Source organism: Triticum aestivum, chromosome 7D, assembly GCF_018294505.1.
Source record: "Triticum aestivum cultivar Chinese Spring chromosome 7D, IWGSC CS RefSeq v2.1, whole genome shotgun sequence".
NCBI classification, from domain to species: Eukaryota; Viridiplantae; Streptophyta; class Magnoliopsida; order Poales; family Poaceae; genus Triticum; species Triticum aestivum.
In genome coordinates this window covers 30,125,676-30,197,764 of record NC_057814.1, presented here as the reverse complement: position 1 = coordinate 30,197,764, position 72,089 = coordinate 30,125,676, and the positions used below count along the sequence as shown (strand labels likewise).

General features: G+C 44.6%; 1 pseudogene; it reads left to right on the top strand.

Moving 5' to 3' along the window:
* The first annotated feature begins 34,408 nt into the window (after nucleotides 1-34,408).
* On the top strand, nucleotides 34,409-63,776 carry LOC123164207 (pentatricopeptide repeat-containing protein At1g60770-like; annotated as a pseudogene).
* Nucleotides 63,777-72,089: the final 8,313 nt, after the last annotated feature.

The window sequence follows — 72,089 nt, the reverse complement described above, 5'->3', positions numbered from 1 at the left end:
CTCTTTTTTCATGCTTTTCCTCATGGAGTAGCCGGCTCCCCTGCGAGCGACGACCACCCGAGCACTTCTTGTCCCGCAGGGCTGCTAGTTCAAGCCACCCGATGACCATGCTATAACTATTCACATCTCTTTGTCAGTTTCTTCTAAAATCCCACCTCACTAGCAAAAGGTACACCGGAAGTCACAAAAGTCTATGCATCGCGCCATAATTTGAGGACCAACCAAAGGAAGACACACACAAAATGTGTAAATGGTTTAAAGTATATAAAGTGGCAGAGCGAGCAATAGTTGAAACTTCGGTTAACGTAGCAGCTCAAAAAGTGTGATGCTGCTGAATGGTGTCTAGCTCATGAAGAGTTAACTAGAATGACCGAGTAAATAGCATAAAACTACTACTTTACATGCTAGGGTTCCAGAAAACTACCGGTTTTTAATTTTTCTCAGATAACTACCAAACGAGGGGTCGGCTGTTTCAAAAAACCCAAAACGCTGAGTGCTTATCAATTGATTGTGATTATGACAGGTTGGCCCCATGCGTAAGAGCTCTAATTGTTTGACCATTTGTTTGACCGTTAGGTGTGGGCCTGCACACAAATTTAAGAAAGCAATCTGGTCCCTGCTTTTTTTGCAAAAAGCAATCGGGTCCCTGCTCTCAGACCAGGATCCATTGGTGCTCCTCTCGCTCCCGAGCTGGACCTCGTGGCTCCGCCTCCTCCGGCCGGTGAGCCGCCCGCCGCCGGCGCTCACCGGGGCTCAACCCTGGCCGTTGCCCCGCCTCACCTCCTTCTCTCCTACCTCTCTACGCCCGCCGCCTAGCCGTGCTGCACGACGCCGCCGGGCCAGTGGCTGCCTCTACGCCGGTTCCACATGGCGGGCTCAGGCCGTCGCGAGCCGCGGGCCATGGCTAGGGGCTCGGGCCGTCGCCAGCCGTGCCATGGCCAGTGGCTCAGGCCGCCACCACTCGCGCGCCATGGCCAGGAGCGCGCCGACAAGCAAGGGCCGCCGCCAGCCGCGCCATGGCCAGGGGCTCGGGCCGCCACCAGCCGCGCGCCATGGCCAGGAGCTCCTCCACCTAGCCCATCGCCCGACTAGAGAAGCCCGCCGTCGCGACGAGGAATGCGGCGGCCGAGCCGCCGCCTTTCGCTTGGCCGGCGATCTAGCCGCCGGCGAGCTGCCAGCGCAGTTCTTGATTGCTTTTTCCAGAAAATATCAGGGACCCGATTGCTTTTTCTAGAAAACATCAGGGACCCGATTGCTTTTTTTAAAAAGATATAGGGACCTGATTGCTTTTTTTTAAACTTACATAGATACTGACATGTGGGTCCTACATGTAAGGTAACAGTCAAACAAACGGTCAAACAAACGGTTCTCTTATGTGCGGGTCCCACCTGTCATAATCACGATCAACTGATAAGCACTCAGCGTTTTGGGTGTTTTGAAACAGCCGACCCCTCGTTTGGTAGTTATCTGAGAAAAATTAAAAACCGGTAGTTTTTTGGAACCCTAGCCTGTAAAGTAGTAGTTTTATGCTATTTACTCAGAATGACCATACTGCAATAAGAGCATGAAGGAATTCGTCATACGCTATTGATGAAGGCAGTAGGCTCGAATCGACCGCAATCCAGATTTCTAAGTCAAAGTATGCAATTAAACTCCCTAAATCAGCAGGGTTACCTATTAGACAATCTATGTTTTTCGCGTTGGCCAGATATGCACAGGTTTCTGTTGACCACAACAGAGAATAATGCCGGTCAAATGTATACATTGTGGATGAACAATGGCTTCCCTCCAAGTTAGGTCGATTAATTTCTCATGCGTTCCATACAGTGATTACAGTACAAACTTCTATTTGTACGAAGAATGTCCCATCTTGATGAATTTCTTCATGGGTAGGGCCTCAAGTGACAGTGTAGACATTGATGAATTTCTTTGAGGTTGATTGGTTTCTACCAGACCGCCATGTCAGCTGCCGCCACACCTTGGTCTAGCTTCCTACTATTGCGCCATAGATCATCAGCAGAGCCCAGGTCAACGGCGACCTCCTCTATAGCCCCTGAAACGTCTCTCACGGTTTACCAGCGGCAGGACGCAGTGTCCACAACTGGGGTACTGAAGCATCTCGCCCTCCTCCTGAATGTAGACTCTAGTTTAGAGATGGACATAAAGGTTACAAAATATAATTTTTAGAAAGAATGGGTGTTTGTCTTCCTAGATGTTGACAAACTGATAATATAAACATCGTACGGATAAAGGATTTGGATCCCAAGTACACTTTTTTTCTCTCGTGGCACCGATATTCACGGTTACCGCGGTAACCGCGAAATACCAGAAAAAATTCGGACGAAATTCAAATTTGAATTTTGAATTCAAAATTTTACGTATTCTATAGAAGAGTGATGGACTCAGACTCTTTAGCAACTGTGTTCTGGCGCAGTGGTTGGGTCATACATACGCTTTTTCTTGCCTTGAGGTTTCATGATCGAATCACGCCTGCATCGTTTATTTTTACTGCTTCTTCTATTTTTTCCCCTAAAAAGGGTTAAAAAAAGAACAGATACGATACTCGAACTCGAGACCGCAAGAAGCAAAAATGGAAGCTCGCGTTAACCACTACACCACAGTTACAGACCTAATACATGCAAGTTACTATCGTATCTAACCTAGGTATTGGAGTTTAAATTCAAAAATTACGAAAAATTTCGAATTTTTTTGCTCGGTACATAGGTTTCTCGTGGGGTGGCCAAAACCATGGTACGGATGGATAACTTTGTTTCTAATTCTCTCTTGAAGGAGGACTAACTATCATATTGCCACGCTCTTTAATCACTTGGGAGCAAGCAAACGATGCATTAGATACTTCCCTCCACTCTACACACTTCAATTAATATACTCTCGACGGATATACAAAGTGTTTATCAGTCAGACACACTTTACACACTTAAACTCCGCACAAACTGAGCACTTCTCCGTGGCACAAAATCGGTCCATTTTGCCGGGCTTGCATTCATCTAAATGGGACAGAAAGTCTGTCAGAGAATCAGATCCATGGATGGTGGATCCTGTTAAATTTTCATGATTTCTCAGCGGGCAGACATCCACCAATGCCACTAGCGCCTCCATTGTCTACATTTTATATCAGTTTCTTCTAAAATCTCAACTCATTATCAGCTGAGAACACATAAAAAGTTCAGTAATGATTGTACACTCATAACCTGATGACCAACGAAGGAAACCTAGCATAAAAGCTGCATACGGTTTAGAGATATATAAAGAAACAGATCGAGTGGGCAACACGCAAAACTTCTGTTAGATTAGCAGCGTGATAAGTGTGATGCTCCTGAATGGTGTGTAGGTCACGAGGAGTAGCAATTTTCCATCGTTCACATGCCAATCACATGAATATGTTTGGGGTAAATACTCATTATGTTAGGGATAAACGTAAGTGTTGAACTAATTCGGTTAAGAGGAAGGAACATGTTACAAGAAGTTAGCAGTGAAAATCTAGCAAGAACAAAACAACAGCAATGTAAACTAACTGAAGAAACAATATGACTACTCCTGAAGAAGGGGATAATATTGAAGAAGTCGTCAAAGGACTATATCCCAAGTAGTTGGAGTCGTGAAGATGAACTGGTGATGGGGAACCAAGCATGAAGGCGGCGGAGCGATGGGAACCGTGCACGAGATCTAATCTGCGGCGGGGAGCAATATTAATTTTTTGGTTGGTTGAGGTAGAGAACGGTTTGGGTTGAGCATGTTGGCAATAAGCCATGCCCGAGCGATGGCGACTGGCGTCGGGTGCGCCAGGTGCGGTCTATGCAGGGCGTGGGCGTGTGTGTCCCGGCGTGAGTCCATGCTCACGCTAGTTGAGTGAAGGAGCTACATGCACAAGGGCCGTTGCAATCTGTTGGAGACAGCCGCGTCGTGCGCGCGGCCGGAGCAGTTGGTTGCAAGCTAGATGGATGGACTCGACTGTTGAGGGAGGTTGCGCACGTCATGAGTCTGACCATGCATGTAGCTAGCAGGTTGTTGGTGCATGGCATAGTTAGTTGGCTTAGTGGACGGGCGATCCATGCGTGTGCGTGCGTGCGTGAGGCCAATGCCTAGTGTGTGTCCGGCTATATAATCCATGTATTGGTGTTGTGCAGAGTGGAGAGTGGCTAGGAGAGATGTAGTCTCCAGTAGTCCTTCGTGTGGGTGTGGCTGCGGTATGTGCCGAGCCAGAGTTCGTGCTCAATGAAAAATTAGGTTGTTCGTGCAGCCGAGGCGCCGTTCGTGCGGCGGGGCGTATGTGCGTCGGAAATATCTGTGTCCCTCTTCTTCCACCTACGTCCGAGTGAGTGTGAGAGCGAGGTAGTTCGGGGATTGTCCCAACAGAGCAGCGGTCCCAATTCTAGAGCTTTTTGATGGACGACCTGACTTCCCTAGACGCAAGTTCAGATGGCTACATGACCATAATTTGTGCTATATTTGATCTTAGATCTTAGATCGTTGATTACTGTGGTAATATGAGGTGTCCATGTAAGAAATGGTCAGACGTTTTGCTTTTTTTGAGATAAGAATAGATAGATGGCAATGGTGGGTAATTTTGTTCTATTAGTCTTTTACCCGTCAAATAGACACATGGATGTTTCTAATTTTTATGGGATTTTCTAGCACCTTCCTCTATTCTTGACCCATATTGTGCTTTTAATATGTAATATATAGATGATGTTCAAAAGAAATATAGAATATATAGATGCCCTTAATATATCTCCGATGTGAGCCGCAACGAATGAATCGGTCAATCACCGGCTTATTCATAAAATAAAGAATTTAGAAATACCAGGCGATTGCGTTCATGGATGGTGTCGAATTGATCTTATAAACATTCTACATATGGATGACTCTGTCATAATATTCTCATCACAATTTTGGAGAAGGGAAGTATTACTCACGCTCTTTAATCACTGAAAACAAGGGAAAAATGAATCAGATACCTACACTCTACACACATTGTATCTCGATGCACAGACTGAATGCTTCTTGATGGGACACATTCGAACAGATAAACTGCACTTCTCTGCAGGCACTTCAAGTCGGACAAATGAAGCACTTGTCCATGGAACAGAACCTAGATTTACAGCGGGACATTTTTCTTTTGAATTTCGTGCCTTCTTGGTGGACCCACCAACCATCGAGACGATCGTCCAAATTCTCTTTCAGTTCTTTCTAAAATCTCAACTCATCAGCAAGAACACAGATCAGAAGTTCAGTAATAGTATACACTCATAACCCGATGACAAGCGGAAGGAACCCAACTGAAAGGGTGCATATGGTTAGGAGATATATAAAGAGGCAGACTGGGCAATGTTAAAAACGTTGGTTACAGCAGCACAGTAAGCATGATGCCGCTGAAAGGCGTGCAGCTCATGAGGAGTAATAGTGTTTCTCTTGTTGGCTAGCTAAGCTATGCACAATCTTTAGTTGCTCATCTGCCGATCACAAGTATATGGTGGGGTAAATAAATATTTTTAGTTCAACCTAATATCTCTGCTCATTTCTGTGAGAGTCATAGTTGCATTTTTTCTTCTTCCCGAACTCATGATAGATAGGAGGAAACTAGACATGTCTTTGTTCTCTTGCCATATTTACTTACACTCTTTTGCTAAGCAATTTTTTGAAGTCCTTCTTTAGAAGTACTCAGCTAATTCTGACAATATCTTTGTTTGGAGACGGTGAAAGAGGAAACCTACAGGTAGGTTCCAGCTCCCAAATAAACTGTGGTTTGCTTTATAAGTGCAAGACCGATGAATCCAAAAACATATTTGTTCTGGGGTGATAGTTTTGTTAGCGAGGTACTCCTCAACGACCGTGGACTTGCCTGGGGCGGCACGGCCATAGGCGGGCGCGGGCATGGTGTGGGCTACGACCATCAAGACTTGGTGGTGCGGCTCCTCGCGTGGGGGCTAGCTGACGGTTGTGTATGGGGTTCACGGCAGGCCTCGGTGGTTCCCATGGGCATGGACCTTCCCTCGTCGGTGTTGGCCCTTGTGGCTGCTCTTTTTTGGTGCACTGCAGCAAAGACCTCGGTGATGATTCATCTTCGGGTGGGGCAAGGTTCAATCAAAAGTTCGGTAGTGTGTGTACACTCATAACTTGGAAATCAATGGAAGGAACACCGGTAGAAAAGACGTATATGGTTTAGAGCTATATAAAGAGGAGGAGTGGGCAATGCTTAAAACGTCCATTAAAACAGCAGCGCCATAAGGGTGATGCTGTGTGCTGAATGGTGTGTAGCTCACGGGCAATAACAATTAATGTTCCTCACACTGACCGGCTGCGCATGGTTTTCAAACGTTCACATGCTAAGGTAAATAGTCATTTTCAATTCGCTCAAAATTCGCAGCTCATTGCGTTGGGGTTTGTTAGATTAATATATATGCATGCCCTGACATTTGAAATACTACCATGACTGCACAACATTTGACTGTACTACTTTTGCTTGATATATGAGTTTTATAGTGCTCTGTTTCAAATTAGTTGAAGGTTTAGGTCTGTCCTAAGTAATCAAGTCTATTAAAAAGTATACCAATACCTACAATACCAAATTAGTTGCATTGTATAATTAGTGTTATAGATCTTAAAATATTTTTCGTACTATGTATATTTGATGTTATATATCTTAGCATATTTTCGTATAATGGTACACGCTTGATGCTGGATTCTCTAAGATGGCAGAAGTTGCCTGAAGGAGATAGGTAAGTAACACAACTTCCACTCGCAGGCTCATGCCGCCGCTGCCACTGCTGCCTCCGCATGCCAGAATACCGCCACACTGCCGCATGCCACCAAAAGAGGGTTCGCTGCCGCTGTACGGTCGACATGTTATGGCGGCGGCTAGGGTTTTCCGTCCTGACCTGCCAAAGGGAAAGCGACGCGGCGTCTATTTTGTTTTTCAAACTAATGATGGTGGGGAATATCTGTACTTCCTCCAACAAGATACATACAACTATCGCTCTTCGGTTGATGGAACAATGCATACATGCCACTGAGTATCGTACAGTGAGAGTGAGACAAAAGGCAACACTTTTAGCATGCAGGAACTGCATGACCATAATGCAAGCATTGTTCGCTGGCCCTCGTATCACCCCCCGACAGCGGTCACAGACACATGCGAGCTGGTTCAGTATCTACGAGGCATACACGAAGCAGAGGAAAAACAGAGTACTAGTTCAGTTTGGACAGATAACACAAGTGCATTCACATTGCAGTAACAATTGTTTGACTGTAATCAGGTTTAAGCTAACAAGCATTGCATGAAGCATTAAGCCAGCAGCAGCGCTGGTGTCTAGATCAGCCAGTCAGAAATGCAATTGAGTTCCTTAATCAACCAAGATAGTACATGTAGACTGTAGTATATTGAATGTTGCAAATGTTCGTTGTGGGAAATTATTCAGTATACACTATACAGAATAACGTTAAAAAAGTCCTCAGTTCCTTTAAAATTTTCAGCTGATGCAATAGAATAGGTTTGTATTTCAAGAGTAGATACAGTGGTTGTTGTGCAGACAATATACAGATTGATCTCATGTCATGTTCTAACTGAATAGGGGAAAGACGTTATGAAAAGCCAGAGATAAACCCACTGTAAATTTGCATTCGCACAGTTCATGTGCATACTGGAGAATCATCAGCCATCCCCTGCGATCCAGTAGCACTTGACCGCCCCTAGAATCGGTCAACATTATCCGCACTACTGCAAAATTTCCACATCCAGAAACCATGTTGACACTCTAATGACAACCTTGGTACGTTCTGAGATCACCAGGCCACTGCCGACAGACTTGTTCCGGTCTATCGTGCTGCGGAAATGACCCAACAACGGTGGTGGTTCTGAATCTGATGTATACAGTCAACCTTCTCCGAATGCATGCTTTGCTGGCTGGCCTACTGGACATTTGCCATGTATCCATCCAGTTTTTCTCAGAACATCAATGATATTTGTAACGCACTTGTCCTTCTCTAGCAACAGCACACAGCATTCTCTTGCTGAACTCTTCCTTACTAGTATGACAAGGAAACATAATGCAGGCATCCATTTTTTACTGCATCATTTTTTTTGTTTTGAAAAGGAAGTCATCCCCCGGCATCTGCATCGGAGAGATGCATACAACCACTTTATTAAAACAAGTTCAACAAAAACAAATAGTCTGGTCTGCAAAGTACGGCTCACAAAAGGAGCTAAAACGAAAAACAAGATAAACTCAAAGCCACAACCGGCTGGACAAAAAGCTACTAGGGACATATCCTATTATGTGACCGCCATCCAAACCGGTTGGATATATCCCGCGCTACCATCTCCCACCGGTTGCACCCAGTAGCCAGCTGCTCCCTGGAGCCCATAGGAGTGAGTAACGACCACGTACGGATCCATGCCGTAGCCCTGAAGATAACCTGCAAGAAATTAACAATAGGTACTCTGTTAAAAATCAAATCATTCCTGCAGTTCCATATAGCCCAAATAAGTGCGCATATTCCAATCCGAATACTTGACGCAACATGAGGAGGCACTCCATTTAGCCACGTCCCAAACAACGCGTCTATGCTTACCAGAGGCGTAATATTAAATGCTATATGGACAGACCGCGAAAGTAACTTCGCGAGAGGGCAATCAAGAAATAAGTGTTGAACTGTTTCATCATGAACACAAAAGCAACATCGTGAACTCCCTACCCATCGCCGCTTTATCAGGTTATCTTCGGTGAGGATCACTTGCTTGTGAACAAACCACATAAAGATTTTAATACGCAAGGGAACCTTAACTTTCCAGATGTGTAACAATCTTGGGATTGGGCCAGAGTTAATGAGATCTGAGTACATCGATTTAACCGTGAACACTCCATTACTCGTTAATTTCTAGTTAAATGTATCTCCCTGATCAGAGAGTTGAACATCCATCAACCTCCTCACTAGGTGTAACCAGGAAGCCCATCTTTCCCCTACCAGGGACCTCCTGAACTGGATATTCAAGTGTACCGTCTGCAAAATTGTTGCTACGTAATCTTCTTTACGTTGAGCAATATGATACAGGGAAGGGTATTGGAGAGCTAGTGGTGTGTCCCCTAACTAAGTGTCCTCCCAAAACCTTGTTGTTGTTTCGTCCCCAACAATTAATTTCACCCTATGGAAGAAGGTTTCTTTCACTCTCATGAGACCCTTCCAAAATGGTGAATCATTGGGTCTTACCATCACTTGAGCAAGAGTTTTAGAGTGCAAGTATTTATGTCTTAGGATTTGAGCCCACATACCCTCGGGTTCAAGTGCTAACCTATACAACCATTTGCTCAGTAGACATTTGTTTTTAATCTCGAGGTTCTCGATCCCAAGACCCCCCCTGATCTTTTGGTCGACAAATAATATCCCATCTTGCCATACGGTATTTTGTCTTAACCCCGTCGGACTGCCAGAAAAAACGGGATCGATAGTAGTCTAGTCTCTTACGTACCCCTTTAGGCACCTCAAAGAAAGACATAAGGAACATTGGCATACTCGTGAGCACCGAGTTGATCAATACCAGCCTTCCTCCATTTGACATCTAAGCTTACCCTTCCAGCGGCTTAGTTTCTTCTCGAAACGATCCTCGATACATTTCCACTCCTTATTAGTTAGTTTCCTATGATGAATTGGAATGCCCAGATAACTGAACGGTAATGCTCCTAGTTCACAACCGAACAGTTGCTTGTAACTGTCTTGGTCATCTTTGGCTCTACCAAAGCAGAACAACTCACTCTTGTGAAAATTGATCTTAAGACCCGACAGCTGTTCAAATAAACATAAGACCAATTTCATATTCCTCGCCTTTGCAAGGTCATGCTCCATGAAGATGATAGTGTCGTCCGCATATTGTAAGATAGACACGCCCCCATCCACCAGATGGGGAACAAGACCACCTACGAAGCCTCTCTCCTTGGCCCGACCTATGAGAACAACCAACATGTCTGCCACAATGTTGAACATAATCAGAGATATGGGATCTCCTTGTCTCAGGCCTTTGTACGTTTGGAAATAATGACCAATGTCATCATTCACCTTTATGCCCACACTACCTTTCTAGACAAAGGAATCCACCTGATTCCTCCATGCCCCATTAAAAACTTTCATGCGCATGGCCTGTTGCAAAAATGGCCATTTGACCTTGTCATATGCCTTCTCAAAATCTACTTTGAAAATCACCCCATCGAGTTTCTTCGAATGGATTTCGTGTAGAGTTTCGTGTAAGAAAACAACCCCTTCTAGGATATGTCTTCCAGGCATAAAGGCAGTCTGACTTGGTTGCACTAGCGTATGAGCAATCCGTGTCAGCCTATTAGTGGCTACTTTCGTAAATATCTTGAAACTAACATTCAAGAGAAAAATAGGTCGGAATTGCTCGATGCGAATTGCTTCCTCTTTCTTTGGCAGCAACGTTATTGTACCAAAATTCAAGTGGAACAATTGCAGATGCCCAGAAAAGAAGTCATGAAACATAGGCATAAGATCATCTTTCACAATATGCCAACATTTCTTATAGAATTCAGCTGGGAACCCATCCGGTCCCGGAGCTTTATTAGGTTTCATTTGAGCGATCGCCTCAAAAACCTCCTTCTCGGTAAAAGGTGCAGATAAAATGTCATTTTCATCTACCTTAGCTGGGGAATATCCTCGATTACCTGCTCGTCCAGGGTCACTGCGTTATCCACCGGGGGCCCAAAGAGTTTTTTGTAATAGTTGGATATATATAAGGAGATTCTCATGACCCACCACGGTTCCCTCGTCTTGCTCGAGTTGGATGATTTTCTTTCTACTATGTTTGCCATTCGCAATCATATGAAAGAATTGAGTGTTATCATCCCCTTTGACGACTTTAAGTACTTTAGCGCGTAATGCCCATTTCATCTCCTCTTCCCTAAGCAAGACCTGCAGTTTCAACTCAGCTTCGGATTTGACAGCTTGCTCTATCGCATCCAGTACAGTTGTTTCCGCCTTCAAATCCAGCGTCAATATCAACTGGGTAAGTCTATCCTTCTCTTGTTTATAAATCCCACTCTTGTTTCTGGCCCAACCCCTAAAAAATTGTCTGAGATGCCGTATCTTGTTCTGCCTGCGCTCCATACTGGTTCTACCCGCGACGGGCTGCGCCCATTCCCTCGCAATCATTTCTAGAAAATCTGCTCTTTCGAACCAACTTAGTTCGAAAGAGAAGTTATTCTTATTGCCAATATGTGTTGCTTCACCTGAGTTAACTAATAGGGGTGTGTGATCGGATATTCCCCTCTGCAGCGCATGTACCGATACCAGAGCATATTCCTGTTCCCATTCCACACTTGGGAGCACCCTATCAAGCTTCTCATATGTAGGAATCGGAAGAGAATTTGCCCACGTAAACTGTCTACCCATGAGCTCTATCTCCCTGAGATTGAGACTCTCAATGATCATATTGAACATAAAGGACCACCACCCATCAAAGTGATCATTATTCTTTTCTTCTTTCCTCCTTATGATGTTAAAGTCACCTCCCACTAGTATTGGTAACTCCTCATCCCCGCAAATCCTAACCAAATCTGCAAGAAAATCAGGTTTAAACTCGGGTTGGGCAGCTCCATATACCGCCACTAAGGCCCCTCGGAATCCATCCAATTTAGACCTTACCCGAAATTTAACCGTATAATATCCTCTTACGACATTGATAACCTCGAGTGTTTCACACTTCACCCCTAATAGAATCCCACCCGACCGTCCTCTGGGTGGTAGGCAGTGCCAGTCAAAATCAATGCCACCCGTGATCGAACCAAGAAATTGTGAAGTGAAGTTATCTCTACCAGTTTGAAGAAGTGCGATGAAATCTAGTTTATCTTCTATGGCTGATTCAGCCAAGAATCATTTCTTAGCCAAGTCTGCTAGACCTCTGCTATTCCAAAAGATTCCTTTCATACTTCATCGTGAATTTTTTTCTTCTGCTTGACTCGCGCACTTCGGCGGACCGCCGACACTGGCTGGTGATGAGGGGTCCGAGGGACTTGTTGGCCTTTCGCCTCTAGTAGCAGTATTTTTTTACTGCATCATAAATTGAGGAAAAATTATTTCAGCAAGAAAAGGACTTTAGTCTGAAAGCATGATCCATAATAACGTTATAACCTGGGTCTCCCTCTACCAGTTCCACGAAGAGATTCTTCAAGATTTTGTCTGCTACTTCACCTTTTGTTTTGCAGTCTGCAGATGCTCTGTCTTGATCATCTCTGTTGAACTGAAAACTATATATACTTTTTCTCTCAATCATGCATCAGATCGATCACTGCAACTTTATTTTCCGGAGTTCATCGAACCAGAAGAAGAATATTTCTTTTTCTTTTGAAGCCAGGATGAAGAAAAGTTGCACTCTGAGGTGAATATCTTCAGATATATACCAGCCACAGATGCCATCACTGCTGGCCATGCAGCTGTTATTGCAGCACGTTTGTCAAGCTCAGGCTCTCAGAAATGACGTTGGCGGACACCAGCTCGGAGCTTGGGCCATCTCCACCCGTCCTAAAATGTCCGCCCAGTTTATCTCTGACACGTTGCCGTAGATGAGGAACGGGTGCATACCAACATAACAACATACTTTTTTAAAATAATTACTCGGAACAAGCAGAAACTACCTCTACTATAAACACTTCGATCCATTTTATCTTGATGCACACACTGATTGCATGAAGCTAGGCCCCGGGCAACGAAGGCCAGGGCCCAAGGTGCCTGAACATTTCAGTAGTAAACTATGTGAAATTTGGATCCGACCCGGGTTCAGCCAGCAACCGTGCAGGCCCGGGCAACCGTTCAGAATTGCACATTTCCAGTTTCTCCCCCAACCCAACCGCCCGCGTAGCTACATTCTTTTTTCTTTCTTTCTCTTATGTTTTCTTTGGATGTGCTTGTGCTGATGCCCACTATTTTTTCTCGGTGATTTGGTACTTCTTGTATGGACATGGTGGTTGCTCTATCTATAAAGCGGGATGAAAGACTATTTTGAGAGAGCCATACGCCGGCGGCGCTGCCTGCTGCTCCTGCTCAAGTGCCACTCAGCACCAGCACGCCTGGAGTTTGCTTACTCCCTCTTCGCCCCAACCCGTGGACAGCGCAAGCGCTGTTCCTACAGCCCCAGGTGAGTGAGTACTTCTCAACAGGACACACTCTACGCACTTCAAATTGGACAAACTAGGACTTCTTGGTAGACGGAAACCAGATTTGCAGCAGAACATTTTCACGCTGAATTTTCTTGATCTCTCGATGGGCAAGCCTGCAACACTGCACCGAGCATTAATAGTGTAGGTTCAACCGACGTTAGGAGCCCAGCAGAACAAGTGCATATGGTTTAGAGGTACATAAGGGAGTGAGCAATGTTCAAAATATCTGTTACATTAGCAGCGTGATAGGTGTGATGCGGCCGAATGGTGTGTAGTTCATGTGTAGCATCAATGTTTCTCACACTGGCCAGCTGCGCGTCGTTGTTCACATGCTGATCACATTCATATGCTGGGTAAATATTTATTCTCAGCTCATTTTCACTGCTGGTACATACATACTTGGCAGCTTGAAACAAGTTCCCAGCGTAAGCGACTCTGTCTAAACTCCAAAGTCGAAAACGGGGAAGTTAGCAAGGAACTACCAAGTTGGTCGGTTCCGTCTGTGTTGATTGATTAATAGATTAGCATCCACCCCTCATTGGTTCACCTCCATAACATACAACAAGGCACTCCCACTTTATGTTTTTGCTGTTTTCTTCTGCAAAACATGTAGCGCCACAGTCAACCAGTGACATCTTAACCTAACATATAATTATGTTCGTTGGCTGCTTCGACACACCGCAGGACTCCTTGGGCTGTCGGAAATGTCCTGCTTTTTCAGTTCTGCTGTGGCCTTGTCCACAGTCAACCAGTTAATTATACATGCCCCGATTGTTGGAATCAAATGATGAATTCACGTACATTGAGTGCATTTGTCCTTACCTATGTGATATGAGCTGCAATGGATGAATCTGTTGCTACTCTGAGTTACATGGTAGATGGTACTTACGTCACAGGTAGTCTAGAATAAGTTGCACCTTGTATAAAATTGTGAAAATAATTATTTCTTAATTAATACCCTAGGCAGAAATAAAAATTAAGTACCTTGTCACGAAGATTACCAGTAAGTGTTGGAACCGTGGCTAGCCCTAGCTCTACCTCTCTCTCTCTGCACCTCTCTCTCTCTGTGAACTAGGAACTCACCGGGCACGTACCCAGTCCCAGCCACGCCCAGCGGCCGATCTGGCCCGCGCCATCCACGCCCCCGCGACATGCACGTACATGCCCAAATGTCCTGGTCGTGCGCGCCCGCCCATGGCCGACTCCAACGTCCCCCGCATCCCGCTAACAGAAAACACACACACTACACACCAGCGTGCCACACACGCACGCATCAGCCTGACTCACGCATGCACACACACATGGGCATGGCTTGCTGCTAACATTCACGCCCCAAGCCATGACCTTGCACATGCCAGGCTCGTCGTCGACGTCGCGCCATGGCCGCTCCTACGGCCTCCTCGACGCTTGACGCTGCCTTCATGTTCTTCCTCGACGATCGCACGCCGAGCTTCTTCTCCACCGGCCATGTCGAGCTCCTCGGCGACGCACACCGAGCTCCTCCATGACGCCACGCCCTGCACGCCCCGGCTCGCGCACACGATCACGCACTGACGTGATCGACACGGCCGCCGTGTGCTTCGCTGGACGTGTTCTCCTCCGGTGATCCGCACGCCCGTACGCGCGCCCGCGGTCCCGACGCACCGGACGCGTCCAGTGCGCGCCCATAACACGCACCGGTCGCGCCCGGCTCGCTGCCGCGACTTATTGCCCTGCACTGCTGCGGCTTCAACTGCAGCGCAGCACCTCCACGGTCGTCGCGCCGAGCCGCCGCGGCCTCTGCGCCACCACGCAGGTACTCCGCGACCTCCTCGTCTCCGGGACCGCCGCTGCTCGTCGCCTGCACGGCATCACACTGCATCGCCGCGCACCGCAGCCGATGCCTTCATGTCCGCCGCGCGCGCCGCGGACGACGCCGCACGCCACGGCCGCCCCTCGAACCTTGTGGCTCTGAATACCAATTGTTGGAACCGTGGCTAGCCCTAGCTCTACCTCTCTCTCTCTCTGCACCTCTCTCTCTCTGAACTAGATCACCAGAGGAAGAAGAAGGAAGGAGAAGGAAGAATAGAGACACTGCAAGTTTCTTCCCAGCGCACGAACGCCGCCGCCGCACGTACGGCCTATATTCCCTCGAGCAACAAACTTGCAACCAACCTGTTACAACGCATGGGGTATTTATACCTGGAACTCACCGGGCACGTACCCAGTCCCAGCCCACGCCGAGCAGCCGATCCGGCCCGCGCCATCCATGCCCCCGCAACATGCACGTACATGCCCTGGTGGTGCGCGCCCGCCCATGCACTAGTGCAGAACAGGCCTTTATCACCGGTTCGTAAGGGCCTTTAGTGCCGGTTCTGCAACCGGCACTATGGAGTGGAGACTAAAGGCCCCCCCTTTTGTACCAGTTTGGCACGAACCGGCGCTAACGTGCCACCACGTGGCACGAGCCAGGCCCGGGTGCGTGTAGGACATTAGTACCGGTTGGTAACACCAACCGGTACTAAATGTTTGGGTGTGTTTTGGTTTTAATTTTAATTTTTCCTTTAGTTTTGTGTTTTTAATTTAATTTAGTGATTGTTTTGCATTATAATGTGTTGTTAAATCATTAGGTGAAAGTACCGCAAATTAGTTTCGACTGGTGCATGTGGATCCTAGCTAAGTGATCAAGTATATGCCATATCCATATTACTTGATCACTTAGTGATCCATCCAGTTGAAATTAATATGCGGTTTCTGTCATAAATGATATAATAACTCATCATCATCATCATCATCATCATCATCATCATCATCATATTAATATAAAAACTCTTGCATCATATCATCACCAACAACAGTATATACTAGCTAGCAAAGATATCATCGAGTTCAACATGGTCATGATATTATAAGCGTTCATAACACCACAAAAGCAAATCACTCTTTGAGATTAAGTTCAGGACGAAGAACACGGACATGCATGAGAGGACAACAAGTACTAAGAGCATGATAACTAGCTAAATCACTACTGCTGCTCTCTCTCAGGTAAAATAGTATAGAACATGTATAGCTCTCCTGATTCATCATATTGGAGCATGCAGATGAACCTGTCTCCTAATCGTGGGCTGCGCTTCTGATTACTGCCCCCTAGTACTTCTCTGCGATCGTTAACAATTTTGCTCCAATCTTTCACTATTAAGCATTCATCGCTTTCAGAAATCCTGAATGCACTCTTGTGCATTGTAGGATATCTTGGCCGTAAGCTAACAATTGACATGCGACCTTTAGTCTCGATCCACTGAGGCACAACTATCATCGGGAGTCCCTGTTGAAGAACATCGTATAGTAATTAATATACTTAGCAATGAAAGTTTAGCTTGAAAAATAATGTATGCAAAAGATGCACTGAGGACTAATAGTAAAAATCTTACCATCTTTCCTAAATACATGTGACCGTAGTTCAATACGATCACTATTGGTCGCACGTTTTGAGTACTAAGATTTTCAAATTCAGGAAAATGATTTCTCTTAACAGCATCAAGATCCTCAAGCCATGAAACATAATGACTTATCTCCTCGCAGTTTAGTTCAGCTTCGGGACAGTAGTAGGTCCTGTCTACCAAGCGCCGAACATGTTTGCTTGAATGGAAATAAGTTGTCAATAGAAATTAGTTGTCAACTATTTTTAATAAACAATATCAAAGACATAAATATGGTTGAGAAACTCACATAATGGTAGAACTGGAGGCGTCTGCACATCGACCCAGATGTCCCTATTACCTTCAATATCATCTTCCGGACGAATATCAAAGGTGATAACCATATCAGGCTCAAATGCAAAAGCCTTGCATAGTGCTTGCCAAGTTTTGCATTCAAAATAGGTGTACGTGTCTGCATTGTATAATTTGACGTTGAAAGTATAACCAGCATGCTCGGTCTTTAGGTAAACCCTCTTTACCTCCATAGTTTGCATAGCACTGAAACCTATCTTATCCAAGACAAAAATTCTTGCATGGCAGGGGATGCGCTAGTAGAATAGTGAAAATTTAAAATTATAAGTTGAAGCAAATGAAGCATATATAAGTCATGCTTAATTACGAAAAAAGACTTGTCGTTGTGACTTACTGTATCCACTTCGAAGGTCTCATCCAGCTTGATGCTGAAGCACCTATCATCAACAAGGAAATTTCTGTCGCACAGGCCGCGCTGGTCTTCACAGAATTCACACTTAATGAAATCTTTTTCGTCGTCAGACCATATTTCCTATGTTCATATAGGTGAAACATTAAACACTTACTAGTTCTATTAATTCAACTAATTCAACTACTTCTATTAGTTCAAATAGTTCTATTAATTCAACTAATTCAACTAAGCATTTAATAAAAATAAACGTGTTCTATTAATTTTCTTACTAAAATAAAGTAGCTAGTTCCATATAGTAATATTTTAATTAGATCATCAAATCTCAGATATCTAAATTTTCTTACTAAAAATAAACTAGTTCTATTAATTCAACTAATTCAACTAAGAGTTTACTAAAAATAAATTAGTTCTATTAATTTTCTTACTAAAATATATAAAGTAGCTATATATATAGTAATTTTTTAATTAGGTCATCAAATCTCATATACCTAAATTTTTTTACTAAAAATAAACTAGTTCTACTAATTCAACTAGTTCAACTAAGCATTTACTAAAAATAAACTAGTTATATTAATTCAACTAGTTTAAATAATCTCATATACCTAAATTTTCTTACTAAAAATAAACTTGTTCTATTAATTTTCATACTAAAAATAAACTAGTTATATTAATTCAACTAGTTCAAATCTCATATATATACCTAATTAAATCTAGCTAATTCATCTAAAATTGACATTAATATTTAACATCTTTTCCATATAAATCATCTAACATTAACATTCTAACATTCTTATCTACGTAATTTATCTAACATTAATCTAAACAACAGAAAACAGAAAATAAGTAAAAACAATATGTGTGTGTGTTATGTGTGTGTGTACGTATGTGTGTGTATGTGTGTGTGTGTACGAGCGGGGCGGCGGCATACGGGCGGCGGCGCGAGACGGCGATGCGACGGGGACGACGCGACGACGAGCGGCAGGCCGGGGGCGACGGCGCGATCGAGACGGCGACATGGTATGGGGCGGCGGCGACGGGCGGCGGTGGCGACGGCGGTGACGGCGACGACGGGCGGTGAGGGAGACGGGGGTGACGGCGACGACGGGCGGTGAGGGCGACGGCGGTGATGGCGACGACGGGCGGCGGGGGCGGCGAGGGCGGCGGCGATGTCGCGCGAAGTAGTTGGAGAAGAAGTGGTGGTCGATGAAACTGAATTTTTCGTAAGTGCCATATATATAGTAGGGGCCTTTAGTACCGGTTGGAGCCACCAACCGATACTAAAGGCCAATTTTGGCAAGGTCAAGCGGCGGGAAACTGCCCCTTTAGTACCGGTTTGAGGCTCCAACCGGTACTAAAGGCCCCCCCTTTAGTACCGGTTGGAGCCACGACCCGGTACTAAAGGTGTGCGCTGGCGCTGGAGCGGTGCGGGCAAGTTTAGTCCCACCTCGCTAGCCGAGGGGCGCCCGCACCAGTTTAAAAGCCCCGGCGCGGCTGCTGTCTCGAACTCCTCTCTATAGCAGGCTTCTGGGCCTAACTTTGGGGCGCTGCCTGTTGAGCCTCCTAACCCTTCTGGGCCTGTATTTGCAAACCCTAGGGTTGGCAGGCCCAGCGGGCAGCGCCCCAACAATTTTTTATATAATTTTCTTCTATTTATTTCCGAGTAATTTTTTTGCTGTATTTAGTTTCTTTGTGAATATAAAAAAATTATATAATTTTTTTGCTGTATTTAGTTTCTTTGCGAAATGATGATACTTATGCTAAGTTCCAACATTTTCAGAGTTCATTTTGTAGTGATTTTCAATTTCACCGTCATTTACCTCTCTAAACAAATCGGTAAATGACTGAAAACAACAAATGATGTCAGAACGTGTTGGAAATTGATGACGTCGCTTTGAATGATGCATATTGAACGCAAAAATAGGCTGGAGTTCAAATAAGTTTAAAAAACATTGAAGTGCCCGTGCAACAGATGAGTTCTCATCTGAAACCCTGATACTCCGAAAAAGATTGTCCAATTTGTACACGAGGTGCGTCCAGTTTTCGCGGTGACCCTCTCTACTCTTGTGCACATGCTATGCGGGCGAAATGATGATACCATGCCAAGTTCCAACATTTTCAGAGTTCATTTTATAGTGGTTTTCAATTTCACCGTCATTTAGCTCCCTAAACAAATCGGTAAATGACTGAAAAACAGCAAATGATGTCAGAACGTGTTGGAAATTGATGACGTCGCTTTGAATGATGCATACTGAACGTAAAAATAGGCTGGAGTTCAAATAAGTTTAAAAAACATTGAAGTGCCCGTGTAACAGATGAGTTCTCATCCGAAACCCTAATACTCCGAAAGAGATTGTCCAGTTTGTACACGAGGTCCGTCCAGTTTTCGCCGTGACCCTCTCTACTCTTGTGCACATGCTATGCGGGCGAAATGATGATACCATGCCAAGTTCCAACATTTTCAGAGTTCATTTTGTAGTGATTTTCAATTTCACCGTCATTTAGCTCCCTAAACAAATCGGTAAAGGACTGAAAAACAGCAAATGATGTCAGAACGTGTTGGAAATTGATGACGTCGCTTTGAATGATGCATACTGAACGCAAAAATAGGCTGGACTTCAAATAAGTTTAAAAAACATTGAAGTGCCCGTGTAACAGATGAGTTCTCGTCCGAAACCCTGATACTCCGAAAGAGATTGTCCAGTTTGTACACGAGGTCCGTCCAGTTTTCGCCGTGACCCTCTCTACTCTTGTGCACATGCTATGCGGGCGAAATGATGATACCATGCCAAGTTCCAACATTTTCAGAGTTAATTTTGTAGTGATTTTCAATTTCACCGTCATTTAGCTCTCTAAACAAATCGGTAAATGACTGAAAAACAGCAAATGATGTCAGAACGTGTTGGAAATTGATGACGTCGCTTTGAATGATGCATACTGAACGCAAAAATAGGCTGGAGTTCAAATAAGTTTAAAAAACATTGAAGTGCCCGTGTAACAGATGAGTTCTCGTCCGAAACCTTGATACTCCGAAAGAGATTGTCCAGTTTGTACGCGAGTTCCGTCCAGTTTTCGCCGTGACCCTCTCTACTCTTTTGCACATGCTATGCGGGCGAAATGATGATACCATGCCAAGTTCCAACATTTTCAGAGTTAATTTTGTAGTGATTTTAAATTTCACCGTCATTTAGCTCCCTAAACAAATCGGTAAATGACTGAAAAACAGCAAATGATGTCAGAACGTGTTGGAAATTGATGACGTCGCTTTGAATGATGCATACTGAACGCAAAAATAGGCTGAAGTTCAAATAAGTTTAAAAAACATTGAAGTGCCCGTGTAACAGATGAGTTCTCGTCCGAAACCCTGATACTCCGAAAGAGATTGTCCAGTTTGTACACGAGGTGCGTCCAGTTTTCGCCGTGACCCTCTCTACTCTTTTGCACATGCTATGCGGGCGAAATGATGATATCATGCCAAGTTCCAACATTTTCAGAGTTCATTTTGTAGTGATTTTCAATTTCACCGTCATTTAGCTCTCTAAACAAATCGGTAAATGACTGAAAAACAGCAAATGATGTCAGAACGTGTTGGGAATTTTAAGACGTCGCTTTGAATGATGCATACTGAATGCAAAAATAGGCTGGAGTTCAAATGACTGAAAAACAGCAAATGATGTCAGAACGTGTTGGAAATTGATGACGTCGCTTTGAATGGTGTGTACGGAACGCAAAAAAGTCTGGAGTTGTAATAAGTTTAAAAAAATGAAGTGCCCATGTAACAGATGAGTTCTCGTCAGAAACCCTGATACTTCGAAAGAGATTGTCCAGTTTGTACACGAAGTGCGTCCAGTTTTTGCCGTAACACAAGAAGTCCGGAGTTGTAATAAGTTATTAAAGATAAAAAAGAGGCACAATGCTCGTTAATTAGCTTCAAGCCTTTCGGAATAGTGCAAACTGCACTGCACATAGCTCCGTGCAGTCTACACTATTCCTCAAGGCTTAAAGCTAAGCAACGTGCAGATGAGCATTGCGCCTCTCCTTCATCGTCTCTACACTCAGGGCTTATAAACCGCTCCTAGTGCCTCTCTCTTCGCGAGGTGGGACTAAAAAACAGCTTACTAAGAAACTATAGTACCGGTTCATGGCATGAACCAGTACTAAAGGTGCCCGTGGGGCCACAGCCTGACCACAGCCTGACGCAACATCATTAGTACCGGTTCGTGACACGAACCGGTACAAAAGGTTGCTCACGAACCGGTACTAATGATCTCCGCCCGCCTAGCCGTTGGAACCGGCACTAATGGACACATTAGTGCCGGCTCAAAATCAAACCGGCACTAATGTGCTTCACATTTGACCCTTTTTCTACTAGTGATGGCCGACTCCAACGTCCCCACGATCCTGCTAACAGAAAACGCACACACTACACACCACCGTGCCACACACGCACGCATCAGCCTGACTCACGCAAGCATCAGCCATGACTGATCGGCGGCGCCTTCGGTCAGATCTGATTTGGCCAGTGCCGCTGGCAGTGGTGGCCATCTCCTCCGTCGGGGGTGGTCAGCCTGAGGCTGGATGGTCAGATCTCAAGATCCGCCATCTAGTTCCGGCTGCGAGTCAGGAAGACATAGTTGCCAGTGAAAACCGAGCGGATGGCAGGCTATGGCGGCGTTCTGCGTCATTACCTTGATGAAGGCATCGTCGTGTAACTACTGTCGACCCACTCGTGCTGCTCCTGGGGAAACCCTAGGATCTGGTCTTCCAGATCGGACGATGGCGGTACTGCGGTGTCGTTTTATCTCTTCGCAGCATCGTTTGTGGAGCAGAGGTGGAAGACAGAGGCAGGAGTTGGAGCGGCTTCGTCTTGCACAGAGCTTTCGGTGGAGATGTCAAAGTCATGCCTGGCTGACAGGTACTACGATGTGTCATGCCTAATCGGCAGGTGCTACGCACAACACATCTTCCAAAATCGTCATGTCTGGACGGACGAGCGCGGGGCAGTGGCGGCGTTGGGCGCCATGGTGGCGTCGACGGATGGATGGACTGGCAAGGATGATGCGGATCTCTCTCTCCTGAAGACGGGTCAGCAGTTCGATGATGATGGCGACGTCTAAAACGTGCGCATGTGGTGTAGACTTTAGGTCCGCTGCACCGGCTATGGGTTCCGATACGTTATGTGGATGGATCGGCGGCGGTATCGGTTTTAGATATGGTGAGTGAGAGCACTTCACATTATCGAGTTTTGTAGGTGTGAGTGGTGGCTTCGGGTGGCTTGATGTATGTTCTTGTTAGACTTATGTTGAATAATAAATAAAGATGGCCATATGTATCGATTGATGCAGAGGCCGGGGGTCATAACCTCCTTTTCCAAAAAAAACGACCATATCTTTTCATAGAAGAGCATAATAGCTAGAAAAAAAATCAAGCATACTATCTGTCCATTTAGTCATTCAAGACATATAAAGTACTCAAAAGGTGTACGTTCAACTTAATCATTAGAGTGAAAACCCACTATCTAGCCTTTAGTGGCTGGATTGTCTTTTTATGTTTCAATAACTTGATTATGTGCATCTCGATCTCGTGGCTGACCATGGACATTATGATGTTGTACTTTCATCTAGACTGCAAGTTAATCATTGGCGGCCTTGTAGCTGAAATGGTGATCGGTTTCTACCACATCGAGCCTTGAAGCAGGAATGGCTCTGGTGATGGCATCGTCGCCCGCCAGGTCAGAGGCTAGATCCTCTGTCGACTCTCTAAGTTGTGGAAATACGTCTCGCAGTTTACCCGGGACACAGTAGCCGTGCCGGGGAACTGGTGCACGTCACCCATGAAATTTATGGAACCTCTACTCCATGGGACAGAATCATTTCCATTTTTATCGGACTTCTTCTTTATGGGACATATGTTGGATTGCCAACGGAGCATTTTCTTGTTGATTTTTACTGGTTTCTTCGTTGCATACCTAGACGCACCTCCAGACCTCCAATTGCCCACATTCTCTTTCACTTTATTCTAAAATCACAAACCATCAGGAAGAAAACACATCAAAAGTTCAAGAATTAGTGTACATTCATAATCTGATGGCCAACAGAAGTAACCTGATGGACAATGTTCACAACACAGTTACGTTAGCAGCATGATAACTGTGATACTGCTGAAGGTGTGCAGCTCATGAGGAGTTACAGTTTTTCTCATGTTGGCTAGCTATGCCTAATCTTTAGTTGTTCACAGGCCAATCTCATGCGGGTGGTTTCAATTTTGTCACTGTTTTCTCTGCAATACCTGCAAAGCCTGAATGTAATACTGAAACTTGGCCAAGTATTTGTATATGTCCACCGGCTGCTTCTGTACACCATCGCAGTCCTTGGGCTGTTTGAAATGCTCCACTTTTCAGTTGTACTGCAATGCCCTTTATATTTCTAATCTGAGCCACGGTGAATGAATCCGTCAACCACCAGCCCAAAGCTAAAAAATAAACAATTTAGAAATACCGGCTGACTGCATTCATTTATTGTGTCAAATTGATATTATAAACATTGTACAGATGGATAACTTTGGTTTTATATTCGGATCAAAACTTTCGGAAACGAGAAAGTAACACCCATGCTCTTTAATGACTTCGAACAAGGGGATTGTGAATCAGGTACCCATGCTCCGCTTTTCAGTTGTACATTCTATCTGAGTGCTTCCTACCGGGACATACACTAACGGATAAATTGCACTTTTCTGTAGGCATTTCGACAAACTGAGCACTTCTTTATAGGACAGAACCTGGATTTGTTGCAGCAGAACATTTTCCTATTGAATTTTCCTGCTTTCCTGGTGGGCCCATGGCAACTACGAGACTTGTCCAGATTCTCTTTCAGTTCTTTCTAAAATCTCAACCCATCAACAAGAAAACACATCCGAATTTCAGTAATAGTGTACACTCATAACCCGGTGACAACCGGAAGGAACCCAACTGAATAGGTGCATATGGTTAGTAGATATATAAAGTGGCAGAGTGGGCAATGTTCAGAACGATGGTTACAGCAGCATGGTAAGCGTGATGCACCTGAAAGGTGTGCAGCTCATGAGGAGTAATAGCGTTTCACATGTTGGCGAGATAAGTTATGCATGATTTTTAGTTCACATGCCGATCATAAGTATACGGTGGGGCAAATAAACATTTTAGGTAATACTAATATATCCGCTCAAATTTTGTGGGAGTCAAAGTTGCATCTTTTTTTCTTCCCAAACTGCTGATAGAGGACACTAGACATGGCTTTGGTGCTCTTTCCATACACGGTTACTCAAATATCTTTTAAGTACTTAGCTAATTCTGACAATATTCTTTAAAAATTTGGCTTGCTTATTTTAATCATAATTTTCCCCCGGAGATGGTGAAAGAGGAAACCTACAGGGAGGTTGCAGCTCTCAAATTAACTGTGGTTTGCTTTATAACGGCAAGCCTGACGAATTCGAGAACATATTTGTTCTAGGGTGATAGTTTGGTTAGGGAGGTATATTTGAGCTTGCAATCCCCTTTTGTGTAAAAAACTTATTATGTGGTGAGAATTGGTGATACGGCAACACAACCTATCGAACAAATAGTAGAAAAAGAAACCACCAGATGTCAAGAAAGTGAATGGAAACTTAAACCAAGTCATCCATAATCCTCACCCTAGGTAGATGGAACCATTAAAAGTGAAGAATTTAGGAACCATAATTTGGAACACTAATGCCTGGTTAACTACCTGAATTACCATTTCATAGTTTGTAAAAAGAAAATTGTAGGAAACACTAACTTTATTCTGTGTAATAAATGTGAGCTTTACTCGATCAAAACGTGCATTCAAATCACTACAATTATGGCTTGGTTCGTCACAATTTAACCAGCAAGCAGTTTTCCTTCGATATGATTTGGACCATATTAGGTCAATGTCATACTTGATGCCTGCTCAAATCTGTAGCAGTGCATTTTCGGGATGAGATGTTCTAGAGTGTGCAGTACGCCCAAATAATCCAAACAGCCATTCACATACTCCCCCGTCCTAAAAAGCTTGTCGATCAACTGGATGTATATAGCACTAACTTAGTGCTAGATACATTCATTTTGAGCGACAAGCCTTTTGGGACGGAGGGAGTATATTTTTGGTTTCTTCTAACATCTCACCTCATTAGCAAGACACACAATCAAATAGCTATTTCAACATCTCATAACCCAATGACTAACTAAGTAGCACAGACATTAATGGTGTAAATGGTCCAGAATTATATATATATATCGAGAGATAGGAAAATATTTGAAACTTCAGTCAACCTAGCAGCTCAGATATTTGAAATAACAAATATTACACATTTAAATTAATATAAACCATGGAAAAGAATAACGGACATGGCTCCACTTTTATTTATTTCGGTTTGGTGGATACACTGAGCACTTCGCACTTTCTCAGTCAGACACACTACAAAGCTTGATGGAACAAACTGCTGTGTTCCATACTCTGTAACTGTGACAATACTCTGTTCCAGCGTCTTTTCCACCGACAAGTGGTCAGTTTGTTCCATCGTTTTTCCTTTTTGCGCATACCATCGGCTATGTTGCTCTTGCCATATTCAGTATTCAGGGTCTTTTACTATGAAATTCTGACCATACTCTGTAAAAGTTGAGCTTGTTCAATCTAATCATAATCCTTGTCCAGGGATTTTCAAAGAAGAAACCTACAGGTAGGTACCAGCTCTCAAATTAACCGTGGTTTGCTCTTCTTTTTTGTATTGCTATTAATTATTTTATAATCAATTGTGGATGACATTCAGAAAGTTCACGGGTTCTATGAGATTGTTTTGTGTGCCTCTTTCTTGGTGGGCCAACGACAACCAGCGACATTCACAAAGTTCTTGGGTTCTATAATCGGAGTCGAACCCGCGACCCATCGATATATACCCGCGTTGCTCGCCAGTACAATATCGACTGAATATATGTTAAATTACAGTGCTCAAAGCTAGGTATTATCTACAGTGACAGATCCGTCTTTTAATCATTCCTTCAAGAATTGTATAACATTTTCTCGAACAAATTTTAAAACGTGATTTTTACAACAAAAAACGTGAATATTTTTTGACCACGAACAACATTTTAAAATCCAAATATTGGTTGAATTTTTATAAGTTTCGAATATACATTGAATTTTTTGTGAAACTACACCGAACAATTTTTAACTACACAATGTACATTTTTGTGATATATGGTGCACAAATTTTAAATATACACTGGACATTTTCGTAATATACGTTGAACTATTTTTAACTACACATTGAACAATTTTGTTATATACACTAAACAAATATGAAAATACATATTGAACATTTTGTGATATACGCTGAACAATTTTGAAATTGTCAACAATTTTTTTGAAGAGGTGAACAAAAATTTGAATCCATGAACAATTTTTTAAATCATGATTTTTTTGGGATTTCAAACCATTTTCTTGCAAACAAATTGTAAAAGTAAACCAAAAAGGATAAAATTAAAGAAAAGAAACAGGAGGTACAAAAAAAGGAAAAAAAAACGGAAAAGCTTGCGAAAGAAAAAAAACGGTTCAGGGAACCTACTAGAAAGTTCCCAAAACCAGATCTCGCTCGATGTGGGCCGGACGGTGCGCCTTGGTCGCTCGCTTTGCTTCAGCGAAGCAGCGATGAACGGACGCACACATGTGTCATATAGGATCTGCCTGGATCTGGGTGCTGCCACATGACATGACCAAGACCTTGATGGGCTACCTTGAGAAGAAGAAAGACATGGACGGCCCTAAGAATTTCGTCGAGGTGCTAAAGAAGGTGCAGAAAGATGTGGGGACTGTGGTGTTCAAACCGCTGGTACGGACGTACACGGCAGCTGGGAGGAAGTTTCCCGGGATGCAACACGGTCTGAAGATCGAAAACATGGAACTCAGCAAGGAAACCGACAAGCTGGTCTATTCCGTCTGTGTTGATTGATTGTGTTCTTAGAATCCCACTTTGTTCCATCTCAATAACAGACAGCAAGATGCTCTCAATTTTTTCTGCTGTTTTCTTCTGCAAAACCTGTAACCCCAGGACGTATACTATAATGTTAGCCTGACATTTAGTTCTATGAGATAGGATTTTCAGCACCCGCGTGCCCCTACACCCTCTATGAACAGTAAAATCAAAAAAAATCTGAAACTTTGGGACATCGAACATCATGAAACTTTTGATGATCTTGCAAAGTTTTAGCTAAAAATAACATTCGAAGAGCACTGCTTTTGCATCTGGTAGAAATCATCTAGGTTGATTGCAACACTCACGTGGTGTTCAACATCTACACACAAATAAAAAGAAGATAGATAAAACATTGTCACGAAGATTACGGGCGGATCAACGTGAAAGATGCATATTATGGTACTGATTTTGTGGAACCGTTCTCACAGTCAACGTGTTGTCAAGGTTCATCGTTGATGCCAACATTTATTGTTGCATACTAACTATGCCTTAAAATATAAGCCCTATTTTAGGCTAACTAGCCTACAGAAACATCCCATATTTTGAGACGGAGGTAGTTTTATTGATCGCATTGGCATGACATTTTGGTGTCATGTCTTTTGTCTTTTTCCTTTCCTTTATCTTTTAACAATTAACAATTTAGTTATCTGCATGCTTGCATTAGTGCAGAACCGGACTATAGCACCGGTTCGTAAGGCCCTTTAGTGCCGGTTCTGTAACCGGCACTAAAGGGTGGGGACTAAAGGTCGCCCCCCCCCCCCCCCCCCCCCCCCCCCGCAGTACCGGTTCTGCATGAACCGCCGCTAAAGGGCCACCACATGGCACGAGCCAGCGCCAGGGGAGGATTTTTTTTGAAATAAAGAAAAAACAGCCCACCTATTGGGCCGGCACGGCCTGCATACGACTAGAAACCCAACCTCTAGTTGGGCCAGGATGCAGGCCCGTACGGCCCAGTAGGCCCCACAGGGCAGAAGACTTGCAATAGGCGCACAAATGCCTGCTTAGAGAGGAGCTCGACACGGTAGCCACGGCGGGGCTTATAAACCGGTGCGAGCTCCTCTCAACTAGCGAGGTGGGACTAAACATTGTGCACTGCGGGTGGCAGCGCACCAGTTTAGTACCGGTTGGTGGCAACGAACCCGTACTAAGGGGGGGGGGTCTTTAGTACCGGTTGGAGCCACAAACCCGTACTAAAGGCCACCACCTGTTTAGTACCGGTTCCTGGCACGAACGGGTACTAAAGATTCGTCACAAACCGGTACTAATGAGCGCCGCCCGCCTAGCCGTTGGAACCGGCACTAATGGTCACATTAGTGCCGGCTCAAATACAAACCGAGACTAATGAGTTGAACATTAGACCCTTTTTCTACTAGTGTTGGTATCTTCACTAGATCTTGATATTATGTTGTTCAAAGGTCAACTTGATATAAATATATTAATCTTTATTAGAAATTTTGCAAGTGCCATAATCATACCAGCCAGCCAACGTCATGGCATCTGCTAGGATAGCAAAAATCATGAAAGTCCATCACTGATAATCTTGCACCAAAATAGTTGATAAGTTTCTATCTGACCGGCAGGCTATTGGCAATGGCGCCGTCGGCCACCAGCTCGGAGGTCAGGTTCTCCGGCGACCCCCTCCAGGCCATGAAACGTCCCTTGTACACCGTGGCCACTATCGGAGCATGTCGCCTTTCGTAGTGACACAGCTCAGGGATGGACAGAAACATAATGAAATAAATAGTTTAGAAACACCGACGATTGCTTTCAAGGATGGTGAAAATTTCATAATATGCACACTGCACAGAGTGATAACCCCATTTTTATATTCCCAACAAAACCTTGGAAAGACAAGAACACGCTAAAAATAGATCACATACTTGGCTCCAATCCAAAACACTTCGATTCATTTTCCTATCATTTTTCATGGTTTCTCACTGGACAAAAGCACGAGACCGTGTGCTCTATTGTCCACATATTATTTCAGTTCCTTCCAAAATCACAGTCATCAACAAGAAAAAGCATCAAAAGTTCAGTAATGAGTGCACACCCATAACCCGATGACAAACAGAAGGAATACAAGCAGAAAAGGTGCATATGGCTTACACATTTATAAACAGACAGAGTGAGCAATGTTCAAAACGTCGATTGCATTAGCAGCACGATGAGTGTGATCCTGCATCTGAATGGTGTGTAGCTCAGGAGGAGTAACATTGTTTCTCGTGTCAGTATGTCAATATGGTGTGTAGCAGATGAACTTTGGGTGTTCGCATGCCAATCACATGTATACAGTGGGGAGAAACAATCATTTTCTGTTTTATCTAAAATCTCAGCTCATTTTCCCTGGGAGGAAAAGGTGCATCTCAGTTTTTTCCGCACTGCTGATACAGTGGAGAAAACTAGACATGGCTTTGTCACGTTTGCCACAGTTGTTTTACTATGCATTCTTTGCAAATCCTTCCTTTCAGAGTATCCAGCTAGTTCTCAAAATTTTGTAAAAGTCGAGCTTGGTTATTTTAATCATATTCTTTGTTCAGGGATGACGAAAATCTGTCTGAAATTGCACTTTACTTCTCTATAATGATCGTGGTCACTCACTATATTGAAGTTTACAACTCGAGAAACTTAATTTATATCTTGAAATTGGTGATACATCAATATAACCCATGAAAGAAAAAGAGTGAAAAAGGAAGAGCACCATACGGCAATTGGCAAGAAAGTTAAACAAGGAAACTGAAATCAAGTCATCCATATATGGCGCAGTAGGAATCATCAGGCATCGCCTGCTATCCAGGCATGCAGCTGACGGCCACACGGACGTTCACAATCTTGCCAGCATGGCCTCGGCCACCCAGACAGCGGCACCACTTCTCGTGTTGCTAATAACAGCTGGGAAGAAGTTCCCTGGGATGCGACACTGTCTCAAGATCGAAAACGTAGATCTCAGCGAGGAAACTGACAAGCTGGTCGATTCCATCTGTGTTTATTGATTAGTTGATTAGCACCCCACTTCGTTTCATCTCAATAACAGCCAGCAGGGTGGTTTCAGATTTTCAGCTGTTTTCTTCCGCAAAACCTGTAGCGCCAGGACGTATACTGAAATGTTAGCGTCGCAGTCCTTGGGCTGTTGCAAGTGCTCTGCTTTTCAGTTGGGCTGTTTGACATACTCTGCTTTTCAGTTCTGTTGTGGCCGTGTCTTCGGTACCGAATGAACTATACATGCTTCACTTGTTTGAAACAAAAATTGAATTTGTGTACTGTGAGTCTCTGACTGCAATGCCCTTAAATATGTGATGGGAGCTGCCATGATGCTTTGCTACCCTGAATCATATATGGTTATGTAACAGGTACTCGAGAGTGCATCTGTGTGAGTGCGTCTGAATTGTAAAAAGAAAAAGTGAAGATCTGTCAAATTTTTGAAAGCATTGGCACGTCTGTTAGCAATAATCTTGTCTTAATGTAAATGTAGGATAGTTTAAGTTAGCTTGGACGTGATGTTAGTTAGCTTGGTTTAACCACCGATCAATATGGCCGTGTGATTAGGTAAGATATATGACGTGTGAGTCCTTGTATTAGTCAAGGTAATACTAGTACTAGTCTTAGTCGGTTTAGGTATCAATCATGAAGAGTTATTTGGCAGCTTGCCGTATAGGTTTAGGAGTTGGTCTTGGAGTCGGCTTGCTAGCCATGGCTCGGGCTTGCTGTATATATATATATATACGTAGCAGGTCATAGCTTTATGTATCGTGTAGAGAAAACAGAAAAAGGAATACAAAGAAGGGGCACGGCACGCAGTGGCGGACGCAGGAATGCTTAAAATATGATGTTGAGGGGGGACATGCATTGTAGCAGCAAAATCGTGATGTTGGGGAGGGCCCGTGCCCGTGCCCCCCCCCCCCCCCCCCCCCCCCCCCCCGTGCCTCCGCCACTGACGACACGTGCCCTTGGCCAAATTTTTCGTGTGCGCCTGGAAATCATTGTGCATCGTGAAAATAAATGTTTCTCTCTGGTTTGATCCTTTGCTAGCTATTGTGCGATTATCTGGGAGAGGGCCGCTCATTGAAGAGGTGAAGGGGATGCTTAAAAGTCGTCAGACATTTAGGGTTGAGTGGGTGCGGCATTTGGTTAATGGGCCGCACATATTTTAGCTAAGGAAGGTTGCGGGAATGGTTCCATATCCCTTCGAGTTGTATTTGGAACATTGTAGCTTCAGAGCTGCCTGAACATTCTGAATAAATAGCAACACGTCCAACGTATTTTTATTTCTTTTGCTAACTATTGAGCGAATATTGCTGCAACATGTCATTCTCATTGATTGATTCGGTATGACATTAGTTTTTCCTTCTATTTGTTTTAATAATTTGGTTATGTGGATCCATGTATTCACTGGCTCTTGACATTATATTGTTGCAACACCTGGATGTACTTATTGTCAAACATGATATTGATAGATTGCTCTTTAATGAAGTAACCGCAGGTGTGAAAGTGATACCAGCCAGCCTCAGGGCCTCAGGTATGAATGTATGATCACAGCAATCTAGCTGACATGGTTGATCATTTCTACCAAACTACTGTGCCGGTGTCGCCGCACCCTTGGTTTAGCATTGGCTCCTGAAAATGACTTTGCAAGCCACTGGCTCGGGGACCTCCTCCGGCCCCTAAATGTCTCTCGCAGTTTACCAAGGATAGGACACGGTAGCTGTTGCCCTGGAGTATGTAGCCTTCTCCTGATCAAGGTTCACAGATAGGCAAAAACCTAATGCAATAAGCAATTTAGAAATACTGGGCGAATATGTTCAAGGCTGGTGTCAAACTGATAATATAAACATCGAGCAGATGAATAACTCTTTGTTATATTGTCGTCATAATTTTGGGGAAGGAAAAACATATCACTCATGCTCTTTAATTACACAGAACAAGCGAAAAAGGAATATGGCACCTCTACTACACACTTCGATCCATTTTATCTCGAAGCACACTGAGTGCTTCTCAACAGGACACTGTACACACTTCAAACAAGACAACCTGTGCACTTATGCATCTGATAGAACATTTTCAACATTTGTAGCACAATAAGCTTTTTCAGCATGTGTAGCACAACCTTTTTCTGTTGCCTGGTTTCTCAGTGGGCAAATGATGTGGCTAACCACGACGATTATGCACATTCTCTTTCAGTTTGTTCTAAAATCTAAACTCATTCGCAAGAAAGTACATCAAAATTTCAATAACAATGTACATTCATAACCTGACGTTCAACAAAAGGGAACCCATAAGAAAATCTGCATATGCTTCGAGATATATAAAGAGAAAGATTAAGCAATGTTCAAAAGGTCGATTACATTGGCAGCACAATAAGCATGATGAATGGTGTGTATCTGATGAGGAGTAAGTGTTTCTCGTGTTGGCCAGCAGCATATATTGTTCGCATTGAAACTAAAATATATTCTAATGTAGGCAGGACTGCTTACATGAAACTACTGATAGAATGTTGTCATGCAACTACTGATAGAATGTTCTCATGCAACTTCTACTGAGAGAATGGAGGTAATTTGTTGCTCTGGCTGGTCTCATCACTCTTTTACTATGTAATTTTTGTAAGCCCTTTCTTCTGAAGTAGTCAACTAATCATTAAAAATTTATGTAGAAGTTTACATTGCTTATTTCAATCATAATATATGGCTGTGGATGGCTAAGGAGGAAAATTACAAGTATGTTTCAAATCTCAAATTAACTATGGTTTGATCAAGCATCCCACTTTGTTTCATCTCAATAACAGACAGAGACAGCAATGTGCTATCCATATTTTCTTCTCTTTCCATCCACAAAACCTGTAATTTCAGGATGTATACTGAAATGTTAGCCGGCCATTTGTTTTTTGTTCGCCGGCTGCTTCTGCACGCCATCACAGTCCTTGGGTTGTTGCAAGTGCTCTGGTTTTCAGTTGGGCTGTTTGAAATACTCTGCTTTTCAGTTGTGTTGTGGCCTTGTCTTAGGTAAAGAATGAACTATATATGCTTCGCTTGTTTGAAACAAAAATTGGATTTGTATGTGAGTCTCTGACTGCAATGCCCTTAGATATGTGATATGAGCTGCGATGAATGAATACTTTGCTACCCTAAATTATATATGGTTATGTGGCAGGTATTCCAATGTGCACCTGTGTGAGTACAATGGCTTAATGACGCTATACACGAAGGTCAACTAACCTGAGGAGGTCCCCAGCATCATCCAGGACATGAAGGCCGATGATGTTCTACCAGATGTCTATACTTATAATATCTGGGTGAGGTCACTTGCGAAACAACGAGTAGGAAAAGACCAGCCAAGGCTGCTGGGCAGGCTATTGTATATGGCATTACCACAAGCGCATTTGGGAATTCGTAATTAAACAGAATCATTTATTCATAATATGTGAAAACAAAATTGAGCAACCATAGGACACAACAAGTTCATCTAGACAATCAAACAGGAGTCTTCTTCATTTTTCTCTCCCTTTTCCACCATGGTCATCTGCTTCCTCCTTTTCCCCTCCCTATCCTCTCTGTCTCTCCTCTTTTTACTTTTCCTCATGGAGCAGCCTGCTCATCGGCAGCCTACCGTCCAAACGTTGGTCTGTGGGGCAGCTGGTTAAAGCACCAATTTGCCATGTTCGAACAACTCACATATCCTTTTCAGTTCTTCTAAATTCTCACCTCACTAGCAAAAAGGCACATCAAAAGTCACACAACCGAAAGAACACAAATAAAAAAGGTGTAAAATGGTCTCAAGTATATATAGAGGCAGAGTGATAGTAGAAACTTTTGTTAACGTAGCAGCTCAGAAAGTGTGATGCTGTTGAATGGTGTCTATTTCATGAAGAGTTAACTAGCATGACCATAATGCAATAAGAGCATGAAGGAATTCATCATACGGTATTGATGCAGGCATTAAGCTCAAATCGACTGTAATCCAGATTTCCATGTAAAGCATGCAATTAAACTCCCTAAATCAGCAGATGTACCTTGCAGCCGACATGGTTGATTTGTTTCTACCTTTCTAGCGATGGTCTATGTGAACCTTCCTCGCATTGGCTAGATAGATGTGCATGATTTTCGATTGATCACAACAAAGAACAATGACGGTCAAATGTGTATAATAACCAATGACGGAGACAGGGGGCTTCCAAATGCTCTGATGAAAGCATATGTTACAGAGGGTATGCTTGACAAGGCCGTTGCTCTCAAGAAGCGTGCCAAGATGCGCGGAGGAAGGCTTAACGCGAAGACGTGGGAGATTTTAATTGAGCACTATCTCAAGGTAGGGGATCTCAAGAGTGCCCATTGGTGCGCCGACCCTGCAATCAAGAAGGGACACAGCAACAGCAGGATCTTGGTGCCACCACATGACGTGACCTGTGCAGAAATATCTGGGGACTGTGGTGTTCCGCGGTGACTGGAAAGAAGTTCCCCGGTATGCAACACTGTCTAAAGATCAAATACGTGGAACTCAGCGACGAAATTGGCAAGTTGGCCGATTCCATCTTGTTTATTGATTAGTTAATTACCATCCCACTTTGTTTCTTCTCAATAACAGCCAGCAGGGTGGTTTCATATTTTTCAGTTGTTTTCCTCCGCAAAATCTTTTTTTATAAAGGGTGGATTTTTTGACTCACATGGAGCATCGAGAGGATACAATAGGAGCACACACCCGGCCTCTTCATAACTAGAATGCACACAGCCAACCCAACGCACACACGCGAAAGCACACCAACAACTAGCAAAGTCATAAGACCAAAAGCTATATGAAGGCGTGGGAAAAAGAACAAGAAAAAAAGCCCCAAAGCGATCATATCAGAACAACAACGAGAATCTTCAATAGCAAGCAAGGCCTTCAGGAAGGAAGCGACACTCAAGCGCCGCCGTCACTGGATCCAACCACAAAGGCCAGAATCAAAGTTTTCACCCCGAAGAAACAGTATGAACGTATCCGAGCAATGCCGCCAACAAGGTAACGACATAAAAAACACCGCGATTACCAGGTATGACCACTCGGGTCTGACCTAGGCTTTCGCCCCAGAGCTCGAGACCAGGTGCTCGCAGCACCACCATCAAAGCCACACGTGTGTTGTCGCCACCACATTTCCGCAATACCAGCAACTACAATTTGACCACCGCCACTCCCAGTGCGTCAAGTCATTGCCCATAATTTGTAACACACCACAGAAAGTCAGGATGTATACTGAAATGTTAGCCTGCCATTTGTTTCTGTTGATTGGCTGCTTCTGCATGCCATCGCAGTCCTTGGGATGTTGCAAGTGCTCTGCTTTTCAGTTGGGCTATTTGAAATACTCTGCTTTTCAGTTGTGTTGTGGTCGTGTCTTCGGTACCGAATGAACTATACATGCTTCACTTGTTTGAAACAAAAATTGAATTTGTGTACTATGAGTCTGTGACTGCAATGCCCTTAAATATGTGATAGGAGCTGCCATGGAAGAATACTTTGCTACCCTGAATTATATATGGTTATGTGGCAGGTACTCGAAAGTGCACTTGTGTGACTGCGTCTGAATTGTAAAAAATTGTGACGATCTGTCACAACTTTGAATGCAAAATTGGCACTTCAAGGAAATTATTGTGCACAACGTGGAAATCATTGTTTTCTTGCCCCGTCACATCCTTTTGCTAGCTATTGAGCGATTATCTGCGATAGGGCCGCTCTTTGAAGAAGTGAAGGTGATGGTTAAAAGTCATCAAAATTTTAGGGTTGAGTGGGTGAGGCGCGGTTAATGGCGCCGCACATATTTTAACTAAGGAAGCAGGTTGTGGGAATGGTTCCACGTCCCTCCAGATTGTATTAGGAACATTGCAGCTTTCGGAACTGCCCGAACATTCTGAATAGATAGCAACACTCCCAACATAAAAATAAATCCTTTTGCTAGATATTGAAGGAGCTAAACTTTGCTTTCACTGCCATGTCCTACAACAACTTACTGACACTATACTTACAATTTTCTAGATGATGAAGGTCCCCAGCACCATCCGGGACATGAAGGCCGATGTCCGATGATGTTCTAGATGTCTATACTTATAATGTCTGGATGAGGTCACTTGCGAAACAACAAGTAGGAAAAAACCTGCCAAGGCTGCCGGGCAGGCTTTGGTATATGGGATTATCACAAGAGCATTTGGGAATTCCTAATTAAACGGGATCATTTATTCATAACATATGAATGAAAAATTGAGCAACCATAGGACACAACCCATCTATCTAGACAATCAAACAGTAAGCCTCTTCCTTTTCTCTCCCTTTTCCACCGTGGTCATCTGCTTCCTCCTTCCCCCCTGCGTTTCCTCTCTGTCTCTCCTCTTTTTACTTTTCCTCATGGAGCAGCCCGCTCCTCCACAGCCTCCGTTCGATCTTCGGTCTGTGGGGCAGCTGGTTAAAGCACCAATTTGCCATGTTCGAACTACTCACATCTCCTTTTCAGTTTCTACTAAAATCTCACCTCACTAGCAAAAAGACACATCAAAAGTCACACAACCGAAGGAACACAAACGCAAAAGGTGTAAAGTGGTCTCAAGTATATATAGAGGCAGAGTGATAGTAGAAACTTTAGTTAACTTAGCAGCTCAGAAAGTGTGATGCTGTTGAATTGTGTCTATTTCATGAAGAGTTAACTAGCATGACCATAATGCAATAAGAGCATGAAGGAATTCATCACACGCTATTGATGCAGCATTAAGCTCAAATCGATTGGAATCTAGATTTCCAAGACAATGCATGCAATTGAACTCCCTAAATCACGAGATGTACCTTGCAGCCGACATGGTTGATTGGTTTCTACCTTTCTAGCCATGGTCTATGTGAACCTTCCTCGTGTTTGCTAGATATAGATGTGCATGATTTTTGACTGATCACAACAGAGAACAATGACGGTCAAATGTGTATACATTGTGGATAATAACCACTTCCCTCTAAATTATATCAGATCATTTCTCATATGTACCATACTGCGATTACTATACAAACTTCTATCTGTACAAAGGATGCCATCTCTTGATCATCTCTGTCTGTATGCCTCTCTGGAATCGCAGCTTACGTCCAAACTGCAAACTATGATTATCCGTCGACCGTGCGTCAGATTTTTAGAGTTTGTCAAACTGGAAGAGAAGTTGTCCTTTACTCGCTCGTAACAACACCCCATTCTGAACATGACATGAATAAATGCATGATCACTTGTCTATTTCTTTGTAAGTATTAAATCTAAATGCAAGCCGGTTGAAATAAAACACCTGTAGAATCTTAAACTGTGTTTTTATAGGTTAAGACCATCTTTGTTTGGGTCATAGATACAAATTCTCATATTATAGATCATTTTGTGTAAATTAAGAATGTGTGATATTTTTTTCTCCCGTTGCAACGCACAAGCCTTTTTACTAGTATATGTTAATGACGCAGGGTCAAGAATTAGGTCGATCCGCCGAGCCAGCCAGACGTTGGGTCCAAACAAGCCACTGCTGGTGAGGCTGAAAAAAAGGGGTAAAAGAACACGGTCTCCTCTCTGTAAAATTACCTCCTGCCAAGCTAATTTTACGTTTGGCGGTTGACTCAAGCCCAGCCCATCTCCACGTCATTTTCTAATCGATTGCGAAAGGTGCTGAGAGTATTGAGGGTGAGCTGGCTCGAAGGCAAGTCGTCGGTAGGCTAGCTGTGGGTGCCGGTGTGGTTAGTGCCTAGCAATATAAAAACTAGATACCTTTTCACAAATATTACAATTTTATAAGCTAGATGCCTGGCCTCGTCTGCAATCGGAAAAACCATTCAAGTAAATCACCATGGGCCTTGTAGCTGACATGGTTGATCGGTTTCTCCCGCATCGCCATGTCAGCTGTTGCCGCACCATGGTACAGGAGTGGCTCTTGTGATGGTACCGGGGAACTAGAGTATGTCACCCATAAACAGAAGCATTTCCATTTTTTCCTGGGCTTCATGTCAATGGGACATATACTAGATTTTCAACGGGTCATTTTCCTGTAATTTTTTCCTGGATTGTCCGTGGGCACACCTAGACACACCTCGAGACACACCGCCATTTGCCCACATTGTCTTTCAGCTTATTATAAAATCTCAAATCATCAACAAGAAAACACATCAAAAGTTCAGTAATGAGTGTACACTCATAACCTGATGACCAAGAAAAGTAACCCCAGCAGATGTTATGGTCTAGATATATATAGAAACAGAGTGGACAATGTTCAGAACACGTTTACAAGCAGCACGATAAGTGTGATGCTGCTGAATGATGTGCAGCTCATGAGGAGTAACCATTGTTTCTCATTTTAGCTAGCCATGCATAATCTTCAGTTGTTCACATGCCAATCTCATGACGGTGCTTTCAAATTCTTTCGATGTTTTCTTTGCAAAATCTGCAACGCCAGGATGTAATACTGACATTTAGCCTGACATTTGTTTCTGTACTCCATCACACTCCTTGGGTTGTTTCAAATGCTCTTCTTTTCAGTTGTACCGCCGTCCACTGAATGAACTCTAATGTTTCGCTTGTTCGAATTACGTATTTTGGCTGCATTCATGGATGATGCCAAATTGATACTATAAACATTGTAGATATGGATAACTCTGTCATAATATTCTGATCATAATTTTGGGCAAGGAAAAAGTATCACTCACGCTCTATAATCACGCCGAACAAGGAGAAAATGAATTAGGTATGTCCGCTCCACACATATTGTATCTCAATGCACACACTGAGTGCTTCTTAATGGACATACTTTAACAGGTAAACTGCACTCTTCTGTAGGCACGCGCCATGGACAAGCCGAACACTTCTCCATGGGACAGAACCTGGACTTGCAGTGGAACATCTCATATTGAATTTTCCTACTTTCTTGGTGGGTCCACGACCACCCGACCATCATCAGGACCATTGTCAAAATTCTCTTTCAGTTCTTTCTAAAGTCTCAACTCATCATCAAGAAAACACATCAGAAGATCAGTAATAGTGTATACTCATAACCCGATGACAACCCGAAGGAACCCAACTGAAAAGATGCATATGGTTAGGAGATATATAAATAGGCAGAATGGGAATGATCATAAGGCTGGTTACAGAAGCATGGTAAGGGAGATGCTGATGCCGCTGAAAGGTGTGCAGCTCATGAGGAGAATAGTGTTTCTCATGTTGGCCAGCTAAGCCATGCATAATATTTAGTTGTTCACATACCTCAGCTCATTTTTTTGTGGAAGTCAAAGTTGCATCTTCTTTTGCTCTTGCCATGCTCGGTTACTCAAACTCTTTTTCTACCAAATTTTTTGAAGTCTTATCTTTTAAGTACTTAGCTGATTCTGGCCATATTCTGTAAAATTAGGCTTGCTTATTTTAACCATAACTTCTCCCCAGAGATGGTGAAAGAGAAAACCTACAGGGAGGTTGTAGCTCTCAAATTAACTGTGGATTGCTTTATAAGCACAAACCTGACGAATGCAAAAATATATTTGTTCTGGGGGTGATAGTTTGGTTAAGGAGGTATATATGAGCTTGCAATCCCCTTTCATGTAGAAAACTTATTATGTGGTGAGAATTGCTGATATGGCAACACAACTTATCGAACAAATAGTAGAAAAGGAAACCACCAGATGTCAAGAAAGTGAATGGAAACTTAAACCAGGTCATCCGTAGATCCTCACCCTAGGTAGATGGGACCATTACAGGTAAAGAGTTTAGGAATCGTAATTTGGAACATTAATTCCTGGTTAACTAACTGAATTATCATTTCATAGTTTGTAAAATGAAAAATCAAAATAGCGGCGATCTCAAAATATGCTATTAGCGTGCTATATCGCGCTATAGTGTGCTATTAGCGAGACGTTGCACACCGATATATTTAGCGAGGCAATTCTCAATACGCTATAGCGCGCTATTTTTTTCAGTGGGCTTCGCCAACAGAGCAAACCACGGTTAATTTGAGAGCTGGTACCTACCTGTAGGTTTCTTCTTTCAACCGTTAGATTATAAAATTTACGACCAGGATAAAAAGACAACTTGCGTAACGCAGATGATCCAATCCTATGAAAAACGCACCTGACACGTCCAACTTATAGTCAAATGAAACTAACAAACTCCACCCGCAAAAAAAAGCCTCACGTAAAAAAGAAATAAACAAGGAAATCCTCACATAAAAGAAAAAAAGCCACCCGTTCCCACATACTCTCTTCGTTCCTTTATATAAGGTGTATTTATTTTTTGATAAACTTCCAGAATGTAAGGTGCATTTCTTCTAATTCCCCACAATTCCCTTGTTAGCCCTCCTGAAAAAAGGAAAGTATATCTCTCTTGATTGTCTGTATCTCTCCTTGTAGCAAAAGAAGGAAACTATCTCTTTATCAATTGCATGTATCTCTTACTTTTCTGGAGGAATTGATTTACTTGCCACTAACCAATAAATTTGCCAAGGGTAATTTCGTCCTAACATGTCTATAATTATATGCCTTGATCACCGTGCCGGAAATAATACACCTTACATAAAGGAGCAGAGTGAGTATTAAGAAGTAAAGTTGCCGTAAAAAATGAGGTAAATACACCCACGGTCTTAGAACTTGCACTGGATGGTCACTTTGGTGCACAAAGTTGTAAAATACGCGTTTGTGGTCATGGAACTTGCAAAACGGTGCAAATACAGTCACTCCCTTCGTACGCAGCCGTATGTGGAGACGCCAGCGTGGCATGGGCCCGCTGTCAGCGACCATGGCCTTCCAGTGAGGCGTGCGCGTGGTCACTTTGCAGAAAACCCTATGGGTTTATTATATTTTGCGCAAAAAAGCCCCTGGAGACGCGGGAACAGAGCGCTTTGCAAATAAGCGTATAGGTACCCTAAAATCGCTGGCAGCCCATTGTAACTCCCCACCACTTCGTCTCCCTTCTCTGTCGATCGTTCCAAGGCGCTGGCGGAGACGGAACTGCGGCACGGCGGCCGTCGGAGGAGGAGATGGAAGAACCGCGCCGCCGACGGCCGGGGGAAGCAGCACCCACATACGGTGAGTGATCCCATGCGTCTACCTCCTCTTTTATTTGCCGATTTTGTCAGCCCGCCGTGGGTAGGATTTGTGTGGTAGGATCGGTGGGTTGTACCAGTTGATTGAGATGTTCAGGCTTTGATTCGAGCGCGTATTTTGCCTATGGATTAGTTGCGGCCGGTCGGAACTCCTGCTTCTCCAATCTGACCTAGGGTTTAATTGGGGGTTTTCAAGGAGGCGTCTTTTTTGCTTCAGAAAAGTTGATGAAAGTAATCCAGAATTCATGTTAGGCACGCTATGTTGACATATTTCGTCGTTGATGCAATGTGTTAACTAAACATATGTGAAACTGAACGTGTGCTTTCTGTATAATCAGCATGTCTGCAAATACTGAATATTTGCTGCAATTTTGTATGTGACTAATGTTGCTTTGTTCATAGAGATGTTAGTGCATGGATGTATACTGTTGTGCATTGCAAATTGGTACGCTGATCTTACTGCATTGTTTTTTTTATTAAATTTGAGAGTTATTTAACTGAATATGGCTGCACTGTTCATAACTGAATGTGAATGTTCTGTTTTTACTGAATGTGAGTGCTCTGTTCTATACTAAATGTGAGTGCTCTGTTTTGTATTGAATGTGAGTGCTCTGTTCTGTAATGAATTTGATCATTCCAGTACGTAATTGAAGTTTATTTGACAATGCAGGACAATTTGATGGCTTGTTCACTGTTGAGATCCATCACAATGGTTTTTTTTTGTGGAATTGGAAGCAACATGACATACATGGATTATATGGTTGACTGGTTTGACAACTGTCAGAGTGACACTTGGTCAATGCTGTGGATAAATGATTTTCTTGTGCAACTAGGATATGACAATGAAGTGTCCAAGACTGATGTGTATTGGTCCCAACCAGGAAAATCATTTGGTGAGGGCATGAAGCTTATGACATGTGATGCAGACATTGTTCTTATGATAGTTGCAACAATTGAGCACAATAACCCGATACTGGTTGTAGACCATGGTGACACACTTCAGTCACTAACCACAGATGATGTGCTGATACATGGAGTGCCTGATTTGCCAAAGGTTATAACTCCAACAAAACTAAGGCATGGTAAACAAAATGTCAGCTATTCACAGAAACAACCCAGTACAACAGAGAAGTTTCAAGCCCAGTAAAGAGGTTTATGCCATTTGGAGAAGGATCTAGTTCTGGTATTGCAGCCGAGGAAGAGGACGAAGATTTTGACATTAGTGACAATGGTGAAAGCAGTAGTTCAGAGGGAAATGGAGAGGATGTAGAGGCTGAGACAGATGAGGATTTCTATGAGAGTGATTATGAAATAGCAACAGGTGACGATGATCTCTTTGATGCCTATGTGGACAAAGATGTTGATGATCACAGAGAGAAAGAAAATGTGCAGGACTTTGAAGGAGAACTTCCAGAAGATGCATTAGAGGATAGTCATTTGAACTTGTCAATAGAAGAGAAAGAGAAGCTGAAACACAAATTTAACACTTTCAACCCGAGCACTGATCTCAATGCACCTGTTTTCAAGCTTGGGATGGTCTTTGGAGATATGAAAGAGTTGAGGCATGCTCTCGTTGCATATAGTGTCAGAAATAGAGTGAAGGTGAACAAGCGTAGGAATACTTCAAAGTTGTTAGAGGCTGTATGCAAGCCAGGTTGCACTTGGTACTTGAAGGCAGGACATGATAATAGGTCAGGTAGCATTCAAATAAAAAAGTACACCGACAAGCATACATGCACCAAAGCTTGGGAGCTGAGAGTTCTTACTGCACCTTTTCTTACTCACAAGTTCAAGAATGAATTCAGAGACAATGAGAAGATGCCTCTTGTGCACAAAGGAGGTTTTTGACAACAAGGCAAAGAGGACAAAGGACCACTTCTCGACATTATATTGGTCTTATGATGCATCTAAGAGGGGGTTTCTTAAGGCTTGTAGGCCAATCATTTTCCTTGATGGGCGCCACATTAAAACAAGATACAAGGGGAATTTGCTGATAGCAGTAGGAATTGACCCAAATGACTGCATATTTCCTATTGCATTTGGCCTATGTGAAGTGGAGTCAACACACAGCTGGGAGTGGTTCTTAACTTCATTGAAGGATGATCTCAACATAAGCAACAGTACATCATATACACTTATGAGTGACAAGCAGAAGGTGGGCACACTTCCTTCCATTTTATGCTATTCTTTGCTATTAGTTTATGCTCTTATTATTATTATTATTATTATTATTATTATTATTATTATTATTATTATTATTATTATTATTATTATTATTGATGATATTGCTATTATGTAGGGTTTAATAAATGCAGTTCAGAAGGTTTTTCCTTATTCAGAACACAGAAATTGTGTTAGGTATATTTACCAAAACTTTCACAAAGTTCACAAGGGTGAGCAACTGAAAAATGACTTGTCAACCCACTTGGCATGATATTGATGATATAGCTTTGTATGCTCACATGTTATTGATGATATAGCTATATCCCCAAATGAGATGGCCTACACGAGAAGCATGAATCAGATCAAAGAGCACAGCCTTGATGCTTACAAGTGGGTTGAGAAGTTAGCTCCAAAAACATGGATCAAAGCTTTCTTCAACCCATTTTGCAAGTGTGACATATTATTAAACAACATGTCTGAAGTCTTCAACAGGTTTGCATTGCCCTCCCACCTTTCCTTCATATCATGTTAAACAATGTCATTGGGTACTAACACAACATGAACATATGAAAATATCTGCAGTTATATATCGGATGGAAGAGAGCTACCAATTAAGTCAATGCTGGATTATATTTTCACGAAGCTCACAAATAGGATAGTTGGTAAGCAAAGGGAGTCAAAAAAGTGGACAGGAAGACTGTGCCCCAAGATTCAGAAGAAACTCGACAAATACATTGAGTGGGCAAAGAATTGCAGGGTGCAAGAGTATGGTAGAGGTGTGTTCAAAGTTTTCTCTCTACAAAACTCATACATAGTGGACTTAAATATGCTAAGCTGTGACTGCAAAAGATGGGTACTATCTGGCATCCCTTGACATCATGCAATAGCAACTTTCAGGCATGAGAGGATTGAACCAGAGAGCATGGTTCACCCCTGCTATACAGTGGAGGAGTACAGAAAATGTTATGGATATAACATGATGCCAATGAGGGATACAAAGCTATGGGAGAAAATGAATGGGATTGATGTGTATCCATCATTATACAGAAAAGTTATGGGCAGGCCAAAGAAAAACAAGAAGAAAGATCCAGAAGAGAAGAGTGACAAAAATGGAGTAAAGAAGGTGACCAAGCATGGTGTGACCATGCACTGTTCAATATGTGGAGCAGCTGATCATAACAAAAAGGGACACCATAATCATGCTGATAAGACTCCAAATGAAGAAGCTGCTAGGGAATCTGAATAAGAGTATGATGATCCATCAATACTTGCCGTAATACACTTGTACTCTTATGCTTACTCCCATATACTTTTTCAGATTTAGGATATACTAAGTTCATACATTGCTTGTCTTGTGCAGAACATAATGCCACACAGGGTATACCCTCAGCTGGATCCAACGCAAACACCTGATTGTATGGTGTACAAGATGCAGGAACAAGCAATGATCATTTCACTAATTAACTTGTACCCACTCTATCTCAATAAATCATTAGTATGTGTGCTCACACTTCCTCTATCTTAATTTTTGCAGGAGAGGTTCACATACCCAGCCCCTAGGGAATTTGGCCCCTTGCCTGAGTCTACATTTATTGCAACCGCTAGAGAAGCAATGCCAGTAGGCAGAGTGACAATAGAAATGGCTAGGGGGAGGGTGAGGAGTCAGCAAGCACCACCTGCAAATGGAGAGGAAGCAACTCAGTCAAGTCAGCAAGCAGCAGCTGCAACAAGACCCAAGAAAAAACAAGCAAGAGGGGGAGGCAGTGCAGGGAGAGGAGCAACAAATGCTGCAAGAGGAGGAAGAACTGCTGGGAGGGGAGAAGTGCTGGTGGAGGAAGAAATGGTGCAAGAGGAGGAAGAACTGCCTCTGATACATTTGGAGGAAGAGGTGCTGCTCCTGGAGATGTCAGAGGAGCAAGAGCTGCTGCTCCTGGCTTTTACAATCTCCTGTTTGGAGATGATGGAGCTGCTGATAGAGCACAGTTCGTGCAGGCTGAAGAGGAGGTTCTATTTAGCCAAAATGCACCGCAGTCTGCTCTGTCTCAAGATATCTGGCCTGCTGATGTGCATGATTTTCTATCTCTTTAGTTTACATCAGAACAAGTTAGAGTTCATGAATGAACTTTTGGTTACGTTTAGTTCATGAATGAACTGCTCCTGCAGTTGGGGTAAAGATTTAGTAGGAAAGGCCTTTTCCAACTTTATTTTGCTTTGGTTTTCTCAATGTTCAGACTGTATGAAACTGTGCTCTATATTAAGTAAATTTCTATGACAGTGCTAGTAGTTCAAGAGGCCTCCCAGATCAATATTAAGTAAATTTCTATGATTTCTTTATGATGGTTTCAATTGGTTCATTCTTGAGTTTGTTTTGATAGTGCTTAATCTATACAACTGCAGCTGCAAAATATACTTAATCTGTTTTGCCTGATGCAAAATAATAGAAAGAGCAAAAAAAAAGTAGTCGACGAGGCGCGTAGCGCGGCACAACAGCAGCTGGTGAATGCCGTGTTTGCGGCGTCCCTGTCGACCCAGCAGGCAGACCACATCGCGCTCCAGGCCGCTCTCGTAGAGTGCCGTGCACGCGACGAGCGGAGGGCGGCGGCCGCGGCTGCCATCTTCAGTTATGTTCAGTACACTGAGATTAGTGTTTTCAACTATGTTTACTTGTTTAGTTTAGACTGAATGTAATGTTCTATCTATGAATGCAATCCAATTGTTCTCTTCTATATTGATGCAAATTTTCCATTCAGTCATATCCAGAAAGTGTCACATTGCAATGAAGCATAAAAATCAAATTCTTTCCCATTACAGATTACAGCTTTCATGTTCCTACTGCCAACATATTGGCTCACATCATCCTAATTCTTCCTGCTCCCTGTGAATCCTTGCTAGCATCTTCTTTTCCACCTTGTGCTTCGCCCTCATCGACTGCTTCTCTGCTTCCCTCTCCTCAACTTGATTCTCCAACTCCTTGTTCTTCCGAGCCAGATCAAAACTTACAGTCTTTTCCCTTCCCTTCCATTCTGGATCAATCCACTGCACATGTGAGCAAGCCCTGAAATCATGTGCATATGTAATAATCAGACAAATTTACTAAAAAAGTAGATGTCTTGCAACACCTAGATTCATCCTTTACCTCGCATGGACATCCCAAAAATCTTCTACTATTCCCTTCTCTTGCCACACGACGATCTGGACTTATTACATGGCCGCACTTCTCAGCATTCTCCTCCACCCCATTAAACTGGGCATCAAACTTCTATTTCAGCAGCCCAAAATCACATTCCGGGAGCTCATCTACCTAAAACCAAATCTTTATGACTAGCGGAGGAAGCAATCGTGCAAGATTCAGAGTGGAGAAAGATGCATTACCTCAGCGCTTTTCTTTGATCCAAAATGCATTACCGCCGGCGCCTTCCATGTTGCTGAAGATCACAGTGAAAAGAACCAGATCCCGCCGGCGGACAACTATTCAACCCGACGACGCCGACGAGGACTCACCTAACTGCTACCGCAGCCGTCTGCCTCCGCCGTCGCCTGTCTACGGTTCCTAATTTGGGAATCGCAGCGATTTGGGAAACGGGGGAGATTTGTGAACGACGGGAGACTTGTGAACGGGGGAGACTTGTCCACTGTTATGAACGGCCCACTGTCAGCAGGGTTTTTTTTGCACAAAAAATAATAAATCCAAGGGTTTTTTTGCAAAGTGACCGCGCACACGCCTCGCGGGAAGGCCATGGTCGCTGACAGCGGGCCCATGCCATGCTGGCGCCGCCGGATACGGTTGCATACGAAGAGAGTGACTGTATTTGCACCGTTTTGCAAGTTCAGTGACCACAAATGCGTATTTTGCAACTTTGTGCACCAAAGTAACCATGCAGTGCAAGTTCTAAGACCGCGGGTGTATTTACCTCTGAAAAAATCCACGATCCGGCCGATTGCCATTGAAATAAAAAAAACAGACAAACAAGAAAATCCTCACGTAAGGAAAACAAGGAAAGCGATCATCTGTTCCCACAAATAAAGAAGGAAAGCGTCCACTAAAAATTCTAATGATAATAAAATACCATAACAAATCCAACGATAAAAAGGAAAAGACTCCACGGTCCGGTTGATTGCCCGTGAAATACAAATAAGCCTCCATTAATCTACATAAACAAAATCAATTAACCGTTAGATTCTAAAATTTGTGATTCAGGACTAAAGGAAAATTTGCATAACGTTGATCATCCCGTCCTATAAGAAAAAAAACACATGCGACACATCCAACGTTTCTCAAACAAAAAAAGGAAAGCCTCACGTCTAAAAAGAAAAAACAAGGAAAGCCTCAAGTAATTCTCGCAAAAAAAAGGCCTCACGTCAATTAAAAAAAACGAAAGCCTCACGTCCATTAGTAAAACACGGAAAGCCTTCTCCCGTTCACAAGGAATTCCTCTGTTGCAAAGCTCCAACGATATAATGGAGAAAAATTCAATATCCAGCTGATTGCCCGTGAAATAATAATAAGCATCCATGGCTCCGTCAATCAAGTATTCCCTCGATCAAAATCTGCGTGGAATCCTCTGTATGGCCGCAGTCTCCTCCTCTGTTTCGATCCTACTCTCCTCCCTATGGCCGGCGGTGGCGATTTTTCTTACTGAGTCCGCTCTCCCACCTGCATGGCCATCGACGAACCACAAAGGAGTCCGAAAGCCAGGTGCTGGAAGAGATGAGGAGCTCCCTTCACAAAGCGTACCACCGGCTGGGTTTTGCCCTTATCATACATACAATTTATTTTTCTAGATGCTTGCTTAAAATACCTCCCATGTTTTGTGGATCAGTGTCCTATTTTTTTCAAGGGATGTGGAGCTGGTCGAGACTGACGGCTAGATGACACCGGCTGCGCGCGGCAAGGAAAGACTTGCATCGCGCCAAACTCAAGACTAACTGATATAATCTAGGAGATGAAAACCTAGGAAATTAGATTAGAACTAACTTATATGTTATTTTCATTATTTTATTTTGAGGAAGAGAATTATTTTTGTGGAATCACACTATGAGACTATAGATTTGATTTCTTGGGTTGGCCATATTGGGCCACATAAATTATGAATTACTTTTCATTGACGGAGTTCTGTTTGTCCAGATAGCATAGGGGCAGCCGATCAATATAACCACTAACGGGTATTCCCATCACATCATGTTTTCGATATATACTGTGTAGTACTATTGTATCAATTTTGCCCATTTTATTGAAAAGAAAAGGATGTCCATGTGATAAATAAAATTAGATCTATCTTGCACCTCCGTAAGTATTTTTTCAAATTTAACTCAAGTCCAAATTTGTACTTCTTTGCTTCCTACTCCTAACAAACCACCCGAATAAGGGAGCATGCAGTTTTGCAGGGGAAGGCCAATCACCCTTGCTAATTAATTGTCAGCATTGGAAGTCGATGAGCACTTCTTGCGTGACAAAGATAAATTACATTGGATGGAGAGGCTATGAGCTCCCCATGTACACTCTTAGGCGGTGGTTGCATCCGATGTCGCTGGATGCACTGTAGTGGTGTCGTGCAAGTTTAATCTATATGCTAAATCTGCTCGGTGATGACTATTATTATAAACGCACAGAATACTATTCTCTCAAGAAATAAACTACTTTGACTGACATGCATGCATACCTGCGATTGATGAATTACATGTGGATTCACATCTTTCTTCACATGTGCAGATTGCTAATGCTTATTATTTCCGCATATAGTACGTCTATGCATGTTTCCATTTTGGCCTGATAAGAAAAAATATATACCTATTAAAGTATCTTTAATACACATAAATTTCTACAGTAATCTTCATGTACCATGCAACACAACGATCTCATATAAACAAATGATTATGTATGTCATATACATATGTGTAGTAGGGATAGAAACTGCTGGAAATGTTCAAGCACATCGATCATAAAACAAATTCTTCGAAGATTTTTTTGGGTACAAAGAAGATCTTGAAATCTGAATTATCTATCACACACAGTTCCCAGCCAATCATACAACATTTTCTTTAAGAATTTATTGGTTAATATAAGAAAATAAAATACAAATAACAAATGTTCCTTTAAATATTTTAAAAATGCAGAAAACAAATTTTTTTTTTTGCTACAGTACCATGTTCTACTACAAGGAATTGTACTACTACTCCAAATGATCGTATTTAGACCGTATATATTTCTCTGAATACAAAGATCGTATCTTTGACCATATTTATATGAAAGATATCAACATCTACAATACTAAAGTTATACAACCTGAAAATTAAATTCGTTGCGCATCTAATGATATTGATTTTGCATTAAGAATCTTGAATTTTTTTCAATAAAGTTGGTCAAAACTTTATGAAGTTTTACTTCTAACAAATCTTATATGCGGAGTAAAAGGGACCAGAGAAGAATTTAATATTGGAAGTGCTAGCCCGTGCAGATGCATGGGTTGATGACTAGTATATACTAGTAAGCGTGCACGTGCAACGCACGTATCCTAATAAACTACAATAAAAACATTAACTATGTCTTGTGTTTTTACCTGAACATTTAAATGCGTGTCGCGCCCAATGATTTCAATATAGTAATTTATTTTAGATCAAGTCATAGGTCTTGCTTGACTGGTGAAAGACTTCCATTGTTGAAATGTTGTGATCCCAAAATTCCAAAATCAAAATACGTAAAAACTCGTGCATGTAACACACGACCAATACACATGTCTTCACATAAAATTAATGATCACATAAATATATTGTAATTGTTAATTATTACAAAATACATAAAAGTAACAACTAAGCAACATTATCAAGCAAAGTTCATCTATTAAGTCGTCGTTTGTTGGAGTGACAAACGGCGAAAGGATAAATGATTGCGACATGATCGTGAGCTCAACTTGTGACCAGGAGTTGGATGCTTTGGGTTTGTTAGGAGATCTTTTGACAATCATACAATCGGTGGGATCCGTGTTGGTTTCATCATCATCCAAGTCTTGGTTTCTTATATCGTCATCATTGAATTCCGAGTCGACTAAAATCACAGCTAATTTTGTTCTAAATCTGCCATATGAACCTAAAGTGAAGTAGTAATAATAAGACTTAGTTTTCAAATAATGATACAACAAAAAGTAATTAGTATCATGATACGATGCAAAATATACCTGTTCGGGAGTGTCGGACAAACGATCTCCAGTGAAGTACTCCATGTAATTTAACATCCAGAGACCACAAGATGACCTCGATGATAAAGAATTTTTAAATGCTTAATAACAAGAATATTCAAAAAAATATTAGTATTATAAAATGATGATGACTGAACCACAGTCATACCGGAGACGCTCGATTAAAAAAGAATTGAATAACGTTTGCTGCTAATATAAATCCAATGAACAAAAGGGCTATGGATAAAATAATTGAATTTGTGAGCGCTTATTATTTTATATAAATCAAATGAACAAAAGGGCTATCAATAAAAAATGAATTTGTGAACGCATAATTTATTTGAGAGGAACCCATATAATTATTACTTCACCAAATGGGTACATATAAAATTTTATTTAGATTTCACTCGTGCGTTGTACGTGAACGCATAATTCTTTTGAGAGGAACCCATATGAAAAATAAAACAAAATAGACACGCCCAATAATCCATTTGGTCGATGATATGTTTAATGTGGGTGACGTAATTAGGCCACACAAAAGCAACCAGAGGTCGAATTGCAAAAGAAAAAATAGGCAACCAGAGGAACACTAATAAGGAGCAGCGGGTGAAAAGTAAAATAAAAGAACGGGCAGCGGTTGATTCCCATCAGTCCCTTTCTCACAACAGGATGTATCCCCATTTTTTTTTCTTTTGCAAAATGGATGTATCCCGATCTAAAACACCTAGCACTTGCTTTCTCCAGTGATGTGTGTGCGGTGAGACCGTGAGAGACACAGGCACCCACCACTTTGCTTTCTCCGCCAGCCGCCGCCTGCTTTGTAGCACGCCGCCGCCTCTCCCGCCACGACGTCGCCCGGCGCCACCCCTTCCCCCTCCCCCCAACCCACACCACCACCACGGCCTCGCCCCTTCTCATCCTATCCCCACGACGGCCTCGCCCCGCCGTCCCTTATCCCCACGATGGCCTCGCCCCGCCGGCTCCTGTCACCACCGCGGCCTTGCCTCGCCGCCAACCCCGCCAATCTTCCCTAGATCGACTCTGCTGCCGCCATCCTACTGCCCCAGAGCAGATCGAGATGCGAGCTGCTGGACACGATGCGGGAGGAGGCATCTCGAATTGGACGGAGATCCAGTGCGTTGACGTGCCCGCTGTAATCATCGCCCCCCGTGCTTGGCTCGCACAGTTGCTCCGGGAAGGACTTGGCAGCTCGCGTACATGCTCGGTTGCTGAAGGCATGCTGTTCATTTAGATGTTGTTAATGCACCTATGGTTATCAGTGGGGATTTAGTCAGGTGACATTTTTGAGGCAACCATGCTGTGACAAAGCTGATTGATTTGTGGATTTGAATTCTGGGTGGCTTAATTTGTCACTATTAGCTACCTATAATTGATGTTGAGTTGTTGCTTTTTGTGGCTGATGCTTGATTAGTGTGGTATTCTCATGTTGTAATGTCGCATTATTACTGGCACTAAGTAACAGAGAGTTCCATGGTCACAACCAAGTTGGTATCTACACTATTTGTATCATAAATACATGTGACACCATCATTTGACATCTAAACTTTGCTGATGCTTATGCCATTGTATGCACAACAGGCGCCTTCGCCACATTGTCATTCATTTGTGGGATGTTTCTCTTTCTCTATGTTGGCATGGATGATATATAGAGTAGTGGAAGATTGTTAGTGAAACACATTCAGGTATGCTATCTATCTGATTCTTTCCATGTGTGTAGTAACATATTCGTTGTTCAAATCCAGAAATTGTAACACATTTTCTATACTACTTTATGCAGCCCAATGAAATGTATCGCCTTGATCTCCATTATAGGCCAGATCTCATGAGAGATGCTGTGTCAATTGCATTGGCATCCAATAAGGTAAAAGCTCTGAGTTATATTAGGAGGCGTACCCATCCGTCTGAAGACTGCTCTTAATATATTCTTTTCTTTATCATGTTGTAACATTTATATCAGTCCACTTATCAGATTTAATTCCATGTGCTCGGATGCATATTTGAATAAATCATCCAGTCCTTCTAGTTGTTGTACCAACAAACGGAAAAAGTATAAGCATCACAAGCGAGAAATAAGAAAAAAAAGCTACTTATGAAAAGATGGGGCAGTAGGACTAACTACTAACCGATTAGTGAGGTCCTTGCGGTTCATTGATGGGCCTAGCGAGTCGAGCACTTAGCACAATAGTTTTTTGGCATTTATAACACATAGGCACCAGTGAACGTCGTCCATGTTTATTGGAATGAATATCTGAAGAAAATGATTATTTTAGTTGTACTCCTATGTGGACGAATCGGTCGTTCTCGCTGTAATTCATAGAAATATGTACAATGTCAGTTGTTGACACACGAACTAAGGTATTATGTTTGACAAGAGAACACATGACCTTCCGCAGCTGGGGTGTGTCGTTGCTGGGTGACAGCAGACTGCACACTTGGCCTGTACACAGTGGCAAAACCTGTCCAAAAGAACACTTAATTAACACGACTTTACTTGTGATTCATGAAATGTATGATAAAGAACATAGAAAATGGAGTGACCAAGCGACATGGCCATGGGTGGCTTAGATGGAGTGTTGGTTCCATTTAGAATAGCAGACGTAGCTTTCTTAGATCCCTTGCCTCCTGTATTATTTTTTTAGTATTTCATCCATGTTTACCTCTCCCTTTCCCTCTGTCTCTTTAGTTCTTTTGGATCTGTTTTTTGAATAGCAAGGCAATGACATATTCTGGATTTACAAGATTGAAGTAGGTAAGAGTACGTGATATATGTATTTACCTGAATTCCCGTTGTTCGTCAGGTCCTGAAAGGGAGTAAGTGCCCCACTATGCTCAGAGGATGCCATATTGTCAACTCAGTTTGTCATGCAGATCATGAGGTACTGTAAGTATCAAATTTCACAGTACAAATTACAGATTGTCAGATTAAAAGAGCAATTTCCTTTTATCTTTTGCTTGATCATCTATATTTGCTAATTCAAATGATCTAACCTGTGCGCTGGCAGGTCAGAAAGTAGTCATATGTCCTCAGATGCTGCGGGCCACACGGGGTGATGACACCGGAGGTAGGGCAGCACGCCGGGTGGAGGACGTTGCGGCCACCAGGGGCGACGGCGGTGTGGCGACGACGGCGGGGCGAGGAGAGGTAGGGCAGCAAGGCGGGTCGACGAAGGACGTGCACCAGGGTGGTGGACATCGCGGCCACCAGGGGCTAGGGCGGCATGGCGACGGCGGCGGGGCGAGGAGAGGTAGGCACCAAGGCGGGTTGAGGATGTCCACCGGGTCGAGGACGTCGCAGACACCAGCGCTGATCGCGGCGGTTCGTGGCGTGGTGGCGGCGTAGATCGTGGACGTGCTGTTTAATTCCCAGGAGGTGTCATCGTGGGGCTGTGTAGCATCCTGAACGGGGGAGTCTGCCGGCAGAACATTTTTGTGAACCGTCGATCTGATTGTAGTATGGTTGATCTAACGTGGACAGTTGGATGGTACCAAGTGGGTCTGATCGGATGTGTGGGGTTATCCCGTGTGCACTTTCTGGTGTGGACGTAGGGAAAGTCATGTTTGGTTTTTTAATAGTAGTATAGATATAGATATAATTCTGGACCATTTACACCATTAGTGTTTGTTCTCCTTAGTTGGTCATTGGGTTATGAGATGCTGAAATAGACGATTTGATTGTGTGTCTTCCTAATGAGGTGAGATGCTAGAAGAAACCAAAAATATATGTGAATAGTGATTCGGATTACTTGCGCGTACTGCACACTCTACAACATCTCAACAGAAAAATGCACTGCTACAGATTTGAGCAGGCATCAAGCATGACGTTTAGAAATCTTGATGGTTAAAGTGTGCAGAACCAAGCCATAATTGTAGTGATTTGAATGCACGTTTTGATCGAATAAAGCTCGCACTTCCTATTACACAGAGTGATACTGTTTCCTTGATTTTTCATTTTACAAACTATGAAATGATAATTCAGTTAGTTAACCAGGAATTAATGTTCCAAATTACGATTCCTAAATTCTTTACTTGTAATGGTCCCATCTACCTAGGGAGAGGATCTACGGATGACCTGGTTTAAGTTTCCATTCACTTTCTTGACATCTGGTGGTTTCCTTTTCTACTATTTGTTCGATAAGTTGTGTTGCCATATCAGCAATTCTCACCACATAATAAGTTTTCTACATGAAAGGGGATTGCAAGTTCATATATACCTCCTTAGCCAAACTATCACCCCCAGAACAAATATATTTTCGAATTCGTCAGGCTTGCGCTTATAAAGCAACCCACAGTTAATTTGAGAGCTGCAACTTCCCTGTAGGTTTCCTCTTTCACCATCTCCTGGGAGAAGTTATGGTTAAAATAAGCAAGCCTAATTTTTACAGAATATGGTCAGAATCAGCTAAGTACTTAAAAGATAAGACTTCAAAAAATTTGCTAGAAAAATAGTTTGAGTAAGCGAGCATGGCAAGAGCAAAAGAAGATGCAACTTTGACTTCCACAAAAAAATGAGCTGAGGTATGTGAACAACTAAAGATTATGCATGGCTCAGCTAGCCAACATGAGAAACACTATTCTCCTCATGACCTGCACACCTTTCAGCGGCATCAGCATCACCCTTACCATGCTGCTGTAACCAGCCTTATGATCATTCCCATTCTGCCTATTTATATATCTCCTAACCATATGCATCTTTTCAGTTGGGTTCCTTCGGGTTGTCATCGGGTTATGAGTATACACTATTACTGAACTTCTGATGTGTTTTCTTGATGATGAGTTGAGACTTTAGCAAGAACTGAAAGCGAATTTTGACAATGGTCTTTGTAAAATAGGATCATCTATATAAAAAGACGTGAGGCTGGATGTTAGCCACCCACGCAAAACCCTAAACCTACCTTTTCAATTTGGTATCAGCCAGGTCGGGCCGCGGCCGCACGTCCCTCGCGCCGCCGCCCGATCCCATCTTCCGCGTCGCCGTCGCCGCTTGCTAGCTAGCTTCCGCGTAGCCGCCGCTGCTTGCTAGCTAGCTAGGCACATACGCAGGATCCATCAAGCTTGCTAGCTAGCCACGCACATACGCAGGATCCATCAAGCTGCTTGCTAGCTAGCCACACGGCCGCCGCGCGAACACTACGCGTCGCCCGATCCATCCGCCGCCGCCGCCGCGCGCCGCCCTTCCGCGCCGCCGCCGCCGCGAGTTTCTTCTCCGCCGCCGCGCGCTGTCCTCCTCCGCGCCGCCGTGATGTCGTCCGCCGCCCTTTCGCTCTCCAACAGCGTCGGCACCATCACCTCGCCAGCGGCTGCCACAGTTCCCGCCGCCCTCGCCGTTCGCCTTGGCCGCCACAACTTCATGTTGTGGGGTGGCATCGCCGGCACCGTCTTAGCCGGCGCCAACCTCCATGGCTACCTGGACGGCACCACGGCGGCACCCGACAAGACCATCGCCGTCGGGACTGGCGACGCCGCGACGACCGCCGCTAATCCGGCGTATCATCATTGGTGGACTCAGGATCAGAAGGTCAAGGGCCTCCTTCTTACCTCCATGGAGGAGGACGTCGCCTGTCAGCTCATCAGCTGCGAGACGGGGCAGGCGGTATGGACGGCCGTCGGTGCCATGTACGGCGCGCAGAGTCGTGCCAACGTCCGTCACATCCGGCGTCAACTCCAGACGTTGCGGAAGGAGGAGATGTCTGCGGCTGAGTACATGCACAAGATGAAGGCCCTCGCCAACACCATGGCTGCCGCCGGCTCTCCGATTCGTGATGACGAACTCATTGATCACATCCTCACCGGACTCGGCTCCGCCTACAACTCCATCGCCGCCTTCCTGGGTGCGAGTAACGCACCAATGCCCTACTCCAGCTTCTACTCGCTCGTCTTGTCGTTCGAAGCGTTGCAGGCTCAGCAGAGTGCGTCGGAGGGGTGGACTCCCTCCGCCAACGCCGTGACTCGCTCGGGCCCCTACGGCCAGGGCGGGCGTGCTCCCTAATCGGAGCCCTACCCCTCCCAGGGTGGGGGTCGCTCGGCCGACGGCAACGGCCAGCCCGGGCACGGCCGCCAAGGCGGCAACGGCGGCCCAACCGGTGGCCGCGACCGCAACCCCTCCTATGCTGGCAATGGTCGGCAAAGTGGTGGGGGTAACGGCGGCAACAACGGAGGTGGTGGCCGTCGCAACAATCGGTGGCGCCCCCGGTGTCAAATTTGCAAAAACTGGGGGCATAAGGCCGATGAGTGTCACAAGCGCTATGACCAGGACCACAACACTCGCTCCGCCAACTCGGCCTCCACCAACACCGTCGACTATCCTTGGGTACTGGATACCGGGGCTACGGATCACCTGACGAGTGATCTGGAACGCCTCCAGGTTCACGAGCACTATGGTGGCAAGGACCAGGTTCAGGTGGCCAATGGTGCAGGTTTGTCTATTTCACACATTGATCATTCCCGTTTACCCGGTTCATCTCTTAAACTGCGCAACATCCTTCATGTTCCACACATCAAAGATCATCTCCTTTCTGTCTACTGTCTTGTTTGTGATAATGACGTGTTTGTTGAGTTTCACCGTCGTCTTTTCTTTGTTAAGGACAAAGCAACTAGGCGCGTCCTTCATCAAGGTAGCAGTCGGGGGGGGGGGGGGGGGCTACCCGATTCCTTTTCCTCGTGCGTCGTGCTCGTCATCTCGCCATGCTTCATCCAGTGTTCGCGTTTGTCGTCGCAATGGCATCAACGTCTAAGTCATCCTACCAATAATGTGGTCACCTCCATTGTTCGGAGCCATGACCTTCCTTGTTCTCGTTCAAATAATTCACCATTACTGTGTGATGCATGTCAGCGTGCTAAGAGTCATCAACTACCGTATTCTATGTCTTATCATGTCACTACTGTACCTCTTGAATTAATTCATTCAGATGTTTGGGGTTCCGCTATTGCATCTTCGGGGGTACAAGTATTATGTTAGTTTTGTTGATGACTACACGCGCTTCACTTGGATTTATTTGCTTAAACATAAGTCTAATGTTGAGCAAGTCTTTTATAACTTTCATGCTCATGTCGAATGCCTTTTGGATTGCAAAATCAAGGCCGTTCAGTCCGACTGGGGTGGTGAATACCACAAGCTTCATCGCTACTTTCAACGCACAGGCATCTCCCACCGTGTGTCGTGTCCACATACGTCTCAGGAGAACGGTATTGCCGAGCGCAAACACCGTCACTTGGTCGAGACCGGCCTCGCCTTAATGGCGCATTCGTCCCTCCCACTCCGATTTTGGGATGAGGCCTTTCTTACGGCATGTTATCTCATCAACCGTATGCCCACTCCGGTTCTCAACAAGGACACGCCCCTGTTCCGTCTATTTCATGTTCGGCCCAACTATTCCTCCCTTAGGATTTTTGGGTGTGCTTGCTGGCCTAGTCTCCGCAAGTATAATGCTCACAAGTTGGAGTTCCGCTCCAAGATGTGTGTTTTCCTTGGTTATAGTCCTCTGCATAAGGGCTATAAGTGTCTTGATCGCACCTCGGGTAGGATCTACATTTCTCGTGATGTTGTTTTCGACGAGTCAGTTTTCCCTTACTCCAGCCCGGGTGTCTCGGTTGATATTGCTTCTATTGAGCATGCCCTCACTTTTCCATCCAATGAACTGGTTTCGGATGTCCATGTGCAGAAATACGACCTGTCATATTTGTCACCTGACCTGTTTTCTGCAGATGCTGCTCTAATTTCTTCCCAGGAAACCGTCGCCGCACCTGCATCCGCCGGCGTGATCGACGTGCATGGCCCGACTGGGTCGCCCGCTGCGTCTCCCGAGGCTGCCTCGTCGGCCTCGCCCGCTGGCGCAGCTGTGGACCCGTCGGCCTCGCCCGTTGACACGACCGCGGGCCCGACTAGGTCGCCCGTTGCGTCTCCCGTCTCGCCGGGGTCGGCCCAGCACTCCTCGCCTGCATCGGGCGTCGCCGGGTCGCCAGCCGCATCCTCTGGGCTGCGGTCCCCGCCTGGCTTCCCCTCGTCGTCTGGTTCGGCCCAGCCTGACGCGTCTCCCCGGCCCGTGTCGCCTGCTGCTGAAAATGGTTCAGCCGCGACACCACTGGTCGGGTCCCGGTCGTCGCTGCCACCATCTACCGACGATGCAGCTCCCGGGCACACTATGGTCACTCGTCACTGTGATCATACGCGTAAGGCCAAGACATACACGGATGGCACGGTGCGGTACGACACTCGTCGGCATGCATTCTTTGCCGCACCCACTTCTCATCGTGATGCTCTTGGTGAACCGGCTTGGCGTGCCGCCATGTCTGCGGAATTATCTGCCCTTTGTCACACAAACACATGGGTGTTGGTGCCTCGGCCTCCTGGTGTTAATGTTGTGAGCTGCAAATGGATCTTTAAGACCAAGCATCGTCCGGATGGCTCTGTTGACAAGCACAAAGCTCGCCTTGTTGCTCGTGGTTTTACTCAACAGCAAGGGATCGACTATGGAGATACTTTCAGCCCCGTGGTGAAGCCCGCCACGGTTCGTCTGGTCCTCTCTCTCGCTATCTCCCGCGGATGGAGTCTTCGACAGATTGATGTGAGTAATGCCTTTCTCCATGGTTTTCTGGCCGAAGATGTCTACATGCAGCAGCCCCCCTGGTTTTGAGGATGCTCGTTATCCCTCACATGTCTGCAAACTCCAGAGGTCCATCTACGGGCTCAAGCAGTCGCCGCATGCCTGGTATGCTCGGTTGAGTCAGCGGCTCTCACAGCTTGGTTTTGTTCCCTCCAAGGCAAATGCATCTCTGTTCATCTTTTCACATGGTGCTATTCAGATATACATGCTGGTGTATGTTGATGATATTGTGATTGCTGGTTCTACACCTACTGCGGTGGATCGCCTTGTGCAGTCCTTGTCTGCGAGTTTTCCAATCAAGGACTTGGGCCGGTTGGAGTACTTCCTTGGTTTGGAAGCGTCCTTTCATTCAGGGGGCATGACATTGACGCAGAAGAAGTATGCACTTGATCTCCTTCATCGCGTCAACATGGAGAACTGCAAGTCCACTTCCACTCCACTTGCTACATCCGAGAGCCTTTCGCGTCACAGTGGTGCATTGCTGAGTACTGACGACTCTTTCAGGTATCGCAGTGTAGTTGGAGCACTTCAGTATCTGACACTCACTCGTCCAGATATCTCCTTTGCCGTGAACAAAGTGTGCCAGTTCCTGTCTCAGCCTACGGAGGTTCATTGGGAAGCAGTTAAGCGTACTCTGAGGTATGTCAAAGATAAGCTAGACACGGGACTACGGATTCGTAAGTCCAGATTTACTGGAGTCAGTATATTCACCGATGCAGACTGGGCAGGCTGTGTTGATGACATGCGTTCTACTGGTGGCTTTGCTATATTTGTTGGACCCAATCTTATATCTTGGAGTTCCAAGAAGCAGCCTACGGTCTCGAGGTCTAGCACCGAGGCAGAGTACAAGGCATTGGCCAATGGCGCGGCTGAAGCCATTTGGATAGACACAGTTCTCACAGAACTTGGAGTCACACGGCAGCGCACACCCATATTGTGGTGTGATAATTTAGGGGCAACTTACCTGACTGCGAATCCAGTGTTTCATGCTCGGACCAAACACATTGAGATTGATTTCCATTTCGTGAGGGAACGAGTAGCTGTTGGTAAACTAGAAGTCAGGTTTATCTCAACTGATGATCAGCTAGCGGATGTATTTACTAAACCCGCTACTCGATAGATGCTAGACTGCTTTAGAACCAATCTGAATCTTGTATGTAGTTCAGTTTGAGGGGGCATGTAAAATAGGGTCTAGTATATTGTACATGTACACGTATTTGTATACGTATGTAATTGTATTATGATCATCTATATAAAGAGACGTGAGGCTGGATGTTAGCCACCCACGCAAAACCCTAAACCTACCTTCTCAACTGTCCTGATGATGGTCGGGTGGTCGTGGACCCACCACCAAGTAGGAAAATTCAATATGAAATGTTCCACTGAAAATCCAGGTTCTGTCCCATGGAGAAGTGTTCGGCTTGTCCATGGCGCGTGCCTACAGAGAAGTGCAGTTTACCTGTTAAAGTATGTCCATTAAGAAGCACTCAGTGTGTGCATTGAGATACAATATGTGTGGAGCGGACATACCTAATTCATTTTCTCCTTGTTCGGAGTGATTATAGAGCGTGAGTGATACTTTTTCCTTGCCCAAAATTATGATCAGAATATTATGACAGAGTTATCCATATCTACAATGTTTATAGTATCAATTTGACATCATCCATGAATGCAGTCAAAATACATAATTCGAACAAGCGAAATATTAGAGTTCATTCAGTGGACGGTAGTACAACTGCAGAGCATTTCAAACAACCCAAGGAGTGTGATGGAGTACAGAAACAAATGTCAGGGGGTGGTGAGAGCCAGGGGGTGGGAGAGGGGAAACGCCCAACGGTGGCCGGTTCAGTCTTCAGTTCTTCAATGCCCATCTACTCCAGTGAGACGCACTCAAATACTCGATCGGGCTACGCAGATGACTTGTTTATTGGGCCTTGTGACACGCTTGGGTCTCCTGGGCTGGCCTTGGGCTTCACTTGTTGGACTGAGCAAGTAGTTCCCATGACACCGTTCCCCTCGCCGCCAGCCTTCCCTGACCTCGTGCATGTCTTGCGGCGGTGGTCTCCGGCGGATGTTGTCCTGTGAGCTTGGTGGAGGGAACCCAGCATTCGCTCAGACTGCTTGTAGCCGGAGACCCATGGATCTGACCACGGGGCCGGCCTTTGGCCGTGTGCGGGCTCCTATGAGCCGGATCTGATCCGTGGGCGCTCCGTTGGCCCGCGCGAATTTGAGCAGCGCCTGGTTCGCCGTGGAATGGCTGGTCGCTGGCGGGTGGCTGCGATGTAGTCGCTGGAGGTGCACAGATGTGGCAGCGGGGGAGGCCTGCTGCACATTCGTGGCTCGCCTTCGGTCGGAAGGTGGGTAAGCATGGCCCTTTCCCCTTTGGTTCCTGGAGTAGTGGCTCCAAAGGATGATGACAGCGCTCTGCTCCGGGTGCTTCGGTGCACCTCCAACGACTACATTGTGGAGCCGGGGGTTGGAGTCTGCGTCGTTCTGGAGCCCTGTCGGGCTGACTTCTTTTCAGAGTAATCCAGCTGCTGGTCACTTTTTCTTGCCCTCCTCAACAGTTTTGGTCATAGTGGTGCCTTGGCTCGCTAGTGTCGGATGGTGGTTGGAGGATGTGTTGGGAGCTTGGGTCTGGGGGAAATACTTGGCTGTTGACGGTGGCCACGACGATAGCGGTGCTGCGGGCGCCACTTCCCTTGATGAAGGCATTGTCGAGGTCCCATTCCCCACCCTACCTCCTCCCGATTGGGTGAAAATCATGTTTCTATTTTGGGCGACGGCGACGCTTCAGCGCCGTTCCCCTTTCGGGAGGCACTTCCCGTGAACCAAATGTGGTGGAGCCGGTGGGCTATGGAACTTGATGTCTTCAATCTATTGCTACCCTTTACGCCGTAGGGTCATCATCTTCCGAGCCTAGGCGAGAGTGGAAAGGGCTCCCCTCTTTGGCTATTGTGGTGCAAGTCTGCTTCTTTCCACGGCGTACTTGTCGTTCTTCCTTCGTTGTGACTGTTCTGTTTATTGGACTTCTCTAGGCGGTTTGCTTCTACTTCATGACGGTACCATTGGCCGAGTGCTTGATCTAGTGCGGATATTGATTTGTGCTTTGGGCGGTCCAATTGGCCTCTCCCAGGATCTTGCTCGCTCATCGGGGTTCTAGGGTGAACTTCAGTCTGCCGACGGTGCGGCGTCCTTCGAGACAGGACGAGAGGCAGGGGTCCTATTCGATGACGGAAACGGATGATTGTAGCAAAGTTGTGCCTAATTGGAATGGCCAGGTTCCTCTTCCAAGTATTGTTCAGCTTCGGCCTAGTCTAGCTAGGTTTCATTGGCGATGTTGCGTTGGTGGAGGATGGCCATGACGATGCAAGTAGTGTTCCACTGACTGCGAACCACCTCATCTTCGGCTGCCCTTTTGCGGTTCAGTTCTGGCAATGCCTCGGCGTGTCGACGGAAGGAAGAACGGTGGAGTCCATCCACCGCCTGGACGCGTCCCCTGTGGTGGGGATGGCGTCGCCTGCTGCCTTCATCCTCCTCTGTTGCTGGAGGCTTTGGAAGCAACGGAATGCTATTGTCTTCCGCAATGACCTGCAGTCCCTTGCGGCCACCTTCAAAGCCTGCCGAGACGACGCCGTGCTCTGGTGCGCGAGGCTGGCCCCTGGCGACCGTGCTCATATTGATGTCTGGCTATCTGTTCTTAGGGTTTGAGTAGTTCAGCCCCCCCCCCCCCCCCCCTCTCTCTTTGTATATCTGATCACTCTGGGCTTTGGTCCATTTTTTGGGTAATATATGCAGGTGGTGGAGGGGCCTTCCCTCCCCCCCGTTGAAAATTCAAAAAAAAAGTAGTGTTCCACTTCTGTCTTTGGAGTTCTTGTCTTGTCATGGCCTGTGAGCTGTCTGTAAGCATTGTGTATCCGTGGTTTTTATTTTCTTGCTTGTCGTAAGTTATCGTTCAATGTAATGTAATACTTGGCCTGTTGATGGCTTTGTTAATTCGAAGTCGGGCTCTTCTTGAGCCTCCGTTCAAAAAGAGAAAAAAAAACAAGGAGGTGGATCTCAAGAATTGTGCCAAGATGTGCGGAGGAAGGCCTAATGCGAAGACTGGGAGATTTTCATGGAGCACTATTTCAAGATAGGGGATCTCAAGAATGCCCATTGGTGCGCCGACCGTGCAATCCAGAAGGGACACAACAGCGGCAGAATTTGGGTGCCACCACATGATGTGACGAAGACCCTGATGGGTTACGTTGAGAAGAAGAAAGACGTTGACGGCGCCAAGAAATTCATCGATGTGCTGAAGAAGCTGCAGAAAGATCTGAGGACGGTGGTGTTCGAACCGCTGGTACGGACGTACGCGGAGGCTGGGAAGAAGTTCCCTGGGATGCACACCGTCTGAAGATTGAAAACGTGGAACTCAGCAAGGAAACAGACAAGCTGGTCGATTCCATATGTGTTGATTGATTAGTTGATTTGCATCCCGCTGTTTCATCTCAATAAGGGGCGTCTTCAGATTATTTTCGTTGGTTTCTTCTGCAAAACCTATGACACCAGGATGTATACTGAAATGTTAGCCTGACATTCAATTCTGTTCGAGGGCTGCTTCTGCATGCCGTTGGAGTTCTTGGGCTGTTTGAAATGCTCTGCTTTTTTCAGTTGCACTGTGGTCAACTGAATGAACTATACATGTTTCGCTTGTTGGAATCCACATTTAATTCATCTACTCTGACTGTAATGTCCTTATATACTATGAGCTGTGACGAATGAATCCTTTGCTACTCTGAACTTTTTCCTCTTTGTGCAGAATAGCCAGAGAAAAGGTCAAGTAGGCTACGTCTAAATTTAATCATTCATGGCATATAGAGTAGTCAAAACATGATCTAGCCAGTAATGGCTGATTTTCCTTTCATTTTCTTTTAATTAGTATGTTTTGTGCATCCTTATTGTATTGTATGACTCTTGACATTATGTTCTCACGGAACCTTTATTTGTTTAGTACTCCCTCCGTTCCATAATGTAACGCATATAGATATTTTACAAAGTCAAACTTTATAAACTTTCACCAAGTTTATAGAGAAAACTATTTATATCTACAATACCAAATGTATATAATGAAAGTATGTCTTGTGATATATCTAAGCACATGTATTTGATATTCTAGATGTATATAATTTTCTCAACAAACTTGGTCAAAGTTTATGAAGTTTGACTTTTAGAAAAATCTATATGCGCTACATTGTGGAACGGAGGGAGTATGACCTTCATATTAATAGACCATCTCTAATTAAATGCAAGACAATTTTGCAATTCATTTTGAATTGCAAAAAACGCCTTATATTTAGTTATGGAGGTAGTATTATTCTCTATATTTAGTCATAACAGCTAGCCAGCCTTATGGCTTTGGCTACAACCACAGAAACATTACTGCAGGTCTTTTAGTTGTAGCTGGCACGGTTATTGATCAGTTTCTTGGTTTCTACCATACCACAATTTCGGCTGTCACCGCAACTTGGTCACAGAGTGGTTTTGGCGATGACACCGTCGGCCGTGAGCTCAGAGGCCATGTCCTGCCTTTGTCAATCTCGCTGAAATGCCTCTCGCGGTTTACCAAGGATGTGGTGGCCGTCGATGCAGAACTGGAGTGCCTCTAATGGGACCTATATATGCTACATTTGCAACAGAGCATTTTCCTATTGAAATTTCCTGATTTCTCAGTCGGCATACATACACTCACTATGAGAAAAAACACTTGTCCACATTCTCTTTCAGTTTCATCTAAAATCTTAAACCATCAGCAAGAAAACAGGTCAAAACATCAGAGTGTACACTCAAAACCTGATGACCAATGGAAGGAATCACAGCAGGAAAGATGCACATGATCTAGAGATATATAAAAACATGGTGGGCAATGTTCAAAACATTGGTTACATTGGCAGCATGATAAGCATGATGTTGATGAACATGTGTAGCTCATGAGGAGAAACTTTTTTTTTCTCGTGTTGGCTAGCTATGCATAATCTTCAGTTGTTCACACGCCGATCACATGTACATCATATTTGTTTTAACTCATCATAGAGTGAATGAAGCTACACATGGTTTTGTTACTCACGCACTTTTATGAAGCAATTATTTTAAAAATACCCTCTTTTGAAGTACTGAGCTCATTATTACCATATTTTTCCGTAAAAGTTAGGTTTTCTTATTGTAATCATAATCTTTGTCCGGACATGGCAAAAGAGGAAACCTACAGGGAGGTTCCAGCTCCCAAATTAATCGTGATTTCCTTTGCAAGCAGAGCCTGGCAAATTCAAAAACATATTCATTATGGGGTGATAATTTGGTTAGTGATGTATATAATCTTGGAAGCCTTTTTCTGGAAGAGTTTCCCATTGGTGTAAATTAGTGAAAATGGAAAATCTTGGAAGATGACAACGCTCATGGACAAAGATGTTGAATAGTTTCCTTTGTAATGTATGCATTCCTTGTGTCGGTTCTTCATTTCTGTATTATTCTTTTATAATCATCAATTGGCCTATGTTGTTCTTGAAGTTGATGGGTCCTGTGAAAGTAAGATGTGTTGTTTTTACAAAGGGAATACATTAATATCGCGGAGATACCAATTATGCCCATCCTCTGGAACAACGAGATGTCCTAAAGACATTACGGATGCACACAACCCAAAAAACAAAAAGAAGAAGAAGAAAAATGACTTGATTTCTTCAGATCTTGGTTCTTCTGGCAGTTAGATGAGGCCAAGAGGAAATACCGTCTCGCGCGATGGGATATCCTTTACCGACCAAAAGACAAGGGTGATCTCGGTATTGAGAACTTAGAAATCAAGAATAAATGCCTTATGAGTAAATGGCTCTATAGGTTAGAGATAGAGCCGGAGGCATGTGGGCACAGATTTTGCGCAATAAGTATTTACAGTCCAAAACGCTCGCCCAGGTTACCATGAGACCAACTGACTCGCCATTCTGGAAGGGACTTATGAGAATGAAGGACTTGTTCTTTCGTAGGGTCAAATTCTTGGTTGGCAATGGGATGTCAATAAGATTTTGGGAGGATACGTGGTTAGGAGAGATGCCACTGGCCATACAATATCCCACCCTTTATAACATTATGCAACGTAAGGAGAATTACATAGGCACCGTTTTCCAAACGATTCCCTTGAATATTCAGTTCAGACATGCGTTAGTTGGTGAGCGATGGACTGCCTGGATGCACTTGGTTCGGAGATTGATAGATGTTCAACTATCCGACCAGCCAGATTCGACGCACTGGAAATTAGCTAGAAATTGGGTATTTACGGTAAAATCCTTCTATATGGATTTGATTAATTCTAGCCCAATCTCAAGATCATTACATATTTCGAAGGTTAAGATCCCCTTGCATATTAAAGTTATTATGTGGTTCGTCCACAAGCAAGTAATACTCACCAAGGACAACTTAATGAAGAGGTGATGGGTAGGTAGTTCACGTTGTTGTTTTTGTGATCATGATCAAACAATACAACATCTATTTCTTGAATCCCAACTCGCCAAATTGCTTTGAAGAATGATTCATATAGCCTTTAACATTAATCCTCCAGTTGATATTGAGTCGTTGTTTGGAACGTGGTTAGCTGGGGTTGAGCATACTACTGCGGCTCGTATTCGGATTGGAATATGTACGCTTCTGTGGGCTATATGGAACTGTAGGAATGATATGATTTTTGATAGACAACACACTTTAACTTTCTCGCAGGTCATATTCAGAGCTACCGCATGGATCCGTAGGTGGTCCTTACTCACTCCTATGGACTCCAGGGAGCCTTTGGTTACTGGGTGCAACCAGTGGGAGATGGTAGCACGGGCTATATTCAACCGGTTCGGATGGCGGCCGCATAACATGATAGGAGTCTAGGGAGCTTGTCCTTCATATTGCCTTACCGGTTGCGATTTTTAGCATGTACTTTTCTTTTTTTCTGTTTGTTTCGCTCCGCTTGCGAGCAAGCTATAATACTGTTATGACTTTGTGCTACTTCATAGACTTTTAATAAGATGGTTGCATGCATCATTATGATGCAGAGGCCGGGGGTACGCCTTGATTTCCAAAAAAAGAAGAAGAAAAACGAAAGATCCCGCTACAGCGATCAATTCCTTGTAACTACAGCAAGAACCACCACCAAGACAACACCCGATGTCCAAATTCTCCAAAATCGACGCCTCCAAGAAGGAAAGAGTCCAAAAGCGCCATCGTCGCCTGATCATAGATATTAAGTTTTCAAACTGAAAAAAAAATCACGCTCTCAAAACAATGCCTTCAACAAGGCCACTGCCAGTCACAACCAATTAAGGCTAGACCTTGTGTTTACACTCTCAAAGCTAAGACTATACTCCTCCTGTGCTGCCGCCCCCACTTGCCGATGCTGCTACTACGAGTAACGAATCGTCAAGCAAAGTCCTCATCGCCTCGAAGACTCGACCCCGTCATTACTAGACCTCAGACGTCAGCCACCATGACATTCTCCACCACCTGGAAATCAAAATACCAACATGTCCCATGATGTCAACAGACAACAAAGCTTCGCATCACGCCCTCCTGAAGCCACACATGCTGAAATAGGGGCGCACGCGACTGAATCCCATCTGATCCAGTAATCTACTGGCATCAAGCACCCAATGGAGATCTCCGACGGAGCCTTCCGGAAGTCATCAACAGCCAGATCAATGAGGGCCGGCATCAAGCAGGACACCGTCCTGGCGCTAGAAGACCCCTAGGACAGTCATCGGTGGGAACAGATCTCAACAGAGAACCCCAGATCCACCGCCACAAGCCAGCATGGCCGGACCCCACGCTGCTCTTGCAACCGTGATGGCATAGCCGCCACCAGCCACCATGGCCGGACCCCACGCTGCCTAGCAACTGTGATGGCACAGCCGCCACCAGAACCCCTGATGGCACAGCCGCCACCAGAACCCCTGGGGCCCTCGACCTAGCGTTCCCATCTCTGCCTCCACGCCTTGCGCCCAGGGGCACCACCGCGCGTGGGCCAAAGGCCCCCACGCGACGGAAAGAGGAGAGCCCGCCGTCCGCCGGGCGAGCTTTGCTCGCTGGGCTCCTCCGGCGGCGGCGGGGAAGAGGGGGGGGGGGGGTCGGGGGCGGCGACGACTTCTTTTGTTCCTTTGATGGCTTCATACTAAGTTGTTAGTTTAGTTTTTTTTTTTTACTTTTTATGCACCTTACCATATTGTGATTGCCACGCAAATTTGTTGGTCAGATTAACAAAATCTTGTGATGATCATCTCTTGTCGCATATCTCTGTTTGGAGATTGCACTTTGCTTCAACTGAACACAATACATCTCTGCTGATCGTGTATCTGATCAATCATTACCTTGAGGTTTGCAAATGAAGAAACTTCTTTTATGTATAGTGATTATTTTTGATACAACAACATAACATGTGAAAGAAAGAGGGAAAATCGAACGGAAATAAGTCAACTACATCTAATCTAACTAGTAAAAGAGTCTGGGCAACCCGGCCATACGAGGGCTCTTCGACCACGCTTTGATTTTCGGTCGCACGATCGCCTTACTTCTCATGTTTTTACTGCAGTGTCGGCAGGTCAACCGTCCATCGTTTTTTACGCGATCTTTGCTGTTTTGTCTGTATGACCGCTGGGTCCGTGCGTTTGTGGGGCTGGTGTGTAGCGAGTGTTACGCCCGCGCGTCCGCGTTGCCAATTGGGGCTTGGTGCGTGGGTTGCTGAGTGGCCGATGCCTTCCTGCGATTCGATTGGCTGGTGCTCGTGCGTGGATTGAGGCAAATTTGACAAATTTGACCTATACACGAAATCAAATCACAGAATGAACTGTCCGTAAAACTATTTCACGCGGCTGACCTTTTTGTGTGACGCCCGACACGAAGGTGCCACACTAGACTGTGCAACGCCTCACAGATAGGCGCTACACGGCCAGCGTCGCACCCGTGTGGTCCGAAAATTACTAAGTCAGTGTGCAGCGCCTGAGAGCTAGGCGCCACACTATACAGTGTAGCGCCTAGCTCCTAGGCGTTGCACTAGTGCCGCGCCTAGCTCCTAGGCGTTGCACTAGTGCAGCGCCTGAGAGCTAGGCGCCACGGGTCAGCCGCGTGAAATAGTTTCACGGACAGTTCATTCTGTGATTTGATTTCGTCTATAGGTCAAATTTGTCAAATTTGCCGGGGATTGACCATTTGACAGGGGGCGCGCGTGCGGTCTGACCGCGCGAGGCGGCGTGGGGTGGACGGGGCTGTGCTACTGCTTTTTACCCGCCATTGGTTCTACTCAGCTGCATTGGTGGTCCCCTGTTTTGGGTTGGTCCCGCTTGGCTGTCTCTTATGAGCAAGCGGGCTGCAGCCAGAGAAAAGAAAAAAGGAGAAGCGAGGGGGCAGCAGCGAGACCTAGCCGGCTTCTCCCCGCAGCCGCCGCCTCCTCTCCTTTCTCAGAGCATCTCCAGCCGTTGAGGCTGGCATTTTTTTCGCCTCCTGGGGGGCTGCCGACGAGAATTTTGGCCTGGGGGCAGGAATTTTTCCACTGGTTGCGCCCCCAGGAGAACGGAAGCGGGAGCCGACAAGGACGAGCGGGTGCTGGTGATCACGTCCCTGTGGCGTGCGCTCAACCTCCGCCAAGACCACGTCGCGCGCTTCATGCCCTGGGGCACGCTTGCCGCCGCCTTCGCGCGCTGCTACGGGGTCGCCCGCTTCGCCTTCGCGGGGTTCCTCACGCTCTGCCTCGCCCGCGCGGCGGGCTCTGTGTCCGACCTCGCGCTCCCGCCGCTCCTCTCCACGCCGGCCGCCGAGCTCGACGCGTTGCCGCCGACTGCCCGAGGCTGCACCGGCTCGCGCTCCCGCCGCTGCTCTCCGCCGTGGACGAGGCGCGCCTGCCGGAGCTCATCCCGCAGTGGCGCCTCCTCCAGCGCCTGGAGCTCGAGTCCAAGCCCTCGCCCTTCCCGGCCGTCGCCGCGCAGCTCGCGCTGCAGGACGCCCCTGGCCATGCGCTGTGTGCGGTAGGTTTGAAAGGAAAGGGAGAGGAGAGAGGAGAGAGAAAAGAGAAAAGAGAAAGGAGAGGAGAGAGGAGAGAGGGGGGCTGACAGTGGGCCTGTGCATGCAAAAGGCAACTGCCGGCGTCCCCAGCTGCCCCCCACGATCCTGAGTTTGGGGTGGGATTGCCGGCCACACTTTTTCCCAAATCCGGCGATAATTAAGGTCGTGGGGCGCGAGCGGGTACTTTTTTGGCCGCCGGCGACGAAAAAATGCTCTTAGAGGCCTTCCTAGGGGGGCTGCTGTAGGTATTTTCTTTCTCCCCACTTCTCCTCTCCATTTTGATCTGTCCTGATTTCTAGATCTTCTGGTCTTAGACGCGGCCACAGGCCGCCGCCGGGGATGCCTCTGCATCGTCGTCGACGTAATGAAGGGAGCAGCAACCACAACCGCAGCAGGTGGCGGTGCTGGCATATAGATTGGACACTGGTCGCTTCAGCTTTTGGAGAGATTCGATGATGGCGCAAGGCCCCCCACTTACTGCGGCGCTGCACAGCGGTGTCACCAGCCCTTCTGCCCGTATTGTAGCTCCTCTTCTCTTCTTTCATACTCATGCAAAAGGAGAGGTGCAAATCTAGAGATTAGCCAATGAGATATAGTTGTTAAATTTGTCTATTTTGATTTTCGCACAATTTTATAGGGATGGACACATGGGTTTAATGGTACTCTCCTGAAAGCAACACAAATGCATGAACTTCAGTGAGAGTGTATATCCCAACTCCTTTATCTTGTATGTTTCTCGGTCAATCTGATTTTCTATTTATTTGTGTTGAATTTCTGTACGGGCAACCCTATTATTTATGCACCTTCTTTAAAATAACAACAACATTTGGGGTGCTTTTGCTTCAGCTTCCTTCATGTTTCGCAGGGGCATCATGACTGCAATCCAACATGAGCAGTGCAGACACGAGCAGTGGGCGGGGGAGTTAGAAAATAGAGAGACACGAGGAGAGTATAACTGGTCATATTGTACAATGACCACACTACTTATGGTGGTTGAAGAGAAGATAACAGTGATAGTGGGCCTGCTTATGAGGGCATCAGCACAAAGAGACCAATTCACAAGTCTGTTGTTGATAGGCTGTACAACTTTACAAGGTAGCATTGTTTCCTTCTAGGTTTAAATATCTTTGTGAGCACAACTATTTGGAAATTCTGCCATTCTTGCTGGAAGCAAGCATTTTTTTCCTTCAGTCATTTTCATTGCGTGAAATGAGCTACTCTACAACTGTAATGTGAGTATGTGACTTGAGCATTTATCTGTAGTTGAAGTCTACAACTAATTTCTCAGGTATAACAGAACCGACTTACTGAAAATACTTAATTTCGTAGCTATTAAATGAGCTGAACTTAACATTGCTTAGATTTTCAGAGTTCAGAACTTTTATTGTTGGTAATCTGTTGGAGTTTATTTTCCCTGTATCGTCCGTTTATTTTGGAAGTTATTTGCATGTATACTGGTATGATGTTGTCTGTGTGCCCCCATACCGCTTCTTACTTCATTTAGAAGGGGTGAACATTATTTTCGTGAGTCGAATTTTATGTATTAAGCCTCTTGGTGGAAAGACTTTCTCCTATTGTATCCTGACATATGAATTGCATGATGAGGCTATATCAGCCTTGCACTTTGTTTTATTGTCCACTTCTTTATTTACCTTTGGAATTGACAAAGTGGAGTTTTCTTTTGTAGCTTGCTGGACTCTTAATTTGGGGAAG